Genomic DNA, 60948 nt, shown 5'->3' on the forward strand with positions numbered 1-60948 from the left:
CGAAACAGCGTTGAGCTTCCAAGGAATGAGATATTGTGCATACTGAAAAATTTGATCCTGGCTGAAACGGGGAATAAAGGAGGTTAAAGCGACCATGCATAAAACACCATCGTGTGCCTGAAGAACTGAGTTCTGACATAGGAAAGCTCAGTCTGGAATAAACTTGGTTAGTCTTAAAAGTGCCACTTGGTTTTCTGTTTTATAAAATACCAGTAAGCAGTGATTTTTAACAAAAAGAACACAAAATGGAGACCTGCATTTGTCACGGCTCAATCCTCAAACCTGTTTCTGATGTCATGCAATTGATACATTAGCTGGAGAAAGGCATTGGATCCTCCCATCAATTTATTTACCGAAAACATAATCTTGAAAGCCCCAAAAGGTAGTTAAATTGCAATAATCTTAATGTTAAAAACTATTTCTTGTACATTATTGTGTAATAGACATCCAGATGTATTACATAACTCGAGCACCATTAGAATCTGATTTAAATGGTTTTATGTTTCAGATTGCAAATATACATGCCACTCCCATTGTCAAGACTTAGTACATCTGGACTGCCAGCAAAATGGAAAACTGATAGAATGCAACACTGTATACGACAGTGTAGCTCATACGGATGACAGTGGGCAGGTAATGTGATTTTTTCTTCCAGATTTCATCCTTTTCATACAGCACTCTGTGGAGACTGAGTGCCCATGTGTGGAGGGAGAGGCTAATCTGTACCCCCTATCTCCTGTGTGGTGCATAAAGACCTGTTTTACTGGGTGTGGGCTAATCAGTCTATTGTCAGTACGTAAGCTCTTGCATAAGAAATATATGTTATGATGGAAACCGCTTATTACTGTGCCTAAAAATACTGTGGTTGCTGAAAGTATCTAGGAAAACTGTTAAATTAATGTCTACTACAGTGATGTTCTGATGGCAATATATCCTGGATGGATAAGGGCCATGTATGAAATCCTCTTGCCACCCACTGTCTTCTTATGGAAAGCCACCATGCTATCTAGATTCAGGAGAGATGGGATATAAATGTTCTCAATTTAAAAAAATCAATTTTCCCACTGATGTGCTCCCCCATTAACGTAGAGTCCAATGGAGCGATGAGGGCAAGGAGGCTGGTGTGAGCTTACGGCTTGCTTTATTGGCCAAGAAGTCATAACCGGGTGAGCCAGGATACAGAAGACAGCTCTGCAATCCTGTCACACTGAGGGAGGGGCAATGCAAGAGGTTTTATAGACATTTGACATTCCAATAACATTCGATGTTAGCTTGTCAATGCAACGTCATTAGTTTCTACAGCGCCTGCGTGAGCAATGCTACATTAATGAATGGTCAGAGTGTTCCTTTGCAGGCTGAAGCGAAAGTATCAGAAAGGAGGAATAGTTGGGAGGGAGGCTGTTCCCTTATGTGAGAGGAAAGATTCCAGCCTTCGGCATGTGTGTGCGTGCCTACTTGCTTGATGCTAAAGGAAAGGGGGGCCACTGGGCAGCTGCCTCTGTGAGTTCTGTTTGTAAGCAGTTTATGCGTGTAGCTTGCGTGTCTGAATGAGATTACTCAGGCACAACACCACCTTGTCAAACAATTTAGGCAAATGAGAATTTTGGAATGTTCCAGGGACTGATTGTGAACCCCTTGAGAGTCAACTATGCTCACCTTGAGGACACTCGAGTGACGTTTTGCACAAGCCTTGATGATTATTAAGGAAACAGCTTCCCTGCATGTGTTTGCATTTGAATCATTTTTATCTTCATCTGTTATTAGTCACACTGCTTGCATAAGTCTTTCACTGTCTGGTTTGAAAACTGTTTTTGTAATATGCACTAAATTTACTCCGTAAGATTACTACCATGTTATTGCACATTGCATTTTGGGAAATAATTTATTAGTAAGAATTCCTTTGGTGATTTGTAAAGCTAGGGTTGCCAACTCCAGGTTAGTAAATTCCTGGAGATTTAGGGGTGGAGCCTGGGGAAGGCAGGGGTTTGAGGAGGGGAGGGACCTCAGCAGGGTATAGTTCCCTAAAGTCCACCCTCCAAAGCACCCATTTTCTCCAGGGGAACTGCGCTCTCTCATCCGGAGATGTAATAAAACTATAAAACATGATATATCATAAGCAATGTACAAACCAGATTACACAAATTAGAAAAACAGTAAGAACAAGATAATGCATACAATCAGTGTCCTAAACTACAGCCCTAGTCCTTTCATCCATTTATCCTTATACAAAACTGTTCTTCTGAACTCCAGTCCACCACTATTTTCAAATTAATGTATATTTCAAAGGCAAATTCATTTCACGCACAAAAGAGTTAAAGGTTCCTAGAAAAGTCACTCAGTAGTTTTGACTTGTCATGTGCAGTAACCCGGAGTATTCTCGTGTGGCACTTTCTTCCCACCCCTCCCCCAATTGTTGAGTGATGTCTTGATTGCAATACCACAATGATAAGTGCTGAGATATTCTGATAATTTATCTTGGATAGAGTTTAAGTTTAGGGGTCAATCAAAATGGATAGAATCTTCTCGTCCTATATATCAGTGAAGGTGAGTGGACCCCATTAGAAGTTCTAGTAGTTAACTACTGTAAGAATTCATGTTTAAAAATAACTGGACATCAGACAAATTAAGCCTATGCTAAAGAACTAGTCAGATATGTTCTTGAGAAGAGCATATTATTTAAGGTCTAATTCACCCTAAGCATAGAACCTGAACCTGTGCCAGGAGACTCACATGATCAGCTTAAAAGAATTTTGGCTCTGTGAAATTTCAGCAGTTTCAAAGCTTATTCTGTTCTGTATATTTTTAGCTTTATCTATATTAAAGTCTTGAACTGTGGATGATTAATTGTGCCTGTGGGCCTGTTAAGCATTTCTTACACACAAACCAGCCCTCAGAAACTCCTTAAAGAATACCACATCGGCCACATGGCATCCAGCAAACCCTACAGTGTTCGTAGGCCCTATGTGTCAGGTTTCAAAGGCACTGCAAACTGATACATCTCTGCTGATGAACATATTTGTTGAATCTTACTCTGTGAATAAACATATATAACTGAAGACTTGAAATAATTTGCATGGGTGGAGGGTTCAAAGCAGAGGGAAGAAGATCAGCAATCCCCAGAGTAGCGGCGACAGATATGTTTCTTGATGTCTACCCCACTTTCTGACCCCTTCCTCACTCCTTTCCTATCCCCTTTCAAGTTCTGTTCTTTTGTCATATATTGTCGTTTTCACACTCTCACATTCCATCTTCCTAGGGTTGCCAACCTCCAGGTATTAGCATGAGATCTCCTGCTATTACAACTGATTTCCAGCCGATAGAGATCAGTTCACCTGGAAAAAAATGGCCACTTTGGCAATTGGACTCTATGGCATTGAAGTCCCTCCTTTCCCCAAACCCTATCCTCCTCAGGCTCCACCCCAAAAACCTCCCATGGGTGACAAAGAGTGACCTGGCAACCCTACATCCACCCCCTTTCTCTGCCCCTCTTGCTTTCTTGTCTTTGGTCTGTCACACTCTACCTCATACAACTTTTGCACCCAGGTTTGGTGTGTGCTAAAGTTGACAAAAGAATGAAGAGCTTGTAGCAGTGGGAAGGGCATATGACTGGAGGTGAAAGTGAGGTTGGTACTGCAATCTTGTTGAACCCACAGACAATTTCGATGCATTACACTGGCTGTTAGCATTATTAGGTATTTGACCCTCCTACTAATGTCACTTGACATCAGTCCTCATGATATAAACTCTGAGCATTCAGCTTATGACATTTCCATTCCTTGGAAATAAAATCTTTTCAGTATTTTCAGCTGACATCTTCCAACCAAGATGAACAGCAGATATCTTCTCTGTATTTTTCTGGAATAGATATTTCCAGGCTTGTTTTCCCTTGCAGCATTGTTTACTCACTTCATATCTTTAATCTGCTTATTTTTTAAAAAGCCTCATCCATTTACTGATTATCACCTTCTTTTATATCCATGGAAAGGAAATATCTTTTTCTGTCTGTCTTGCTTAATGTGGTCATATAATGATAACGTGTCGGATTCAAAGTTCACGTTCAGCAGGTGTAAGGCACTTCCAGGAGCGGAGTGAAACTTATTTACCTCCCACTGTATGCCTCTAAGCTTTCCAAACGTCTGCTCCTGGAGGGATCAAGAGACCCTTGTAAATAGGCTGGCTAACTCCTGGTTGGAAAATTCCTGGATTTTGGAGGGTCAGAGACTGGGGAAGTCAGAGTTTGGGGAGAAGAAGGAGCTCAGCAGGCATGTGAAGCCACAGAGACTACCTTCCACATCTGCCATTTTCTTCAGGGGAACTGAATTCCATGGTCTGGAGATCAGTTGTACTTCTGGGATGACTCCAGGACCCTCTTGGAGGTTGGCAATCCTACTTGGGAAGAGTGGGGGGGGGGAGTCGACAAGTGGAGGACTACAGTAAGAGAGGAGAGTCAGCAAAACCATCCCTTCCTGGCTGATGATAGAAAATGACTTTTGGATCCAACCTTTTATTGGGGTGGGGGAGGTGATGGGTGCTTTCCTGTCATACTGGTATGTTTTAAAAGTGTGATTACTTGCCAAGTACTGTCAACATGTAAAGCATTAATATGCTTTGGGAACATCTTCTGTCGCCCGAAGGATGGGTTTGCTGACAGCTGGACATTTGGATTTGGAGAAAGTACAGCTTGGCACCTCTACCCCATTGCAGCCTTCAGAACAGTTGGAACCTGCCCATTCTATTGTCAGCATTTCATGACAAAAGAAAGGTCCAGTAGGTTACATTACAGCATAGGTTATAAAAGTAGTATTTCCTGACCATTTCCCCATTATACTTTATGCTTTAGTTTCTTTTAACACATCTGCAAATGTTGGCCACAGTACTAAAATTTTAATATATTGCCTCTACATTTCAAAACATCTCTGCAACTAATCATGTATGTTCTGTCCACCTATAAAGATTAATGTTTTTTTTAATTCAGTTTTAAATTCAGGATTTTATAGTTACACCCTAAGCAGAGTTACACCCTTCAAAATTCACTGAAATCAATGGGTTTAGAAGGTTTAACTGTTTAGGATTGCTCTGTAAAACTCTTCATTTAAAACTAAACACAAATATGTATGTGGTGGTTGGGCACTCTCATAAACATACTCCCTCAATTTTCAGGTTTTTTTTAAGGTAAGTAAGGACTTGAAATTACTACTGATGAAGGTTAAACCAGAAAGTGCCAAAGCAGGATTACAGCTGACCATCAAGAGAAAAATAGTGACTGCTGGGTATTTACTCAACTTGAAGGTGGACAATGAGGAAATTGAAGTTGTTCAAGACTTTTTAATCCTTTGCTCCATCATCAACCAAAAGGGAGACTGCCAGTGGCAGACTGGGTCTAAAAATATTGGTTGCCAGGAGACAAAGGGGGGCCACCCACAACTATAAGGCTATCATTTAATTTTTATTAATTTTATTTTTAACATATGGTCTAATGTTTAAGGGGCCCCACTTCATCAGCGGCCCACAGGGCCCACTTGCCATCGGGCAAGCTAACACAATTGCTAGTCTGCCCTGGAGACTACAACCAAGAAATCAGAAAGAAATTGAGGTTTGAAAGGGCAGCCATGAAAGAACTAGAAAAGATTCTTAGGTGTAAGGAGGTGTCACTGGCAACCACAATAAAGTTAATTCATGCAATAATATTCTCCATTCCTATGCATGGGTGTGAAAGTTGGACAATGAATAAAGCTGACAGGAAGAAGGTTGATTCATTTGAAATGTGGTGTTGGAGGAGAGGTTTACAGATACAGTGAACTGCCAAAAATTAAAATCGGTAGGTTGTGGATTAAATCAAGCCTAAACTCTCCAAAGAAACAAAAATGACTAAACTGAGGTTGTCATACTTTAGTCCCATTATGAGAAGACAAGAGTCACTGTAAAATGTTTGGAAAAGTTGAAGGCAACAGGAACAAAGGAAGACCTAACATGAGATGGATTGACTGTATAAACTAGGAAGCCATGGCCTTCAGTTTGCAAGATCTCAGCAAAGCTGTTAACAATAGGATGTTTTGGAGGACATCAATTCATAGGGTCGCCATAACTCAAAATGATAGCACTTAACATACACAAATCTCTGGCGCTTTTGTTTGTGGAAATATAACAGAAAGGGGGCAGGCACTTTATGCTACCTAGTTGCTCAGTGACGCTTCTCCTGCCTTCCAGTTTTCTGGCCAATAAACACAAAGGAACCAGAATAACAGAGAAGCACGAGGTCCTTTTAACTTTTAGCAATTTTTATAAATGTTATACATTTACTTGCAATTATGTTCTGCTTCTCCTGCATTGATTCTGCCCAACCCATGAGACATACTTTCAACATAACACTTCTGCACACAGACTGTCTAAACCCACTGATACTTTTATGCTATCCTTGAAGTCGGTTCTAAAAGCAATCTTTGTTTCTCACCACAAGGTGGCTACAATGGAGGAGCTTTGCCATCCCCTGAAGGGTTACAGAAGTAAGGGGGTGGTTATGTTATGCTTTTGGCAATGTCCTTACTTACATTTGGCATGTCTGTTATAGTTACTTCCAGCAATTATCCCTCTACGACACTCATGCCCTATTAGCGCCTTCAATGGAAACTGCTTTCCTATTTTTCTAAGGAAATGGATTTTGTAGTGCTTTGGCTGCTAGGAAAAGTTTGAAGGCAGCAGGAAAAGAGGAAGACCCAACATGAGATGGACTAACTCAATAAAGGAAACCATGGCACTCAGTTTGCAAGACCTGAGCAAAGTTGTTAATGATATGATGCTTTGGAGGTCATTAATTCATAGGTTCACCATAAGTCGGAAGTGACTTGATGGCACTTATTACATACAGTGCTTTGACTCTCTAAACTGCAGTGTGGTGGAGATGGCAAATGCAGACTCCTATGACAAGGATGATTCAGATACACGAATAGTTGCTCCATTTCCAGACATACCACTTTTTGTGTGGTGGCTGCATCAGTATTGTTCTGAATAATCTCAGCTGGATCTGGGTATCCTTTGTACGTGACAAATAGGGTTCTGAACATGCAAATCAGACAGTTTGAGTGAAGATACTGTGTGTTCTCTATCAGTAGTCTCTCTATGAAGCCAACAAGCCTCTCCCTAGAACACTGGTTCCCAACCGGGGGTCCGTGGACCACCAGGGGTCCGCGAGAATGAAATTAAGGTCCGCGAAACAAAGTTATAAACCCAGAATAAATTAATATTTTAAATTAAAAATTCTCTATTATAAAAATATATATTCAAATATTATTCCAAGTTTAATGTTTAACTAACAGCTATGATTAAAGTTTATTTTCAAATTCTCTGAATTTTTATTTTGAACCTTGGGGTCCCTGCACCGAACAAAAAAGTCCTAGTGGTCCCTGGTCAAAAAAAGGTTGGGAAACAGTGCCCTAGAAGGACAGGATAGATGGGAGAAAAGGGGGAGGGGTTGGTCACCCTGTGGCCCCTGTGAATACCAAGGAGACTGTTTTGTCACAATTACTTAGTTGATTTTGTTTATAATCTGCATTTCTCCACAGTGGGAACCCAAAGCTGCTCCTGCCATTCTCTTCTCCTTTTTACCCTCACAATAGCCCTGTGAGGTAGGTTAGGCTTAGAGTGCCACTGGCCCAAGGTCACCCAGCAAATTTCTGTGGCAGAATGGGGATTTGAACCTGCATCTTCCAGATCCGTCTCTGACATTCGAACCACTATGCCACGCTGGCTCTCAATTAAGTGATGGCTGGCCAGCTTCCAAATCCAACTTTTCTCCTACTATACCAATCAGAGCAATTCCAGATGGAACCAAACTTCATGTCTACTATGGTGCCTATGGCATCTTTAGAAAGCCACCCACTGCCAGATGGCAAGTACATTACGTTTGTAACAAGAATGGCACCACCAATATTATTGTACCAGGGTAATCACTTCCCTTATCTCACAGTAGTGTCTGTTGTGCACACTGTGAGAAGTTCCAGGAACAGTGCTATCTGGTTTGGCTCCCTTTGTGGGAGAGAGAAGACCTGGCACTTTTTGTGTTTGTTTTATTTTTAAATATAAAAAGAAAGTCCAAGAAGAAGGAAAGAAGCATTAATTCAGGGCAAAATAAGACAGAAGTCAGGTGTCCAGTGACATTTTGGAGACTAACAAAGTTTGTTGTGTCGTAAGATTTTCCCTTAAATTGGCATATGAAAACCAACTCTTCTTCTCCTTCATAAGTCAGCTGCAACTTGATGGCACTTTACACACACACAACAAGCAAGAGAGATTTTCTACAGAAGTGTTTCAAAAGCTGAAGTGGAAGTTCCAAACAAAAGTAGCTTTGGCAGTTTACAGATTATATTCTACCTGCTGTGACTGTGTCAAACCATCTCTCTTCAGTGTTAATTGGGTGAAAAGGCTTTCCCAGAAGAGAGTGTCAACAAGCCAGAGCCAACTTACTTCTAAAGCGAGAGGCACTGACCTTGAGCTTTGTACACCGACTTTGATTCAAACCATCTGCACTCAAAACAATTAAAAGCCTCCACTTGAGAGTTTCCTTCCTCTGATTATAACATGTGCTACATGTTAAAACGCTAAGGTAAACAATTAGTTAATAGATTCCAGAGGGAGGAACAGTGTTAGTCTGCTGCAGCAAAGTGAAAAAAGACACGTGTAGCACTTGAAAGAACAACAGGTTTTTTGCAGCATAAGCTTTTGTGGACTGGAGTTACAGTTTGTATATGTACACGATTATGCACACATCGAGAAAAAGTAGAAGCAAATGCATGAATTAATGATAGGTCTGGGCCATTTCTGTGGAATTAAATAAGGTTTTTGTTCGTGTAGCGTGATCTAAACATGGTTACTCAGAAATAAATCCCGCTAATTTAATGGGACCTGGTAAATTAGCATAAACTAGTAGCAGTATTCTGTTTATACCCCGCTTCCCCCCCCACATGCAGCTTAAGTGGCTTACAACATCCTTTCCTTTGTTTTGTTCTTAAAAACAAAAACCGCTCAGATGGGTGAGGGAGGCAGAGATAAAGTTTTCAGGTAAACAAGCTATCCAAGGTTTTCAGGTAAACAAGCTATCCTGCTCTTGTTTTTCTTTTAATATTTCTGTGAATTGTAGGGTTGCCAGGTCCGACTTTGCCACCAGCGGGAGGTTTTTGGGGCGGAGCCTGAGGAGGGCGGAGTTTGGGGGGGACTTCAGTGCCATAGAGTCCAATTGCCAAAGCGGCCATTTTCTCCAGGTGAATTGATCTCTATCGGCTGGAAATCAGTTGTAATAGCAGGAGATCTCCAGCTAATACTTGGAGGTTGGCAACCCTAGTGAATTGGCATGTAGAAAATTCTCACTTTAATATTAAATTCTGTTACTTATTATTACATAACTTGATTCAGTTAGGCATTCCTGTTCTCTGTCTGTAGCTTGACACATTTTTCAGGAGACTTATAGGCACATTTAGTCAGCTGATTCAATATCCAAGACTCAAATCAGCTCAGTTTTCAGACTATATTTCATTTTTTCCCTTTCTATCATATTGTCACGCTGCCTACTGAACATTTGGAATGTGGAGAGTACTTTTAGAGTATATCCATGACCAAGTTTGGCAAAAAAAATTGGACTGCAATTATGAATATAGAAATACCTTCTACTTTGTGTTAACTGATCAGGCAGAGATTCTCGGTACACCCACATACCCTTATGCTAAAGAAGCCCATGCATACTGTTGTTTTACTAGAATGGAGATCTACAGGTTTAATGTTACTCAACCTGTGTTGTACCTATCTCCTTCTTTAGAAAATGTTATTTGCTTGTTATGGCTTGGATCCAATGTACTGCAAGCAGAGATCTGCTTGAGCAAGTGCGCTTTCCCGTCAACTCTTTCATATAGCCCCTATGGAGTTCCAAAAGCTGCTGCTGGAGGTTAGGAGACCCTTGGGAATGGTACAAGTTATGGGGAGGGGACTGCAGCAGGAAGGAGGAGTTGGCAGAAATTGCCCCTCCCCCCATACAGAGCAAGTTCTCTCCTGTGAAGGCAGTTTTAGAATCTAGTCACTAACTTTCCATTTGCTTACTGTTCTTAACACTCTTTTTTGTTTATTTTTATTTTTTTTAATTTCTACACAGACAACTTTTGTTTTGAATGAAAGCACATTTTTCAGATATGTGAAGGAAGAAAATATCTGGTGTGAGATGACAGAACAAATTGTGGGCATTTTCCTTCAGGCAAATGTAAATTGGCAAGGGTCAGCTGTATCAAAATGTATGTAAATGGCTTGACTGTAAAGGAAGAGAAAGCACCACTCTTTGTGCCACTGAGTGAGATCTCCATTTAAATTCCTGTAGCATCATCTTGTGCCCTGGCCTGGATGGCCCAGGCTAAGCAGGGCCATCCTGGCTAGTACTTGGATGGGAGACCAACGAGGAAGACCAGGGTCACTATGCAGAGGAAGGCAATGGCAACCCACCACTGTTAGTCTCTTGCCTTGAAAACCCTACTGGCTTGCCGTAAGTCAGCTGCGATTTGACGGCACTTTACACACCTTGCACCTAATTCTAAATTTTCCAAAGGTACACTAGGACTGACTAAACTCACATACTTACAGCCCATTCCTGAGAGAAAGGGCTGCGCCAGTTACAGGAGGCAGCACAGCAGTGCTGCCTCCAAAGGAGGTTTCGGGGGCCCCCACTGGGGCCGAAACCTCCTTGCATCAGGAAAAACCCGTGCAACCCTCCATAGGGTTGCACAGGGATAGGCCACCTAAAAAGGGGCATATCTCACCAAAATAAAAAAGTCGGCTCCTCCCCTGCCCTGGCGCCAGAACGCCTCGGGACCGCCCCCCCCCCGGGGACGGCGCATGGATGTGCTGGTGTCCCTGGGCTGCGCTGCTGGGGCAGAGCGGGGAGGACGGCGTCTGGGCCTCCCCTCCGGCACCTGGGCCGCCCTGGACGGCATAAGCAGCACGGGCGCCGACGCAGGAGGGCTGAATGCTGACCCAGCCCCTTCCTGGCCTCCTAAGTCCTCGAGGCTTAGGAATGGCCTGTGAGGAATGTTTTGTGTGCGTATGTGTGCATGTGGGGAGCCTTCAAACATGATAATTCACCAAACAGCCTGTCTGATATGGTACAGCTCATGAGAACACTGTACAAAACAATCCTGCTGCATAAATCAGCTTATATGTCAGCTTATAGTAACAGCAAGATGAGTTACAAAAGTCAACACTTAATTTAACATTTCCTTAAGCATGTTAACACCAGTTTGTTTATTTAAATATTTTATGCCACCTTTCTCCTTCTCTGGTAACTAAAAGCAGTTTACAAAATGAAGAACATAAAATAAAATACAGTTCATATAAAGACATACTATGCAACATGTTCCCCCCCATATGTCTCTGAAGCAGATGATAAATTACAAGGTCATCCTAGGCTCATGCTTGTTCTACCACCATGGCTGCAAGTGCCTCTAGCCATTCCCAGACTATAATTTACCTGCCGAAAACAAGGGCAAATGTCCAGCCCAGGTCTTATTCAATTGATTAGAGCCTTAGATGGTCCCAATTCCCTCTTGCCCTTGTGAAATCAGGCTATGCCTAGGCTTCACATTACCTGCAGAAAGTTCAAATTGTGTGCTGAAAAGATGACCACAACAGTAAATGTAAGGTTTTTTCCCTCCAAATATTGTTTAATAAGAAACATTATTTTATAGCTTAGTTATACTGAAATGTCTCCTGTTAGCCAGTCTTGTTGAGATTCACATTACCGTCTCTACAAATTAAAAACATTTTACCTATGAAGGAACTGTATTTCGTTGCCTTACAGAAAACACTCCTGGTCTGATTGTCTAATAGGCCGCTCTGTGTTGATTTACTGGTTTCAAGACAGATGCTGGGAATCAGATTGCAGTTACAGTGCATTAAAAGGTTGGAATTTTCCTGGTGCTTACAAGCATGCTAAGCTTGCACAGTTGGGGTTTCTATATTTAAACTACAACGTCTTGCTGTTATTGTTCCAAGTCTTTAAGACACCATTAGCAAATAGGTACAAAATGAAAAGGAAAGAATATATTTCATTCACTTTCATTTTACTGTAAATGTTTGGCAGAGCAGCATTGTTGTAGCGGGATTTCTAGATCTGTGTTAAGTACAAAGGAAGCTAGGAAGGATGCATTTTCACCACTTAAGTCCATCCTGCCTGTAATTTATTTATTTAGAATTTTTTTAATGTAATGGAGTAGAATTAGCAGTTGAAAACAAATTTGGCATTTGGTCTCAAAGAGCTCTGCCAACCCAAGCTCCTTTGGTAAATACAAATATTTCTACAGCTGAACAGTCACATGATCAAACTGGTATTTTTCCTCGGCTTCAGTATGGCTAGGGTTGTCAACTTCAGTTTTGGAAATTCCTGGAGATTTTGGGGTGGAGCCTGGGAAGGCAGGATTTGGGGAGGGGGAAAACCTCAGTGGCGTATAATGTCATGAAGTCCACCCTCCAAAACAGCCATTTTCTCCATTCTGGAATATTTCCTGTCCCTGCATGGAAGTTGGCAACTCTAGCTACAACAGATAATTAATTCAGTGGATGGTTTTACATACAATTCTTACCTATATAATAAAACACTTTGAGTAGTCTGGTGTAGCCGGAATCTCATTCATTTGGACGCAGTAGATAAGATGCTTGGTGTTGCCAGAACTGCACCTACAACCCCTGGCAGATTTTTGAGACGCGGTTGCTGCCAGCCGTGGAAATAACATCACTTCTTCTGGTTGATGACCTAGGAATCCCCCAGATCTCTATGGTAAAAGTAGTCGAGATTTGGGAGGATTCGAAGAGCATTGCCAAATGTAACATTACTTCTGGGTCAGATGCCATTTACAGCCCCCTTTTCTTCTACTGTGACCATAAGTAGTGGCAGGCAGTTGAGTGTGGCTGGATGGTGGCAGCAAGTTGGCAAGCCTAAAGATGCTTCTTTTTTCCCTTGGTTATTATAATTATATCTAAATCTAAACCAGAACTGTTATGACTGTGAAATGTCATAGAGTAGAGATAAGAAAATCCATACATTGGGGCCAGGAAAAGACAGTGGGTGTTGCTCTACAAGCATGGAGGAAGTCCCAGGTTTGTAGAAAAATATGGGGAAAAAAACAAATTGGAGGGGTTAGAAAAACTGAAAATTATAGAAGCAATGCCTGCTTCTTTAACAAAAGTGTACCCCTAAGATCTTGGTAGCCAGTTTAGGGGTTGCTCAGCAACCTACAATTAACATTGCTGGGGGTTCTGATCCTTTAGTTAGTGGTAGTGTGGGGGAGGGGAAATAGACTAGAAAAGGTAAAGCTGGGGGAGCAAAAAAAGGAAAGCTGAAGATGGGGAGAACAAGAAAAGGTATTTGGGGGAGAGAGAGAAGAAAGTGGAGAAGTTGCTGGGGGGGAAGGATGAAGATGGGGGTGGCAGAAAGAGATGGTTCAGAGAGAAAGAAATAGAAGAGCTGCAGGCACTGTTAGGGGTAGGCAAAGAAGAAAAACAAGATGGAGAGAGGGAACAGGGAAATGTGAGCCTCACCCTTTTGAGTATTTGTGGGTCTCCCATTTGTAACATGTAATTTTAATTGCATTTACTATGCATTCCAAGATATCAAAACTGTACTGTATCTTTCTCCAGCACTGCAAAGAGTCTGAAAAATCTGAGAAAGGTCTATGACATTATTCAGAATTGCTTAGAGGAAAAAAAAATATGCTGATACATGTATTAATCTAGGGTTGCCAGGTCCCTCTTTGCTACAGGCGGGAGGTTTTGGGGGCAGAGCCTGAAGAGGGTGGGTTTGGGGCGGGAAGGGACTTCAATGCTATATCCAATTGTTAAAGTGGCCATTTTGTCCAGGTGAACTGATCTCTATCGGCGGGAGATCAATTGTAATAGCAGGAGATCTGCTACTACCTGGAGGCTGATACAAAAATAGACACTTCTGTGTACTCAGTAGTTAAACCAGAATTCACACAGAAAACATATAATCAAGCAATTTCAATATAATTCCAATATTACTATCATAATCCAAAAGTCATATCAAAGCACTGGTCACAAATTACAAGATCGCACAATATATTCACAAGTAAGTATATAAATACAGGTAAGTATACAATTCTCTATTTATAAATATAGATAAGTAAACACATCTCCATATCAATAATAATTCTAACAATATTTTTTCTTCAACCTGGAGGTTGGCAACCCTATACTAATCTGTGGTACTGATTTAAGTGTGAGTCATGCTTAAATCAATTGAACATGCTTACGGTAACTGATCTAAAATTGTGACCTGTGTTTTCTAAGCAGTAGGGAAATGTTCTTTTGGAGGTATAGTTCTGTGATTTCTGCCTATTTCCACACCTTTTGGAAGCAAGTTCTTCAATCATCTTGCAATCTGCCTTAGTGCAGAAAAAGCCACTGAATGTAAAATTAGTCTGTTTTGTGTAACAGATGTCAGAATCTGTGGGAAAATACCTGGCCAGTATCAGAATGGTCCAAGTTGGTAAAGACTGGAAGAATAATCTCTAGGTAAGGGTAGCCTTAAAGAACAGACGGACCAAACAGATTCAGCAGTTGCTATGACAGATTCCCACAACAGGAGCAAGGCCATTGCTTATCTGTAATGGCCGACTGCTCTGTGTAGAAGTTAAGCCATCTATGAGTGTTGCTTGATTAATGAGTTAGTTTCCTTTAATTGGTCTACGTGTTCAGGCTTCGTGTTCAGGCAAGACTTTTGCACTAGAAGAGGCAGGAAGAGCAAGGGGAACATGTGAGCACATCAAATAAGCTGTGTTAATGCATGATGATGACAAACCTCTAATTTGTTGTGGCATCAGTGTACAGCAAGTATTTCCCCAAGATGAGAGCAAGTCTGATTGTTAGGGTTTGGAAGGACTGGTGGGTGAAATGTTGCATTTCATTAGAAAGACAGCATTCCACTGGTAAATGGTCCTTGAAATGGTACGGTATGCTTTTGTGTTTTTTTTAAGGGCATTTGAGTTACTAAATCAAAGAATTTTAACAGAACTTTGGAGAACTTCATGATAGTATTGTCCAAAATAATATATTTTTTCCGGGGTGTGTGTAGAAAAGTGGATTCAAGGTCGCTTCAAATGGACTTTGAACAAGGAAATAGAGGAAGGCTGTTAAACCTGCTCTTGTTTGTTTTTCTGGATCAGATGACCTCGTCTGAGACAAGGACACTACATTTAATTTAACTTCACTGTTATTTCAAACTTCACTGATGTTCTGCAGTAGTAAATATACAATACCTACTAATTCAGGAAAATTTTAAGCAGAGATTATGGCATTTATGAAAATAATACTACCTTTTATACTCAGTTGCAGTAAAGGTTATCATGAACTTATCTGTTCCCCATTAAATACCACATATTACCATTGTATTATCATGAATTTATCTATTCTCCATTAAATATTCAGGTCTTAGTTTCGAGTCTGCAACAAGGTTAGGGCCCTGTAACTTGCATAATATACAGCACACAAAAAAGAGTTAAAATGTTATGAGTCACAACCAACACAGAATTCATAATGCTTAAGCATGTTGAACTCAATGTGCTTCAGTTAACTCTATGTTGGATTGTGGATACAGTCTATAATAATACAAAAATAATTAGTTTTAAGGACACATACACCCACTTTTATAATACGTAAAAGTTACAAGGACACTTAAAGGATTCATTGGTGAGTACTAGGAAAAATGAAGATGAAATGTGGCCTGATTCTTTAATCAGAGGCTAGGGTGAGGATGCTAAATGCTCAGCATTCCTAAAAACAAAACTTCTATATTGTATTTTAGATCTTTCATTAACTGCCATAATGACAGAATGAAATACTATGTCTGGTTGAAAGCAGTTCATTAAAACCTTGATTTAATCTTCCAGGCATAGACATTTGATAAAAAATAGGTTTGGAACAAAAATAGACCGCAAAAGAAAGTGTTTCAGAAACTGATTTGGATGTCAGAAGCTGGTTTCAAATACTAATTGGCATACCCAGTAGCAATGTGTTCTGGGATGGTTGCAAAAGCCATGGAACCAGTAAAAACTGAAGCAGAGGCCAACCTATGGTAAAAGATAACCTGTAGTTGCTTGTGTGGTTGCAAGTAGTGTAAATGCCAAAGATCTTAGGCTTCTGATCCTGCATGACAGAAAAAATGAGTTTCAGCAAACCAACACAGTAATTGGAAACTGACACCAAAGCCAGTTCTACTTACACAAGTATAAAAGCAGTGAATTTACTGTCAATAAAAAGTAGTCTTACAGAATGGAGAAAGAATATTGTGGGGGGTGGGCAGGGGGTTCTGCAGTAGTCAGAATAGAGAATGATGGTGGCAGGGACAGCAACAAGGGGATTTCATACTTGTAGTTGCTGAGATTTCCAGTTCTTTTGGCTTCATTTTCTCACAAGTGACTAAAATTGCTGATATTTCGAGTCAAATTCTTGTTTTCTCAACATTTCTAAACAAAAATATTCCATTTTTTTATGCTGCCAGGTGACTTCCATACACTTAACTTATTGGATGCCTTGTTGCTGTTTGCATCAAAAGTTGTAAATTTGCCTTACTTTTGTCAGATTTTGTCGTTAAAAATAGCTAGATGATAGCTGTAACACTAAGTGCAGATTAACCTCCAAAGCCACCTCAGACAGCCCAATCTGATCATGCTCTTTGCAAACAATTCAGAATGACAATTAAAAGCCGTAGCCCCTCCCCCAAGTTGATCAGTGTTGTGGTGCAGGTGAGAGGCAGTTTAACCCTTTCACAATGCTATTTTGCCTATTGAAACTGACCTGTCTCCTGGTTATTAGTCATGGAAAGAAAAAAGAAGGAAAAGACAGGTATTCTTTCTTTGCCTGTTTCTCTTTTCCTCTTCCAGGGCTAATAACAGTTGGTATGGGAGAGGATTCAGTTGGCAAAACCACACCAAGGGAAACATTAAACCCCCTTTTCCTTTGCATTGCAGTCCTAAGCCAAAATCAGTGTATGCGTATACGCGCGCACGCACACACACACACCTGTGGCTGCAATTTCCCTTTAAAATTGCTGGGAAATGCATGGATCTCCCAGAGTCTTTGAAACCCGAGAACACCAATGAGGTTTGCCACTTAGGTAATGATTCAAATTACTGGATTGGATTCAAATTACTGTGAGCGGAATTAACCATTTATTTATCCCACCCTTTTCTCAAGGAACTCAAGGTAATATACATCAATCTCCCCTCCTCCATTTTAACATCACAATAACCTTTTGAGGTATGTTAGGCTGAGAGTGGCTGAGTGGCCCCAGGTTACCTACCAAACTTCATGAGACAGGGGGTTTAAATGTGGAACTCCCAGATGACCCCAGTCCAATCTTTTAACCACTATGCCAAATTGGCTCTCTCTTTTTTTACTTCCCCCTTCTTACTACAGCCTTTGTAGGCCCCTGAAATCCTGCTCAAGGGACCCTTATGAAGAGTATGGGGACAAAGTGGGAGTAGACCATGGGAAGTAAGAATCATCAGAAAGTGCCTTCCTCCTCTGTAAACGGGTAGAACTCCAACCCCAAATATTTATCTTGAATGAATAAATTAATATTTTAGCGAAAGCTAACATCAGTAGGTGTTTGAAATTTCAGAGCCCTTGTCAGATTATATAAACATAATATCCAGAAAGAGTTTTTCCTTATATGGAAAAAAATTCTCATGTAAGCTGCCAAACAGTGCCAAGAATTTATTTTCAATAAACGAGCAGAGCAATCCTAAAGGGTGTGTGTGTGAATGTCCTTAGGAGTTGGTGTGACCCCTGCGCTGGCGTTAGTGCCACTTGTGCTGGTTAAACTGGCACTAATGCTGGTGCAGGGCCAGTTATGCCAGCTGCAGGGAGCAGCGCAGCAGCATAATGCTTGGGCGCTGGCACAGCCTTGCCAGCAACGTTTCTCCAGCACAAGGGTTCATGGTGGTGCCACAGGGGGTGTTCCCGGAGGTGGAGCTGACTTCCCTAAGTCCTTTCACCCCAGGAATGCCTCCTTTTTTTCCCCAGGTGCCAACTTGTGCCTGCAAAAATCGGTTGTGCAGCTCTGTGAAACCCTATGGAATGGTTTCACGGGGTTTTCTACAAAACAGCCTTACAAACAGCAAGCTGCTCAGGAGTTGGCGCAGCTGCACCTTCCCCAGACACTCCCCAACCCCCCCCCCACTCAGGATTGCACTGCAAGTCTCAGATGCTGCAATCCTATGTGTTAGGGTGGCCAGGTCCCTCTTTGCCACCGTTGGGAGGTAAATAAATAAAATAAAATAGGTTAGGCTGAGAGTGTGTGAGTAGCTCACGGTCACCCAACAAACTTTCAAGGTAGAGGATTCAAAGCTTGGCCTTCCAGATCCCAGTCTGATGCTCTAATCACTACATCACACTGGCTCTCTTTACTCCATTGTAAACCATGTAACTATAAAGGTATATTGTATCTCTCTTGTGATTTATTTTTAACCAGCTTTCTTGACTCCTTAAATATTGATATAAATATTTTAATTATCTTGCTTCTTGTTACAAATAGAAATCAAAATGCTCTTGAAATGTTTACAGATAATCACATGACAAACATTGTCAGAGGTATGTGAAACAGAAATTTGCTAATTTGTTATCATTCCACAGATGTGAAAAAATGTGGACACCAAATGCTTAAATGGAGATTTGCTCATGATAATAAATGGCTATTGCTGATTACAGTTACCTGTTAGAACTGACACAGTGGCTCCAAGTATCCTTGGATGACAACTGGGCATTTTCCAGTCTTGCCAGTCCAACTTATTTGTGTCAAAGTACACCAGATGTTGTGGTTAAAGAGCTCTTCTAGACACATAATAATAATTCTGCTTCTTTCTCTCAAGCATTCATACTATTAAATAAAACCTTGTGAAATATTTAGAGTTCAAAGTGCTCTTAAGTACAGAGTGCTGGACTTGTAAGGTGGTGTTTTAAATTCTTGGGGTGGGGCATGTTTCTTGTCTTCTGATATAGTTATATAGTAGTAACGTTTAATTACCATTGTACACAAGAAAAAACCTGAGTTTTTAGCTGTCTGTAAATGCTACCCTCCAAGTACATAAGCACTTTATAAGATCTGGAGTCTGCTTCACACTCAACAAAGGTCTTAAAAATGGAAGGGATGCTTGGGAAGGCCGTGCAACAAATTGAGAAAAAATGTTGAAAACAATATAAAGTTCTCCTTCTAAAAAGTCATAAACATGTCAAAAATGCCTGACATATTTATAAATCTTGGGAATTTTTAAGCTGAGAAATTTTAAATATCTCTTTCCAGTGCAAAAGAAGAATTATGTTTGATGACAGATATTTAATGTATCCTTTCTAATAAGTCCATAGTACTTACTAGGCCACAATGTTGTACCATTCTACCTGCCACGCATGCCTGTGTTAATTATTTTGGCACATTGAAAGCCGGAAAGAAAAAGCACAACATTGTTTCATACAAAACCTCCATGCCTGACAGGGGCAATGTCTCATGGAATGTGACATTAGATTCATATTTTTTTTCTTTGTTCCTATAAGTACCAAATATTGCTAAGGTTTTTCAAGTTTAGACATCTGTGCTATAAAATGAATGGCATGACCTTGACATGATCTTGCCTGTAACAAACAAGTGGGTTTTGTTCTTCTGACAGTTTGCAATTGTGTGTGTGTGTGTGTGTGTAAAGTGCCGTCAAGTCGCAGCCAACTTATGGCGACCCCTTTTTGGGGTTTTCATGGCAAGAGACTAACAGAGGTGGTTTGCCAGTGCCTTCCTCTGCACAGCAACCCTGGTATTCCTTGGTGGTCTCCCATCCAAATACTAACCAGGGCTGACCCTGCTTAGCTTCTGAGATCTGACGAGATCAGGCTAGCCTGGGCCATCCAGCTCAGGGCTAGTTTGCAATTAGGCTGTCAGAAAAGAAATAGCTTAAATACTGAGCACAGATAGAACATATTCATATTTGCTTTGTGTTTTTTAATTGTTATGACTAATTGAATGTTTAAAAATATATTCCTTGTTTCAATTGTTACTTTCAAGAATTTTTATGTTCTTGTGAATATACTTTGGATCATATCAATGGCTGAAGTCCTTAACATACTGTACAGTCCCAGTAAAAAATTTTTGGCTGTCAAGTCACAGCTGACTTATGGCGACCCTGTATGATTTTCAAGGCAAGAGATGCTGGTGGTTTTCCACTGTCTGCCTCCGAGTCACGCCCCTGGTATTCCTTGGAGGTCTCCCATTCACATACTTGCCAGGGTCGAGGCTGAGAGTGTGTGACTGGCCCAAGGTCACCCAGCAAGTTTCCATGGCAGAGTGGGGTTTCGAATATGAGTTTCCCAGATCCTAGTCCAACACCTTAACCACTATACCATGCTGGCTCTCATACTGGCTCCCAGTAACATACTTTACAGTAAATGTGTTTAAGAGCATATTTGTTTATTTATTTATTTTACTTAATTTCATTTATACTTCCCTTTACAGTAAATATGCTTAAGAGCAGGCTATTCATATATTTATTTTTGACTTAATTTCATTTATACCTCACCTTTCTCCCCAATGGGGACCCAAAATAGCTTACAACATTTTGACCTTTTCCATTTTATCTTCACAACAACCCTGTGAAGTAGGTTAGACTGAGTGTGTGTGACTGAGAAAGTCACTCAGCAAGCTTGCATGGCACAGAGGGGATTCAAATGAGTCTTCCAGTTCCTCGTCTGTAACCACTAGACCATACTGGTTCTCAGGGTATTATACTGAAATAGTCTAATAGCTTGGATTGATGACAAGACTGGTTTGCAGTGTTGCTAACAATAATTTAAAGGGGCAGAACACTTATTTCAGAATAAAGCCTAGAATGTAACTTTTGTGTAAGATCTTTTTGTCTTTTGCGTTACAGAACTTGATTATGTTTAAACGGAATGGAGGATCAAACTATCTGGCTGAGTAATTATTTGGTTGACTGTGGTCACTCCAGTTGCTCCTTCAAGTAACATGGTGTGTTGGGATTAGTGTAAGAATGATGTTAACTCCTGGTGTGCCCCTTAGTCCAATTTATGTTCCCCTAGCAATCTTACTGAGTTCAGTCAGTACATGAGCATAAGCAACCCATGTCTCACAATGCTACGTTGCTTCCGTTGTTCTAATGGGGATACTTTTTGTTTTTAACTATCACACACTTGTATGTAGATTCGGTATTAATTTCAGCAATTTAATCAAAACTCTTCCAGATCTACTTGCACCACTTGGCAAAATAAAAGAATTTGAAGGAAAGATGCTTGAGGGGGGGAATCCAGAGCTTTGGTGCATAATATAAGAGAAATCCATTGTGATGTGGGTAATGCTCTTAAAGTAAGGACCATCCCTTTACAATAGGAGACATCTGGCGCCGCTTGCTCTTCTCTCGCCTGAGGCGTTTTTGCATGACTATAAAGAGCAACAGGCTAACGACCTTGGGCCGTCACCAAGGCTGGCCCTTCGCCAAAGATTGGAAGGGGTTTCTCAAGACAAAAGCGCTCTGAGGGGCACGTCAGGCATGGCCGCAGAAGCCAAGCCTAGGCGGCGCGGCTACCTGCCGAGGTGGGTGCTCCGAGTCCCGCTTCACCAGGAAGGAGGGAAGCGAACGGCCCACCTCGCAGTCCCAAGTTCTCCGGCAGGTGGCTGAGAGCAGGCAGCCGAGGGCAGCAGCGCAGCTCGGGGGAGGGCCGGGCCGGGCCGGGCCGGGCGGGGAGGCGGCGCCGGCCCAGCTAGGACGGCCCCGCTCCCCTCGCAAAGCGGCTCGCGAGCTGGTCGCAGCGCGCCGCCAGGGAGGCAGCGGCAGCGGGCGGACCTCCCTGCCGCTTGAGCCCCGGCGGAGGGGAGACGCCTCGGGGCCCCCGGAGGAGCGGCGGGCCGGCGGGCGGCGCCCATGACTTGGACGAGCAGCATGAGCAGCGGCTACAGCAGCTGGGAGGAGTCGGAGTCCGAGGAGTTTTTCTTCACCGCCCGCACGTCTTTCTTCAGGAGCCCCCTCGGCAAAGCCAAGCAGAGCCTGCAAGTGAGTGCGGCGGGGTCCGAACCGCCTCTCTCTCTCTGTCTTCCCCCCCCCCCCGGCTTCCTGGGCGGCGCGCTGGGCCGGCGGGACTCCCGGGGCTGGTGCCGGTCCCACGCCGAGCGCTTTGCCCTGGCCTGACCCGCCGCAGGCCGCGCCTTCCCACGTGTCCAGTAGAAGCCTTTGCCCCTTGGGCTTCTGCCGGAAAGGGCCGCCCGTTACTGCGCCGCGTTTCGGCGGTGGCAGAGGCCGGGTGAAAGCTTTGGATTGCCGTTGGCCTCCGCGAGCGGCGTCTGGGAAGCCGAGCCAAACGGCCGGTTTGGGCCGCCTGCCCGCTATGCCTCTCTCTCCCTCTCTCCCTTCTCCCTTTGCCCTGGTCAAAGCCACGTGCAGGTCTCCGCGAGCGTTGGGCGGGCGTTTGAGGGGGAACTTTGTCAGAAGTTGTCTGAGGGGGAATGGAGGGGGCAGCCCTCCTGGTGGGCTCGAAAGTGGCTTTCTCAGTGTGTCTCGTCGTTTGGTTTGGGAAGCCGCATGGCCTTCCAAGCTCGCCTCTCCTTAGAAAATTATAGGAGTTACGGGAAAGGGCGTCAAAGGCAGGCCTTGAGTAGAATATCTATCCAGCATGCCCCGGGCTTCGTTCAGGTTTATTTATTATGCTAAAAGGTCGTCTTTGTCATTTCAAAGTTTAAATTCGGTCAGAAATGGTAATCGAGGTAGGAATGTGTTATTAGAAGGTGCAATTTTTAAAGTAGCTGTTCTCGTTTCTTTTGATTCATTAACAACATTCAGAGGTGGGCACAAGTTACTGGTGGCCTCCTTTCAGTGTGATGCCACCCAGTGAAAAGTACTTACCAGTGTAGGGCCGTTGGTACATTTTGTGCTTCAGCTATCATAGTTAATATGGTATTGGTGCCCTAGTAAGTTCCTTGCAGTTTTGATACTGGCTAAATCCAGGTATTGAAGCAATGGACAAACAAGACAGATCTTTCTACAAACCTAAGAAAAGCTGCAGGTTGGCAGAAAAACGTGAAATTATTTTGCCAGCCTTCAACTGTAGCCGTGCAGCTAGGCCCAGCCCAGTGCAGTTTTACCAGGAAGAGGCTGCCAGAAGGAGGAACAGCTGAAGACATGTGGCAGATAAAAGTTGGTAGGCTGGTGGGTAGCAGGAAAAAGGGAGAAGCTATTATAGGGGCATTCAGGAAAGGGAAAAAAATGAGATGCCACCTTCAAGTATTTGCAGGTTCTCTGCTTGTATTTTATATTATGCTCCAGTGAATGTCTGAGGTACTGCACAGAGCTGTTCCAGCTGCATATGATTGCACTGTTAATCTCTTTAACTGGTTTTAACTAAATGCACCCTGGCATAGTTGAAGTTTTGTCAGAATGATTCCTTCTGAATCATAGGGTGATATAGCTTTTCTGCATGCTGTTAGGGGGAAAGACAAGGCCTAGTGTATTGCCAAACATTGTTTTTCAAATTAGAATGGCATTACGCACAGGATCAGGATGACAACAATGGTTAAGAATGTAGCAGTCATCAGTGCTAGCTTGGTTTGGATGTAAGGCTCTAAGGTAAGCATAATCTATCCCTTCCATTACTGGAGGAGATGGCTGCAGCTATTCCTCATTGACTTTTTGGTATCCAAGGATTGTAACAGCTGCTAGAAGTCTGTAAGCAATGCCAGCCAGGATTCACTGAGATAACAATTGGGTGGTGTTTGGCCTGTAGTTTTTGGCACTGTTGGAAAGATGTGCACGGGAATTAATAGATAAGGATGACCAGTGTATTAGACAGGCACCATTAATGTATGTGGTGCCCCAAGTAGTTCACAATCTGAATTGAAAGAGAAGGGAGAGCAGGAAGAAGCAAGAGAAACTGGCAGGAGTGTGGCATTACATGTACTTAGGTTTTCTTTTTTTTTACCTTGTTTTTTGGTTGAGGTTTTATAAACCAAAGATTGAGGAATTTGAGAGGGGGAAAGAGTTGGCACTGTGCAGGTGTTCTGGGTTGGAATTGGAAACATAAATGAGGGTTAAGGGAGACTGGGTGGATTCATTTGAAAAGGTGGAAGAGTCAGAGGAGTGAGTCATAGATGGATATGCTGAGGATGTCAGGGCAGACAAAGAAAGGGAAAGGTGTATAGTTAAAGAATTTGTGAGTATAATACAGAAGTCTTGTTACTAGCAACACAAAATCTTTCTATATCATGCAGATGGGCATGCTTTTCTACCTCTGGCTTTTAGTGAGAGCCAGAGGGGCTGATAGTCTCTAAGTCAAGCAATCAAGGAGTAAGTATAACAGAGCAATCCTGAAGGGGGAGACCGGAGCTGCTCAGGAGCCAACATTCCCCCTATGTCAGCATAAGTGCCACTTGTGCCGGCTAAGTGGGCACGGATGCCGGCTGCAGGGCATTTATGCTGATGTAGGGGAGCCGCGCATCAGCACGAGGCTCAGGTGCCAGCACTACCTTGCTTAACCACCGTGTTATTTCACGGTGATTGTACATTGCAATTACGTATGGTTTTCTCCAACCTTGCAACTCCCTTTGCATGTTAGTGCTACCTTGCTGGCAGCGTTTTTCCAGTTCAAAACCTTGTGCTGGCGCCAGTGGGGGCATTCCTGGGGGCAGAGCTGATGTTAATCAACTCCCTAAGTCCTAAGGAACTCCCCTTTTTGCAAGCACCGAGTTACACCTGAAAAATGGCAGGCGTCGCCCCATGGCACTCTAGAGAGAGTTCCATGGGGTTTCTTTAGAAAATGTATTTTCGGCTTGCTGTGGTTGGCATGGCTGCACTGTCCCCGGCCGCTCTGGAACTCCCCCTCCCTTAAGATTAGGCTGAAAATCTTGTATCTTCCATTAGTAGTGTCTTAAATAGCTGAAACTCATTATTTGACAGAAGAGTTAATATATTTCACTAGTGCAGATAAATTTAGGCTAAGGGATCTTTACTGTTATGTAGATGTTATCAAACTGCATCTCTGTTTGGTGTTTTGGTTCCTTCCTCTTCCCTGTCTTTAAGCAAAAAATTGTGGCCTCACAAGAATGAACCATATTGATACTGCTTTTTTTCTTATATTTTTTCAAAAGCTAGGTTGAAGGGTAAGAAAAATATTGGTCTCTATTAATTGGGCTGTTGTAATGATTATTTGGATTTCACATGTGACGTGCTTTGAGCAGTGGAAGAAGTGCTGAAATTTTAATTACATACCTGGCCTTTTAGGAGACTCCTTGTGGTAGTACTCAACGGTATACCATTATTGTCCCAAATTTAGTGGTTCTTCTTTAAGGATGTTGTAACTTGTTGAGTGATTCTTGAGCAAGATAATTGAGGATTGAGGTAATTATTACTTTTTACATGAGCTTTGTGTTCTCTCTAAGGAAGCATGTAAAATCTGCAGGGATGTTTTGTTAATCCTTTTTTGTAAATATAATTTTAGCAATGATGTGAAAATGGTCCGTTGTGCTCTTAGGTGAACTTTGGTATGTAGTAAACCGAAATGTGTCTGCATTCTTGAATTATAAAGTTGTGTACGCTTGCATTTCTTTACTATGTTCTTTAATGAAGGTGTGCACAATTGCTTAAGTTTGACAAAATGCTCAATTTTTGGAGTTTTTGCCAGATGAAGTTGTTATGTGACCACTTCATTTGGCACCACATAACAACGTATTACATTTTTCAACACACTAGTATCTTAGAGCTGTGGAAGTGGTTTGGTAGTAGCATGTGTGGTGGGTGTAGCTGATCAGTCCTGTGACTGCTACATGCTGAATCACAGGGCACATTGAGTCAGCTTCCCATTTCATCAGGTGAAGCATTTGAACCAGTCAGTTCCAATGCTCCCTTTCCTCCCTTCCCAATCTCTTGTGCTAACCAGAGTGAATTTAGTTTGTGAATTGCTGCAAAAAAATTTCCTTGTATTGAAACAGTGAATTATTTTTTGCAGTGTTGAAGCAGTTTTGTAGGGTCTCTTCGTAGCTGTTCAAGTAAGGATGGTTTGCTGCTGCAATCTATGTGCCTGAGTATCCCTTTGGAATAGGAGATGAGCATATTGGCATAGAGGTTAGAGGAAGAAGGAAATACAAATTGACACACCCATCTGTAAGCACTCTGGGCTGTGCAATGTAATTATTCTAGACTTGTGGAGATGGTAGTATAAATTGTTGGCATTTCTCTGTCTGTTTAAAGATGTCAAGTGTGTATGTCTTTCTCTTCTTTATATTCAAACATTCTCCAAGAAGTACTCATGGTCTTCAAAAACATGTTTTTCAGATATATTAAAATAAGATGTCATCTGTGTCCAGATGTAGGAAAGCTACAGCTTCGATTGTTTGGGATTCACTTCATGTATATGAAAGAGAGGGTGTGGCTCAGTGGTGGAGCATCTGCTTGGCGTATGGAAAGTTGCTGGCTGGATGTCCGCTTTTGTGGTTAACAGGATTGGGTAGTAGGTGATAAGAAAATACCTCTGGTTGAGACTCTGGAGAACTTCTTCCAGTCAGAGTAGACAATACTAACCTTGATATACAAATAGTCTCAGTATAGTACACCTTCATGTGCCCAAACATTGTGTGTTCAGCACTATATGTGCAAAGGGCACAAATTGTTGAACATTCGTACCTAGATGGAGCGTGAGAGCCTGGAGCAGCTTAGGCAGCATTTTAAAGATTTTGGTGAGCCAGAGCAGTCGTTTTCTCACTAGTATGATGTACCTGACCGGACTGGCTTACTTCCTGCCTTTGGCTTAAAGACGTAAACCCTTATGTGTACAAACACTGTGTTTGGTAATCACATCCTTCAAGTAGGCAATAATAATAAGAAAAAAACCCAATAAGTTCTTTCAAACAATTAACATTTCAGCAGGTTGCTTATTTAAGGATATAGCATTTCTTAAGCTCATCTCCTTCTTTTCTCATAGTTTATATGCATAAAACAATACCATTTATTAAAAACCCAGATTCTAATGACAGTAATGAATGGTGGTTCATACAAACTGAGCATACTGACAATTCTCCTTTAAATATACATTATTATTGCCTATTTCTAGCTTCATTATTTCGGTAAATAGTTGGATAAATATTCCTAAAGCTTTTTAGACAGTAGATCCAACCATGTTATGATGACTAAGATGGAAAATCTAGTTTTCTATTTTGTCTTGTATAAAGCAAGGGTAGTGGAAAAATGGGCCTATAAAAGATATGCGCGATATTCAGGAATGGTTAGCTATTGTTTTGTTTCTATATTGGTATAGTTCCAATACTTCATACTTGCATTCAAGTAATAGTATTGGGCTCTTTCACAACTGCTTTATTTATGCATTGGCATAAAAATTCGACCTGAGTTTGATCCCAACGGAAGTTGGTTTCAGGTAGCCAGCTCAAGGTTGACTCAGCCTTCCATCCTTCCGAGGTCGGTGAAATGAGTACCCAGCTTGCTGGGGGTAAAGGGAAGATGACTGGGGAAGGCACTGGCAAACCACCCCGCAAACAAAGTCTGCCTTGGAAACGTCAGGATGTGACGTCACCCCATGGGTCAGGAATGACCTGGTGCTTGCACAGGGGACCTTTACCTTTACCTATAAAAATTTGACCAAAGATGCATCTTGGTTCCATTCTGCAAAGAAAGGATTAACTGGCTTTTGTTTAGGATATCAGTTTTCGGTATAGGCTGTGGAAACAATCCAGGTACTTGGTTTCAAATGACATGAGACATTACTGAAGAGAAAGTAATGTGGGGGAGACATTGGGTTGAATCCCAGAACCATGTACGGTCCTTGAGAATGGGAAGAAATCCTTTCCACGATCTTGCGAGCTTTTGCTTCATTTGTGGAACAACTTTTGTAAGAGAAGAGGAAAATAAATTTGCTGGGCTTAAGTAGTGACGCAGTAGTCATCAGGAACACTGTACTCCATTTCTCAGTCCACCTTAATTTACCTACAGATCAAATCTTGCAGATAGTCCATTTTTATTATTTGAAATAATGATTGGAGGAGGACACTTTGTTAGCTGTAAAGCTCCTGACACGGTCCTGTGGTTGTTGCAGTAACTAGCATAATCTGGCAGAAAGGATAGGATGGTTTTTACCACTAATTCCTTCTTGGTCTGTCTGTCTTAGAGTGTTAACATGTCTAAATAATCGTGAACAAAGTACAAGTAATTTGAGGATTTATGCTATGTACGCTATGGTAACCCCAACCCCTTTGACTATCCCTGTTTGTCTTTAGTGGATCTGAAACAGGCACAATAGCAGCTGAAGCTTTGGTTGAATTGCTGAAAGGATTTAGTGGGCCTATCCCTTGGCATTCTGTATCTCTTACATGAAGATTTGTTTAGACTTTGTAATTTGGTACTCAGTATGAGAACAAGTTCCTATTTCCCTTGGTTTATAAACACAAAGATTAGGATGTTCAGTGACTTGTGTGATCAGATTGGTTATACATTCCTGATTCCTTTCACATATAAAACTAAAATAGCTTGCAGGTACTAACTTAAATCTACAAAGATAAACACACTGGATAATTATGGAATGTTTTGTTTAGTGAACTGCCATATATAGAGTTTTGTTCTAGTTCTCTCATTGTTGCCATTGTGCTATTAGGGGATTCATTTCAGTTGGTTAATTGCATAGGTTCATAATGCATAGGTTCAAAGCGTTCCCTTGGTTTGTAACTCTGAGAAACGCTGTAAAATATCATGAGGTTACTTATAACAGAAGAAAACACCACACTGTGTCAACTATTTCTAGCTGTAGTTGGAAAGAATTAAGAGCTAAGCTGCCGGGTACAACCCCCCTACATGCTAGCTGCTGAACAGTTGAGGTACATGAACAGTTTTGTAAACTTCAAGGGCATACCTAGACTGCAAGCTGATAGTAGTGCTTTCAGGGTCCGTTCTGCAGCAGAGGCTGGATCTGAAGCAAGAAGTTCCTGGTTCACTGTTTAGTCTTTTAAACTGAATACAAACACATGTATATGAACTTTGTTGCATAGATACCTTTTAGAGCATGGTGTTCCCATTCAACTTACCCAACATCAGTCAGTGTATCTGTGGTTCAGAATTCCTAAGCAGGAATAATGAAAGGATTCCAAAGTACATGCAGAGTGCTTTCCCCTCACTACTAAACAACTGCAGGCTCCTCTCCCTCCACAAAACTAAGCAAGCATAATGGTTTATTTCCTAGGTTTAAATCCCCATCATCTTGCTGTTTAGGAAATATTTATTTATTTACATTATTTATGGTTTGCCTTTCTCACTGGGATTTAAGGCAGATTACACAGAGTGAGTCAATACAATCAACAAGATGGAACATTCAATAAACAATGAAATGGGATTTGGGTTGTAGATACAATGAGAAATCTAAAACAAAACCCAGAACTGAAGTAAAGCATAAGTGTTAACATGACAGAACTATACAACGGGAGCCAACCCACAGCAAACTGTACACAGTAGTACAGACCACAGTTATCAGTAACTTATCCAGGTAACTTTGTGAAGCCTTTTGTAACAGTACTACCTTATTGCATGTGTAGAAAAGCCCTCTTGAATAGTTCAGTTTTGCATAGTTTGTGGAAAGCCAGGAAAATGGGAGCCTTCCTGGTTTCCTCAGACAGGCCATTCCACAAGGGGAGGGCCACTACAGAGATGGCACATGTATGGGCAGTTGTTGACTGCCCATTTGCAAGTTGGCACCTGCTACAGAATGCCTTGCTCAGATGAGCAAAGCTGTTGTAGCAGAGCATAGGGGGAGAAATGGCTTCGCAGATATGAGGGGTTTATATATGATAGCCAATACTTAAATTGATCCCGGTAACTGCTGGGCAGCCAGTGGAGTGACTGTAGATTGGGGGTAATATGAATGCTCCCTCTAGGTCCCAATAATAGCTGAGCTGTGGCATTGTGCACCAACTGGAGTTTTCCAAATTGATTTTTAAGGGAGACCAATGTACACTGCATTACAATAGTCTAGTCTTAATCTCATCGTGGCATGGATCCAGGTGGTCAGATCAGCCATATCAAAGTAAGGGGTCATTTTTCGAGCTAGGCTGAGTTAGAAGAAAGCCTATTTTGCAACTGCATTAAACTTGCTTCTCCAGCAATTATGTTGGGTCCAGTATACCCGAGGCTCTTGACTAAGTTGGCAGGGGTCATCTGAACCCCATCAAAAGTGGGGAGCATAATGTCCTTCAAGACCTTATGCTTTCCCAACCAGCATTACTTCTGTCTTTCCAGGGTTTAGTTTCAATTTGTTCACTCTTAGTCATTTCACCACAGCCACCAGGCAGTGGTTTAGGACCTTTACCGCATCACCAGGAGATTTAGATAAGCTCCATCAGCATACTGCAACCAAACACAGTGTGCACATATACAAAAAAGATTCTTTCCCACCCTACCCACCTTTTAACAGACTAGGTTTTTTGCCTATTATGCTCCATCCAGATAAATTTTGTTCTCCACCAAGGCCTAGCCCAGGACTACTATTTTCAGTAGGAGGACTGAGAAAAGACAAGTACTTTTGAGCATGTGCAGAATGCATTTACTTCATCACTTGATGGTTGCAGCTCCTGCTTCCCCACATGCTGTGTTTGGAATTCATGAACATGTTGCTGCTGAGCTCAAGATTAATCAGGGGTTTCAATATTATAATTATTTCCCATTCCCCTCCCCCGCCATATATTTCAGGGGTCCCCATTGCTCTGTCTAACACTGCTGTTGGCTCAAAATATATGTATTTAAAAGAGACAAATACAGAAGACAAAGATCGTTTGTAGGTTTAATAAATTAAAGTGTGCGATGCTGAAGAAAATCTTGTCCTCTCCCCTTCCTCCCATCTCCTGCACTGTACAGCTATTACCGGGTTTTCCATAGGGTGAGAGACATAACTAGCCAGTGGTGAAAGCATCTCATTCATATTTAATACCAAGCTTCTTGGGGGAGAAAAATCAGCATATGCATAAAAACTGCACATTATGCCAGTTTCTCTGTCTCTGTGACAGTTTACATAGTTAAGGGTCAAAATGTATAATTTTAGTGTCTCCAACTATATCTACAGTATGGGTCTCAAAAGATGAGGACTATAAAAACACAGGGAATCCACAGTGAAACACAGGAGCGCAGCCAGCTGGATGACATGTACAGAGAGGGGACATAGCCTGTGGGAAGCTGGAGGGCATGCATGTGTGCATGAACATATATGTGCACGTGTGCAAGGTAGGCCACTTTAAAGGAACTTGTTGCTGAACCCTGCCAGTCTCCCAAAGCCCACATCATTGCCATATCTGGTGAGACTGAACAGCTGTTATCCCTGATGAACTACCATTAACTTACTCACAGACAGACCGGACTGAGTCTGCCTAGAGGAAGTTGAAGAGGACAGATGATAGGAATAGTGCCCTGCTGTGGAAACTAATTTGCTGGTGGCCACCACCCCAGTCACTTGGGGATAGGGGGTTGTTGTGAGATCACCAGCATGCCAGTCCTGCTTCTGGTAGCTGCTGTTGCTTGTTGAAGTGTAGGTCTACCTCCAGTGGATCTGTGGCTGCAAAATGATTTCTGTACAGAGAGGTTCTGGCAGTACTATCCTCTTTATGTCTGCTGGGAAGTACGTCCCACTACTCTTGGTTGTATAGAATTGCAGCCAGCAGGCTCACATGTCTGGTAAATAAAGCATTATGTCTCAGCCTTGCATCCTGAAAATCAAGATGCCATTTTTTCCCTTGTTATATGATAGAAATTTAGCCAGTGCAGCTTTTTCCAGAAAGTAGATGGAGTTTAAGGAAAATCTTAATGGCGCTAAATTTCTAAGGCTCTCTTTTACTTAGAAGATGTCCTATCATTCTCAATTGTTCTTACTTTGAGGAAGTGGTTTGAGGAACTGATTTGGAGGTTTTCCTATCTCCAGTCAGCCCAGCATTAAGTGGTACAGCTGCTGTCATTGCGGGAGTGTTTCAGAGCCCAACATAATGACCCTTAGGCAGGTTTGTTTGGAAGTAAATCATAGAGTGGGTAGCAGTTGTTGCTCCCAGGTAGGTATACTTGGAATTTCAACTTTGAAGTGTATGCAAGCCTCAGAGGTTGAGGTTTTAGGGGGGAGGTTATTTTTAGATAAGGATTTTGAGAAGTATGGGATTGCTTTCCGATAAAGATCGTAATTTGTTTATCTGTGAGTGCCAGGATATTTTTTCCCTCCCTTTAAGTCAGTGGCTTACTTTTAGGATAGCCTGGCTGTCAGCCATGATGAAGAGGATAGAAACCATGTTAGAAACAGTAGAGTGTTCTAGGTTGCAGCCATGGAACTACCAGATTTAGGTGGGGGGTGGAAGGTGTGTGCATGCATGTACACTGTCATTAAAAATGATGTGTGCCACTTTTGTGCCTGGCTGCCTTCCCTTGAGGGAGGTGGTAGAGGTGACACCTACCTGCTGGCTTCCTTAATGAAGCCTCAGCTGGAGGGAAGGGAGTTTGTGTCATCTGTCTTTCTTTGTCCTTCCTGAATTCTAAGAGTTTCTCCTGGTCACAGCTCTTCTATAAGTGACTTTCCAACCCTGCATGCGTTCGTCTCTTCTGCCTGATCCCCATTCCCATGAGACTTAGCTCTCTTATCTTAGGGCAGGTAGGTGGCCCTGGCAATAGTGTCTATTTATACTTACTCCAAGTGTAGTGGAAGCAATCTTCTGTCACCAGAGCAAAGCAGCAAGTACTTTTCAGGTGAAGTGGCCATTTGCTAAATCTGACCACTTTCCATATTTTACTTGACACCTGCTTGATGTCATCTGCTAGACAGAGTTTAATGTTGTGCTCCATCTGAGCTTCTACCTACCAGTCTTATAAAACCTCTCTCTCTCTCTCTTTTTTTTTTTGAGAGGGTATACTACTAAAGGAAGAACTCGGTGAATCTTTGGGCTTCCTGGAACAGTTAGTTTTCCACGTTATTGCATTGCAATTTCAAAGGTTTATCAGAAGACCGCAACATATCTTAAAGTAAGCATTGGTTCGTCTGCGGTCTTCTGTGCAGTCCCACATTGGGGACTGCGCTTGCGCAGGCCAACCTCGGAAAGGATTCTTATAGCTTCTTAATCCGATAGGGGGCGCCGAGACGCCATTGCGCATGCGTCCGCCTTCCCGCCCTATGACGTGGCGTAACGGCGCCCCCTCTCCCAGTTCGTTCTTTGCCGCCAGAAAGAAAGGACGTCCTTCGCTTCACAGCTCACGGTTAGAATTATCTGTAAAAAAAAAAAAAAAGAGAGAACATTGAGAAAAGGAGAGGAGTCATGGCGCAAGCGGCTTTATTTAAAAAATGCTTGCAATGCGACACAAAAATGTCTAAAACGGATGAGCATTCGCTTTGCGTGCTCTGCTTGGGTGAATCCCATAATGTAACTGCCTGTAAAATTTGCCTGCAATTTACTCCAAAGGCACGGGCCGATAGAGCTTCCCGTTTAAAAGCTTGGCTCTATGAGAAAATCTTGTCGGGCTATCAAATGCCGGCCTCGAAGTCATCGGCCGAGCGAGACCAAATGACGCAATCGGAATTGATCGGATCCGTGCGGTCGGAACCGACGCTAGCGTCCGCCTCTAAATCCCGCCCTCGTTCGCCGGTTCCGAATGAGAAAGCTAAGGGCACTGCTGAACCGCCCCCTAAGAAGGCGCGTGCCAAAACCAAGCACTTGAATAAGAAATCTAAGGAACCGAGAGTCACCGGTTCCAAAGCACCTGGGGATCCGAGTGTTAGGGAGGACGATCGTACTCCCCCTCCCCTCCGCACTCCCTCCCCTCATTTTGAAAAGGAATCTTCGGATTCGGACAATGACTTACCTGATTTGTTTTTGAAAGAGATACATGGCTCCCTGCAATCTGTTCCCAGCGAACATCAGATTCCAACATCGAATCTAGTGGGGTCTCAGAAGCAGTCCATACCCCCTGTAATGCCTCAGTGGTGGCCCCCTCAGTGGTATGGACCAATTCAAACAGCCCCTTGGCAAGGGTATCCTTATCCACCCTGGGGTCCCCAACCCCACCTGCCTCAACAGCCTCCATCTTGGCCTACTGAACAGTCTCAACCAGTGCTTTCACAAGAGGGACTACCCCTATTGGATCACCACTTATCTTTGGGTGTTTCTGAATTAGACCAAGACTCTCAGTCAGTTCGTTCTGAGCTGGGATTAGAGGATCCCTCTGAAGCCAGTCCAGATCTAGCCTCTGGAGATCACCTGCCGGGTCCCTCGGGTGAAGAGATTACCAGCTTTTCAGAACAAATGACCAGAGCAGCTAAAGCCTTAGGTTTGGATTCTAAATCCCTAGCACCTAAACCAAAGGAGAAAATATTGTCTCCTCTTTTTCCTCAAGCCTCTACTTCCACTGCTTTCCCAGTGTTAGAGGATTTTATGGACGTAGCTAAGAAAGTTTGGGAAAACCCTTCCTCTACTCCATCAACATCCAGGAAGGTAGATAGCATGTATAAAGTTCTTCCTACAGGATGTGAGTTTTTATTTTCACACCCAGTCCCTTCTTCAGTGATTGTGGCTGAATCACAAAACAAACGTCTAGGCAGCCATTCCTCACCGTCTGACAAGGACAGTAAGCGTATAGATGTTCTGAGCAGGAAAACTTATTCTGCAGACGCACTTGGCTTTCGTATTGGAAACTACCAAGCTATCATGTCAGCCTATCATCTTTTCCTCTGGGAGAAGATGTCTGTTTACCTGCAGGACCTGCCTGAAGAACAAAAGTCGCTAGCCAAGTTGGTAATATCTGAAGGGACTCAATTGGCTAGACATCAAATGAACGCTGGCAGACATGCCTCAGAGTCAGCTGCCAGAGGCATGGCCGCCTCAGTCTTCCTACGCAGATTTGCCTGGCTCCGATCTACGGCTTTATCCCAAGACGTCAGAAGTACCATTGAAGATCTACCTTTTGATGGCAAGGGCCTCTTCGCTGCGACCACCAATGACACCCTCAGCCAGCTTAAAAAGGAGAAACAAGATGCCAGGTACATGGGGGTATCTGTTCAAGTTCCTGGCAGTTTTCACAGACCACGCTATGGCTATAGGAATACTACCTACCAACCAAGGTTCCAGAGACCACCTCCTCCACCACCCAATTCTTATGGACAACAACGAGTGTTCCAGTCTTTCCAGCACCAGAACAGACGGAGATTTCCTAGGTCCAGGCCCACCGCCCCGAGGTCTCAATCCCCGAGAGGGCAAGGTCCCAAACCATCTTTCTGACTTGTTCCAGGTTAGGGACAGTTGTCCCTGCATATTTGGTGACCGTTTATCTTCCTTTTTCTCGGCCTGGGTGAACATAACCTCTGATGCTTGGGTTTTGCAACTTGTTTTACACGGGTATTCGTTAGAATTTCAATTTCTACCTAGTCTAGATCACCCCCCATTTGACAGTGGTCCAACATTGTCTCCAGCCTTACAAACTGCCCTAGAAGAGTTAGTTCTTAAAGGTGCAGTGCAACCTGTTGTAACTTCCTTTGAAGGTTTTTATTCTCGTTTATTTGTAGTTGACAAAAAAGATGGCGGTTTGCGCCCCATTCTTGATTTGAAAGGTTTTAATAAATGTTTACAGTATAAAAAGTTTAACATGTTAACTATTTGCAATGTTTTACAGTTATTAAAAATTGGTTGGTGGTATATTGTTATTGATTTGAAGGATGCTTATTTCCACGTTTCAATTAAGGAAGAACATCGAAAGTACTTACGTTTTGTAGTAGGGGACAAGGTGTTCCAATATGCAGTGTTACCTTTTGGGTTATCCACAGCTCCTCGTGTCTTCACCAAATGTATGGCCGTGGTGGTAGCTCACCTCCGTACCAAGGGTTGTGTGATTTTTCCTTATTTGGATGATTGGTTAGTGACAGCTCCTTCCATAGACCAGCTGATCTCTCAGAGGGAACTCATCCTGGACTGCCTGAATTCTTTGGGCCTTATGGTTAATTTTAAGAAATCAGCCCTTGTCCCGTCTCAAACAGCTAAATTCATTGGCACTTCTCTAGACTCTATTCTAGGTAAAGCAACCTTGCCCGTTGATAGAGCCCACAAATTATTGGGTGTAGTACGTTCCTTTTTAAATATGAGGCATCAATCGGCCTTGCGTATTCAGATACTTTTGGGACTGATGGCATCAACTACAGCAGTTATTTAAACTGCCAGACTACACATGAGGCCCCTCCAAAATTGGTTTGTCAGGAAATTCAAGCCTCTGACCCAGTCTCAACAAACCAGGTTTTCAGTCCCTAGGCCTGTACTACGTACCTTGCAATGGTGGTCCCAAATGCATAACTTGGTTTCTGGTGTTTCTTTTGGGGTGTTCATGCCTAAGGTGGTTCTCACATCAGATGCTTCTTTAATTGGTTGGGGTGCACATTGTCAAGGACTATCGGTCCAGGGATTATGGTCTCCTCGGGAATTTTCCCTTCATATTAACGTTTTAGAGCTACGAGCTATTCGTTATGCTCTTATCTCTTTTGCAGAAATCCTGTACAACAGAGCGGTGCTCATCCAGACAGACAACACCACCGCAATGTTTTATCTAAACAGACAAGGGGGTACAGTCTCCCTCACTCTGTGCAAGGAAGCAGAAAGCATTTGGAAATGGGCAATCCTACACAACGTGTCTCTTCAAGCCATCCATATTCAAGGAATACAGAACATCGAAGCAGATTCCCTGAGCAGAATGTTTTCCTACCATCACGAATGGTCTCTCAAATGGGATTACATTCTACCCATTTTTCAGGAGTGGGGGTTCCCCGAGATAGATCTGTTTGCCACGTCCCAAAACAAAAAGGCACCTCTTTTTTGTTCCCGGGCGGGTCACGACCCATGGTCCCTGGGGGATGCTTTCCAGAAACCCTGGGTGGGAGCCCTGTTTTATGCCTTCCCACCTACCCCATTAATTACCAAGACACTGGCTCGGATTCAGGTTTACAAAGCTCATTGTATTTTAATAACCCCATATTGGGCCAGACAGATTTGGTTTACAGAATTGAAGAATCTCGCCCAGGGCAATTTCAGGCGCCTGCAGACAGCATCAGACCTACTGTCAGTGGGCAGGATACGTCATCCAGAACCAGGCACTCTTCAGCTGACAGCCTGGTTGCTGAACCCCCCTCAATGAAGTTATCTGATCAAGTTTTGGAAGTAGTTTTAAATTCAAGGAAGCCATCTACGAGAGTTTCATATGCTTTTAAGTGGGAACGTTTCTCTAAATGGGTTAGGTCCTCGAAATGTTTCCCGTCGTCATGTCCTCTGCCGATGGTATTAGATTATTTATTGTCCCTTAAGACAGAGGGCTTAAGTTTTTCGTCGGTTAAAACTCATCTAGCAGCTCTGTCTGCTTTTCATGTAGGAGTGGATGGATATTCTCTTTTTTCTCATCCTACCTCTAAATTATTTTTGAAAGGTCTAGCAAATATGTTCCCAGTCAGGCATGACCCTATTTCACAATGGTCACTGTCCTTAGTTTTAGCTCAGTTGATGCTTCCACCTTTTGAGCCCTTGGGAAGGGTTCCCCTGTCATGGTTGTCTTACAAGGTGTGTTTCTTAGTAGCTATCACATCTACACGGAGGGTTGGTGAGATTGCAGCGCTAAAGTGTCACCCTCCTTTTGTTCAGTTTTTCCCTTCTAAAGTAGTGTTACGCACCAGTCTTGAATTTACGCCCAAGGTGGTGTCGGACTTCCACTTGGGGCAAGATTTATGTTTACCTGTTTTTTTCCCAAATCCACAGTCTGTACCAGAAAAAACTCTTCATTCCTTAGATGTTAAACGGGCTTTATTATATTATTTGAATCGTACAAGACAGATTCGCAAGTCAGATTCCCTGTTTGTATGTTTTGCTGGTCCGAAGAAAGGAGAGGCTGCTTCTTCCCAATCCTTGTCTAGGTGGATAGTGCAGACAATACGCCACTGTTACTTAAGGGCTGGTAAAAAGTGTCCCAAATCCTTAAGGGCGCATTCCACTAGGGCCCAGTCATCCTCAGCTGCTTTTCGCAAGAGGGTCCCCATCAAGGACATCTGTCGAGCCGCTACCTGGTCCTCATCGGAGACTTTTGCTAAGCATTATGCAATCGATGTAGATGCACGACAAGATGCAGCTGTGGGGAAAGCAGTATTACAGTCGTTATTTGGCTGAGAGCTCTTCCCCGCCTCCAGGTGAGTGGCTTGCTATATAATCTCCCAATGTGGGACTGCACAGAAGACCGCAGACGAAAACAGAGTTGCACTTACCTATAACTGCTGTTCGTCAAGATGTCTTCTGTGCAGGCACACATCCCACCCTCCTGCCCCTCGGAGAGCTCTCATCTATTGAACTTATTAATTGTTTTTTGATTATAGTAGCCTCTTTGAGTGGGCAAAGAACTAAACTGGGAGAGGGGGCGCCGTTACGCCACGTCATAGGGCGGGAAGGCGGACGCATGCGCAATGGCGTCTCGGCGCCCCCTATCGGATTAAGAAGCTATAAGAATCCTTTCCGAGGTTGGCCTGCGCAAGCGCAGTCCCCAATGTGTGCCTGCACAGAAGACATCTTGACGAACAGCAGTTACAGGTAAGTGCAACTCTGTTTGATTGAGAAAATAGCAAAGGTTCTAGTGCAGTGATCCCTCGGCTTGAAGATCTCTGACATGGTGCCTGCTCTCTGCTTGATTCTTTGAAATAAAATCCAAATGGTCTTGAATAGAATGGGGGGGGGGCTCATTCAGCTTCAGGTTGTTCCCTACCTATTGAATACTCTGCGTAATCTTTCAGTTTCTCTTGCATATTATGAGGCATGGTTTATATGGTGAATTTAATTCTTGTTGCCTATCTAGTTCAATTTAGTTAATATGGTTTCCAGATTTATGGACAGTATGTTAGGTTAGCTAGTCCTTTTGCTGGTTGGGAAGTTGTTACAGCCAATGTTAGTTTGAGTTTATATGCCCCTAAACTTCAATTATAGTGTACCTTTAGTATGGCATGTTTGAAAAATTGTAGTGCCTTCCATAGAGATAGATCACGATGGGTAACCATGTTAGTCTGTCACTAGCAGTAGAAAAGAGTAGGAGTCCAGTAGCACCTTAAAGACTAACAAAATTTCTGGCAGGGTATGAGCTTTTGTGAGCTACAGCTCACTTCTTCATATACTTCAGATTCTTCAGTTGATCGAGATCTGAAGAAGTGAGCTGTGGCTCACAAAAGCTCATATGCTGCCAGAAATTTTGTTAGTCTTTAAGGTGCTACTGGACTCCTACTCTTTTCTACTTGTAAAATTGTGAAAAGTTTTTGCTTCAGACTCCAGCTTCATTTGTTTAATGTCTTTTGTATGTTGTGAAAACAAGATCTAAAAATAGTACAGTATTTGACATTAGTAATTAAGGATTATGGAAAATAATCGTGAACCTGAGGGCAAGTTCACTTTACAAATAACTATGAGTGACTTTCCTGTGATTAAAGCTACTACCTTAAATTGAAAGACTCTGTTCAGTGTATTATGGGGAGCAATCATAAACAGGTCTGTTCAGAAGTAAGTCCCATGTAATGCATTGAAGCTTACTCCTGGAAAGCCTAAACCTAGTTATAAAACCGTAAAAACTCATTTAAAAAAAAAATCTGGAGTATTAATAAATTTAGCTCTTGTTGGTAGCCGCAATTCACATAAACTTTTGAAACATGAGGTTTTATCCTAGCTGGTGTTAACCTTTCTTACTTGTATGGGGGAAAACCCCCTGTGAATATCAGCTGATATTTACTGAAACATGGAGAATGATATACAGTAAAAGCTTGATCTGGCACCCATAGAATACGGGGGTTGCCAGTTGATCAAGCTTTAATCAGATGGTTACTCAATTTTTCTCTGTATGCAAAAATGAAGAATGCAATTAAAGCAGTGTATCTACCATTTATTTAAAAAAGTAAATAAGATACTGGGATGGTCTATCTTTTCTTCCCCCACGTGATGGAAGCCAGCCCCGCAAGATGTCAGGGAAGGGTGGGGCTGTGTTGCCTGGCAAGCCATCTGTATATCTAATGCCCAATTCTGCCCCCCGGCCTATGGATACTTAAATCCGCAAATAGGGGGCAGACTGACCCCCAACAGGTTTTTCTGCAAACTTGGGGGACTTGAAGCCTTGCTGGGCCCGGAAGCAGCGGTGATTGGGGGTGGGGGAGGAAGCTGGCGGGGGGGGGGGGGTAAAGGAAGCTGCAGATGGATCCGCAGCAGAGGCTGGGAGCTTCGCTGGGCCCAGAGTCAGTGGCAGCGGCGGCAATGGAGGGGTGGTGGTGGGATTTCCTCCCCTGTGCAAGTTTCATTTTTGCTTGTTGGATTGCCATCTTCCAGGTGGAAGCTAGAGTTCTTCTGATTAGAGATCCGTTCCCCTGGAGAAAATAGCAGCTTTGAAGGGTGGACTCTGTGGCATTACATCCCTGTCAAGGTCTCTGTCCTCCTTGAAGTCCACCCAACGCACCACCCCAAATCTCCAGGAATTTCCCAAGTTGGAGTGGTTTATGTCAGGCTGGCTATGCTGTTGCCTACTGCTCCCACCATTCTGCAGGGCATTCAAAAGGGTTCACTGCTAGTCTTGCCATAAGCCGCAGAGCCAGTAAAAGCCGTGGCTCGTTGCTTGCCCTCAGTGGGAAATTTGGCACTGAGTGAGAGGTGGATCAGCAGCAGTGAACTGCCCAGGCAATGGCTGTTCATCCTTTCTCTCCTAGTGACTCCCAGTACAACCCCAACCCCTGATGTATTGCTAGTAATGAGTTTACAAATTTGACTTCATAAGCACTGCAAATGGATGAGAATGGCTATCAATGCTATTTCTGGTTAACTGAAAGAGGATTTGCATTGCCATGTATGATAGATGTGTGTTAACCTAGCTGTCTGGATATCAAATGCCAGGTAACACAGCTTTTACTTTATGTAGCTTGACAAGTAAGCCCAGAGTGTCTCTGTTCTTCTTTATAAGATAGGCCTACAAATGTCCAAACTGAAACTATACCAGGACCAACAGGTTCTTGCTTCCTGGAGAAACTGGCTGTGCAGAGTACATTTATCAACAGTGTTCTCCTTAAAAAAAATCTTAGCAGCATGCCTTAGATAAGATTCAATCTGATAACTCCCTTGCTGGCTTGTAAATGTCAACTATTTTTAAAAGATGTTTCTTACCATTGATTAGGACTCAATGCTGTAATAATATAGCTGACTCTGTGCTACCCAGTAGGTTAGTTTATCAATAGAAATGCTAGATTGTCAATAGATTGGTGTTAAATTGTATTTTATAGGGCTATAAAACTTTATTCAAAGCATACACTATTTATCATTCAGGAGTATCGATATATTCCCTCCTGTGTTTGAAAAGCATGGCAAATTATTAGCTTCTAGTTGTCTAGTACTGTGTACATCATGAGACCAAATACTTCTGTTCTTATTCCCATCTTTACTGCTTTGGAATGTCTCCCTGCCCCTCCGCTGATTAAATAATCAGGTTTCACTAGCAGCATGTATGTAAGGTTCAGTAACTAGAAGGCAATTTATTTTGACTTACAACTGGTCAAGGGAGTTAGACAAGGTTGCCTCCTTGCTCCTTTCTTGTTTAATCTATACCTGAATGATATGGCAACCAATTTCTCAGTTTTGCCACCCCTCAAAGCTTGCAAGTCATCCCACCCCAATTCTACTCTATGCTGACAATGCAGTTCTCCTGTCCCCCACAAGAATTGGTTTGAAAAGGTCTTTGCAAACTTTTTCTGAGTACTGCTCTAGGGAAGGTCTTAAAATAAACCATCATAAATCTAAGATTATGATCTTCACTAAGAGGAGAAAAATGCCTCTTTTTCGCTGGGTATTAGATGGCTTTGAGGTTGACCAAGTCAAGGAGTTTGTTTACCTTGGCATTCTGTTTTCCCATAACCTAAATTGGAATGCCCATCAAAAAGCAGTGTCCAACAAAATTAAACCTGGGGTTGGTGCTATTGTCAACTTTTTTCACACCAAAGGTGGCAAATATTTTCCAGGGGCTATTCAGGTTTTTAACCTGAAAATTACCCCAATTATCCTCTTTGGTGTTGCCATCTGGATAACAGTCATCAATGAATCTATAGATCGTCCACTGCTTCAGTTCTTACGAAAACTCCTAAATGCCCCTCGATGTGTTACTGGCGTTACTCTTCGTTCCGAGTTTGGCCAAATGTCACTTGAAGCTAGGGCGTGGTTGGCCGCCTTTAAACTACACCTTAAACTGTGCTTTAGCACTGAGGGGTTCCTAGCTTTTCTGAAGCATGACCCTTTTAAATCCTTATGGCAAAAAATCTTAGATGAGAAACTGTCACACTATATTTCCCCCCTTTTAATATACAAATCCAATGCCGCTGTGACTGACATAATGCCTTTTTTACTAAGCGATAGGGACCCCAAGGCTACATTGTCAGTGGCAAGATTTGTTTCAATCCTTATATCCCTCCAACACTAGATATATGCTGCTCAAGATCAATTGATCAAGGAGCTTCTAAGGGATAAAAGGAAAGGATAACTGGATGTGGCTTCAAACACATGTTTTTATGGAGCTGTTGAACAGTATAAAGGGAACATACCACTGCAGATGGGTGGAATACACTTCCTAACATGCTAGAAATTGTTGGCTAAAAATAGAATGTAGGTATAAAGTAAGCATGGCCTGTGGAGAGAGGTTGTGGTTAGTCTGTGCTTGAATGACAGACATTAGTGCCAGCTCCTTTAATACAGCTGAAAGTATTGTGGTAATATGTACAGGTGGGTGGCTATTATTGGAATTCTGGATTAGATTAATTTTAGTCTGCTCTAGAAATGCTGTTTTATGTTCACCATTTGCATGCAAATAGACTCTAATTAAAACATTGTTCATTTTATTTTATTTTATTTTTGTAAAAATGAAGACTTCTTCGTGAGTGCAAAGAATATGTGGAAACCGTGAAGCAAACCAAATAGTTCGTATCCTTGAAGGAAAATAAAAAACTCAGATTCTGAAAAAACAACCCTAGTGTACTTCAAATCTGTTATGTTGTTAGCTGATTGTGTTTTTTTATTGTATTTGAAATAAACTCTGTTTTTTAAAATATATGTGAGTTATATTTTGTAGAGTCTTGCCTTTTTCCAGTCGAGGAACAATAGATTCCACATGTCTTGATGGTAAGTTCTACCTTGAAGTCTTGATTTAAGGAAAGGTGGAGCAGCACTGTTTCCTTGTGACGGTTTCCTGTGCATGTAATAGGGAAATTGGTGTTTAAAAATGAAGGAAGTTTTTGAACCTTACGTTACAAAATCAACACACATCTTTCTGTGTACTTAATTCAGAACAAAGCGTTTCACTCTGTGTTTCCTGATGACCTCTTTCTGGAGTTGGGAGAAACTTGTTTATTTACAACCTGATTTAGTGGCTTATGTCCAAAGTAAAATTTTTGGAGTCTAATTGTTTGCCTCAGCTTTCAGTGGCCTCTTCATTCAAGAGAAATACGATAAATGCAACCTACTCCATTTAGTAGTAGGATCACTTTTCAGCTTACTAATATATATGGAATTTGCCTGTGTAATTGAGAAAAGCAAGAGCACCCTGCAGGGCTTTTATTTATTTATTTTAAAAAATTCATTCCCTACTGTTGGCTAGTTGCATAGTAGTTTCCATAATACTAGTAAGTAAGTTTGGCCTTAACAAATAAACAAACAGTTTAAAAGATGTTATAATTTCAAAAGTTGGGGGGAGCTTCAAAATTAGCATAAGTATTGGAACATTCCATGGCTAAGCTGATATAGAGGGGAGAGGAAAAAAAAACTTGTACACAAACGCACCTAAAACGATGTAAGATAAGCACCAGGTGAACTGCAGTGGGGAAGAGCATTCCATAACAGGGCTGCCACCACTGAGAAGACTCTGTCTCTAAACATCTGCTGTGGTTCTGCAAGTGAGAGCACATAGAACAAGGCCTTTGAGGAAGGTCATAAGTGTTTAGAGGTTCTGGTGGGTGTGAGTGGTTCCCGTGCATTTAGAGAATCCACATTTGAGTTGTGCCCATAATCAAATGTGTAGCCCTTGTGTAGCTATTCTTAGAGATGAGGATATGTGATACCACCCCACTATGCAAGTCCGCAGCGCTGCTGCATAGTTTTGAACTAATTGAAGCTTCTGAACAGTGGGGTGGGTCCAGGATACAATTTTTGCTAATGTAAGGGACGGACGGACAGTTTTTGCAGATTTCTCCCACTCCCACAGTATTCTTGTTGCTTGTGCCTCGTGCTATTCTTGGGGGGTTCCTTTCTGGCAGGAGCAGCAATTTTGAGATCTGTATACAGCAGAAAGTGGAGTTCTGTTCTAAAAGAAGAGCCTTCTCTTAGCAGAAATTATCATCAGGATCTAACCCAGTCTTCAGAACCATCCCTGCATAGAATACATTGCAGCAGTCCAATCTGAATGTGATTAAAAAAATGGATAACAGGTTAGATTGCACTTCTGAAAGAAAGGTTGCAGCCAGAGCTGGGTAAAAGCACTGTGAGCACAGCATAGATTTGTGCCACCATATGTAGACATAGATCTAGCAGTACCCCCCCCCCCAAGTTGCATCATGTGTGGCGTTTCCTTTATTAGTCCTCTCTCAGTCTTGCAGACAGCAGATCGAGAAAGAAGGGGCAAGTGGAAGAAAGTTCTCACTGGTTGCTAACTGTAAGGCATCAGGCCATCCAAAAGATAAAAGGAGACTTAATTGGATTCTCTTGTCCCTGGACCAGTCTGGGAAAGCAGGAGTAGGAAAAGGGGCATTGGAGTCAGAATACCAGGTGAGTAGATGAGGCAGGGAGCCACGTGTCTGATGCTTGGTTTTATGGTTTGCACTCTGGAGGAAATAGCACAGTATGACCTGGGCATACCATTACAGAATGGAACTCCAGAAGCTATGGTACAATTTGAGTATAGTTGTACACAATGCATTCTTGATATGGTTACTTACAACACCATAAAGAAAACAAAGCCTTGTTTATAGTTATGTCTTGATCTTATGAAGCTCATGTTAGTTGATTCAGGTGCATAAATAGGTAATTTCAGAAAGCTTTGGGATTCAAAGGAATATGGAGCCTTGCTTAGGAAGTGCCTATTCAACTCTCCAAGTTGAGAGGTGCTTGGATGGTTTTCCCCCAAGAAGGATCATGATCTGAAGAGGAAGTGTTTAATAGGAATTAAGGGCATGAATCATAGTCTAGCATTCTGCTGCATCTGCAAGCTGGGAGAAGGGCTGTACAATTTTTTATTTTTTATTTGGTAAATTTCGGGTTCAGGTTTATTGGACCCAATTTTTTCAGGAAACCTGAAATAAGCCGAATATCCCTACAGGTAAATGGGTATTCCAGCTTTTTAAAGGTTTTCCCGAAAAAATTTGTATCCATGTTAGCCTGTGGGAGTTCCCCCCCCCCCCCAAAAAAAAAAAACTCCTGTGGGGGCATTTTTAGAGGTAGTTTCCAAATTTTCAGGGTAGCTGCAAGGGGCTCTTGCGTGAACCCCAAAGTTTGGTTCAGTTTGGGTCAGGGGGTCCAATTTTATGCCCTCCCTGAAAGGGTCGCCCCCTTCTTTATCGAAAATCATTGTGAAGTTAGTGGCTGTATACACAACAGAGAATATGTGAGAATTTTTTTGAGGAGCTCCTGTGGGGGCATTTTTAGATGTAGAGTTCCCAAATTTTCACGGTAGCTGCACATTTTTTTGAATTTGTCTTTCTGCTCCCTCTTCAGGATTTAGTTTAAAGCCCTCCTTATCAGGTTTGCGACGCTCTTACCAAATACATTTTTACCTGCCCTTGTGAGGGGCAAACAATATTCCGACAGAAGAGCTTCATTTTGAAAGTGAAAGCCATGATCCAAAAACCTAACCTTTCTCCTCCGAGGCAAGGGCATCTCAGGATTGGGTGTTTTCCCGCTGCTTCCAGGAGGCAGGACCAAAGGAAACTTCCTGTCTCCTTGGCGGGAAGACCGCCCACTATCCCCAGTTTTTTTGTCCTGCCTTGCTCCGGAGAGCAGCGACCTCCTTTAGCTCTAGCTTATTTCGTTTTTTTTAAAAAAACTTCCCTTTGTGCCTGTTCGTCCTCGTTTGTCTCCCCGTTTTTCTAGTCTTTCCCCCCCTCGTTTTTTCGTCCCCCCCTTCCCGCTAGGGCGGGTTAGCGAGGGACTAAAAGAAGCCGGCCACTCATCCAAGATGGCCGACGCCACAACGGAGAGGGAGGACGACCTCCTCTCCGTTGAGGATTTTCAAGCTGGCGGGCTGGTCCACTCCGCCCAGGCCCCCTCCAATGACCGCATTGGCGGATCATCGGACAGGGAGGCAGCTGCGGCAACGCTATCGGGCGAGGAAGGGGAGCCCGCGTCTTCAAAGAAAAAGGCGCGAAAAACCGCGCCGAAGGTGGCGCCGCTCCCGGGCGCACAGAGAAGAAAGAGGCGCTCCAGCAAGCAGAAGGTCGGCTCTTCCAAGCTTGCTCCATCGTCCGCCAAAAAGACGACCCCAGTTCAGCCTGCTACCTTGGTGCAGCCTTTGAACCTCGTCGGATTACCGGTAGGAGGGCTCCAGGCGGGAGGTGGCAACCCCCCCCTTGAGTGCTGGGAGTGAGGGGCGGACCTTTTCCAGTGAGGAGGCTAGTGACCTGGTCAACCTGGCCTTACAGAGGCAATGGCAAGCCTTCCAAGCCTTTCAAATGAGGCTTCCCCCCTCCTTCCCCTGGGTAATGCAGCAAGCTTCCCCACACTCTTCTTCCTCCTACCCTTCTAGCACTGATAGAGAGGATCCAGGTCCTGGCCCCTCTACCTCCGCTAAGTGGCCCACTAAGGCGGCCAAGAAGGCCACAGTTCAGTCCACAGTGCTTCAAGACGAGGACCCTTCCTCAGAGGAGGATCAGTCCTCGGATCCAGGGAAGCGCGAGGAAGGTGAATACGACTCAGACGAAGACATCCCCCCTCCAGATGAGCAACAGCCAAGGCTGTTTTCTGGGGAGGATTTTCAGAGTCTATTAGCTAAGGCCCTTCTGGCACTGGACCTCATGGAGGATCAGGAAGCCTTAGAGGATCCTTCCCCAAAACGCAAGCGGGGAGTGCAGGAGTGCTTTCCTAGGAAAAGGCCCCAGACTAACACGGTACCTTTTCCAGAATTTTTTCTGCAAGCGGTTACAGATGAATGGGACAACCCCACTTCAGGGAAATCAATTCCTAGTGGGGTTAAAAAGAATTACAACCTAGCACTTCATGCAATGAGCCTTCTCAAGGTCCCCCTGGTGGAGGCTCCTGTTATTGACCTTCAAAACCCCGGCCTAGTTCCTGAGGATGGCGCTGGTTCCATCAAAGACCAACTAGACAGGAAAGCTGAATCACTGACCAGGAAGGCTCATGAGGCTGCTGCCATGGCGATCCAAGCAAACGCAACTACTTCCATCTTTGCCAGAGCTTCCTACCTCTGGATAAAGAAACTTATCCAGCTGGTTCCTCAGGAGAACCAACGTGTGGTTGCTGGCCTGGATAGGGTACTTAAGGCAACTTCCTTAATGGCTGATGCTTCTCTGGATGCTATCTCCTTCTCAGCCAAATCCATGGCTTCACTATGGCTCAGAGCTTGGCCTGCTGACTTCAAGGCCAAGTCTACATTGATGGCCTATCCGATCCAAGAGGGGAGGTTATTTGGAGAGAAGTTGGATAAAATCCTAGTAGAAACTAGGGACAAAAGACACGTGATGCCTAAGCAATTGAGAAAGGACAATCGCCCATCCGGATACCAGTCCTTTCGTGCCCCCAGAGCTCCCTTCAGATACAGATCAGAGTCCAGGAAAGGGTCTTGGAGCAACAATAGTTCCAACTCCCGAACCTTTTGTAAGGGCGGCAGATTCCTTAGGCAAGGCCAGCAAACCCGGTCAGATAAATCCGACAAGTTTGCTAAACCTAACCCCCAATGACTCCAGCTCCCTCCCCATCGGCGGAAGACTGCAAGCGTTCGCAACAAGGTGGCAACAATCGAACCCCGACAACTGGACCATGCCGATTGTTTCCAGGGGCTACCTCCTGGAATTTTCTACCCCACCTCCGGATCGCTTCATTCCTTCCCCACTTCCAGCAAACAAGAAGAAACATCAAAGAACTCTTCAGGCCATTTTCCATCTTCAAAAACTGGCAGCCATAGAGATGGTCCCAAACCAAGAATGGTTTCAGGGAGTGTATTCCATCTTTTTTACAGTCCCCAAAGCAAATGGGGACTGGAGGGCAATTTTGGATTTGAAGTTTGTCAACCGCAGGATCCTGAAGAAGCGTTTTCGGATGGAAACAATGCGCTCCATTGTGGAATCCCTCTTACCAGGAACCTACATGATGGCGCTGGACCTAAAAGAAGCCTACCTTCATATTCCTATCCATCCCATTCACAGACGATTCCTCCGCTTTACCTATGCCCAGAAACACTACCAGTTCCGGGCACTCCCTTTTGGTCTTTCCTCAGCGCCCTGAATCTTCTCCAAGGTCCTCATCACCATAATGGCATCCCTCAGACAGGAATCTATCCAAGTACACCCTTACTTGGACGACATCCTGATCTGCGCACAATCTCGACACCAGTCCCTGGCGCATACCGCGAGAGTGGCACAGATCCTACAGGAACACGGATACGTCCTCAACTTGGAGAAGAGCTCCCTGGAACCCTCCCAGAACATCATCCACCTCGGAGTCCACATAAACTCAACTACCAACAGCCTTTCCCTACCACGGAAAAGAATCCACAAGATAATCACCCTAGCCAGAGCCACTATACTGAACAGAAGATCCAGTCTAAAGGCGCTAGCAAAACTCATGGGTCACATGGTCTCGTGCATAAACATCGTTCCATGGGAAAGATTCCACCTTCGCCCACTCCAGTGGCTGCTCCGACCCTTTCAAAGACACATCACCCGCAAGACACACAAACTAATCCAAGTGCCAGTCTCTGTGAAACACAGCCTCCAATGGTGGACCAACCCATCCAATCTGGGCAAGGCTCTGAAGTACCTCCACGATGATCCGCTGCAAGTCTTCACGGACGCCAGTTTAGAAGGCTGGGGAGCGACTCTCAATTCCAAGGTGGTGCAAGGTCGTTGGTCACCACAGGAAAAGGGGCTCCACATCAACCTCCTGGAGCTTCGGGCGATCCGGCTGGCCTTGCGGGCGTTCGCAAAGGACATTCAACACCATCACGTCCTCGTGCGCTCGGACAACATGACCACGAAGGCGTATATCAACAAGCAGGGAGGGACCAGGTCCTCGGCCCTTCACCAGGAGACGTCCCTGATTTTCAAGTGGGCACAGGCCAACGTGCAATCATTAAAGGCAGAGCACATCAGCGGAGTCCTGAACACACAAGCGGACTGGCTAAGTCGACAGACAGTGGAAGAGGGAGAGTGGTCCTTAGACCAGATGACCTACCAGGCCATCACAGTCAAGTTCGGTCATCCCGTAATAGATCTCTTCGCGTCTGCCTCCAACCACAAGACCCCTCGGTTCTTTTCCAGGTACTTCCACCCAAGGGCAGAGGGAACAGATGCTCTTCTCCTCCCCTGGCCCCAGGGACTGCTATTCGCCTTCCCACCGATTCCAATTCTTCCCAAGGTCCTGCGCAAGATTCGACAGGAGAGGGCCACGGTTCTTCTAGTGGCCCCCTTTTGGCCACGCAGACCCTGGTTTGCGACACTCCGCAACCTCTCCATCCAGGAGCCCTGGAGGATCCCAACCTCTCCAACCATGCTTCAGCAGGGCCCTCTGACTCATCCAAAGCCCCAGTGGTTCTGCTTGACCGCTTGGCTCTTGAGCGCTCAAGACTCCTAGCTTGCGGATACTCACAAGAGATGGTGGCTACCATCCTAGAAGCTCGCAAGCCATCGACGCGACGAATATATACTGCATCCTGGAAGGCCTTCGTTAGATGGGGACAGAGAAAGAAAGTGAACCCCTTAAATCCAGGAGTTAGCAAGATATTGGAATTTCTACAGGAGGGCGTAAGGCTGAAATTATCAGCCTCAACTCTCAAGCGTCAGATCGCAGCCATCTCCACAGTCGTTCCTTCTGTAGAGGGCGTTCCCACCTCTCAACACAGGGACATCTCTGCCTTCCTAAAAGGTGTCACACACATGCGCCCGCCGACCATCCACCGCTTCCCCACCTGGAAGCTGAACCTAGTCTTAAAGGCTCTCACCTCAGCCCCATTCGAGCCGCTGCGGAAGATACCCCTTCAGTTCCTTCGGATGGAGGTACTATTTTTAACGGCTATCACCTCAGCCCGCAGAGTTTCTGAACTCAGAGCCCTCTCAATCCACAAGGGCCTGTGCACCTTCCATAAGGATAAGGTCGTCCTACGGTTGGATCCAGCCTTCCTTCCAAAAGTAAACTCCTCTTTCCACAGAGCCCAAGACATCTCTCTTCCATCATTCTGCCCGAAACCTTCTTGTCAGGCCGAGAAATCATGGCACACCCTGGACCTTCACAGGGCTATCCGCATCTACATTGATAGAACAGAAGAGTTCCGAAAGTCTGACTCGATGTTCATCAATATCTCCAACCCCAACAAGGGGTTAAGAATGTCGTCCGCCTCCATAAGCTACACTCTGCGTAGGTGCATCATAGAAGCCTACAAAGCTGCTAAGGTCACTCCTCCAGAAGGGATCACTGCTCACTCCCTTCGCAGTTCGGCGACCTCAGCGGCGTTCAACCAACAGGCCCCAGTTGACGAAATTTGCCGTGCGGCCACCTGGTCTTCTATTAACACATTCATCAAGCACTACAGAATTAACACCTGGTCTTCTGCTCAGGCGGCCTTCGGACGCAGGGTCCTCCAACACGTGCTGGAACAGAACTGACCCACCCTCTCTGGGAGCTCTAGAAGGTCCCAATCCTGAGATGCCCTTGCCTCGGAGGAGAAGGATACCTTGGTTCTTACCGTGAAGGCTCTTTCTCTTCCGAGGCGAAGGGCATCTGGCCCACCCGGATGGAATATCTACTCACTTGCAGACCAGGTTGCTCCTGACTCCACTGTCTAATGGATCAAGAAATGCATGGCGCTCTCTCGGCCAACACCTGATTTGTTCGCACTCAAGCAGTGCGTATGGACTTGTAGTTCTCAAGTTTTTTTCGCCCGTTTTGGCGGCCCAGTTTCCAATTAACCCTCCGGGGTCATTTAGGTTCACTGTTCAATGTTTTTAACACTCCTGTTTCCTTCCTTACATGTGTACTGTTCTCAGCCTTGTTTAACAATTCTCTAGGAGCTAGGCAAGCAAGTAACTGAGGATAGTGGGCGGTCTTCCCGCCAAGGAGGCAGGAAGTTTCCTTTGGTCCTGCCTCCTGGAAGCAGCGGGAAAACATCCAATCCTGAGATGCCCTTTGACTCGGAAGAGAAAGAGCCTTCACGGTAAGAACCAAGGCATCCTTCCGGATGACACCATCTATGTAGCCAGTTGTTTATTTCCAATATTCTTCTGTCTTCTTAAGCCACAACCTTCAACAGGAAGAACTGATGAAATCACAACCTGTGTTCCAGATCCTTCACCTTTTTACCCAGAGCCTCATAGTCTCTTCTAATACATTCTGGGCTGTGCCGGGCAATATTATTTGTTCCCTCATGGATAAGCAGGAAGGGAGAATCATCTGTAGGCTTGATGAGTCTTTCTAGCCTTTTTGTCACATCCTGGATGCATGCACCTGGTAGACAACATACCTCTCAAGGTGAGTGTTCCAGTCTGCACTCTTTACCCTCTATCCCTCTCAGTAGGGAGTCGCCAATTAGCACTGCATGTCTCCTCATATATTTGGGAGCAGCAGCTTGAGTCCTTTTATCCACAGGGGCCTAAGAAATTTCCTTTGAACTTTGTGGAGCCTGGGGGAGTAGTTCTTGTTCCAGTGATCCAGAATCAATATCTATATCTGGAACCGATTGCTTAGCAATAGAGGTTCAGAATGTCTCCTGACTTTCCTGCTCCTGTAAGTCAAGTTCTTCCACATGCCCTCTTCCTGTGTTGGGTGCTCGTCCATTTCTTGAGAAACCACCGCCTCCTCCTATTTCCCTCTCAGGAGTTCTTTGTGTATTATATGGAATAAGAGCTTTGTGAAAGCATCCAAAGTGTACCACAGCCAGGACATTTTAATGGGTACCGCAGTGGGTGCATATTGGGGTGGGGGTAGCTTGGGACAAGCCATTAACCCTCTCAGCCTATCCTTTATTACATGGAATTATTTGCATGTTTCACTCTGAGCTTCCTGGAGGGTGGGTTAGAATACGGTTGTGATGGGTAAATTTTAAGAGTTCAGATCCAGAGTAGCATTCATGACAAGAAGCTGTATCCTGGGTATGAAACATCTCACTGGATACTATTCAGAAAGGTGAATCACATGATTTATTTTATAGCTGTTCAAAGTGTCTTGAAACTTCATATGCAGAGTATGAAAAGCGTGTACCAGCAGAACAAAAGCCCTTATTAGATTTTAAATAGTATGTAACCTGCTGTGCCTTGATAGAAATCGTGTGCCAAGACTCTGAAAGCTGCTTGTTGCCATTTAGTCTTCAAACTTTAAACAATCCACTCTGTTTAGAACTGGGTTGCTTGCCAGCAGTTACAGCACAGCCATATAGGGCATGGCAGAACTGGTAGTTTTGGAGTGAGATCACAATAGATTTGATTTGTTGCTTGAATATCACAAGTACATGCAAGCCTTGCATTCTCTCTTTGCAGATGGACAAACACAAGTTGTTTTATATTTTTGGTTCAATGTGTTTGATTTCCTTAGTGAAGGTTTCCAAAGCGTGTTTTCTTATTCAATGAAGGAAAGGGAAATACTGGTCTTAGTGGGATGTCACAAAGTTGACATAATTAGACAGACTTTGATTTCTGGTCAAGAGGGTGCGTTTATTTATATTAACGATTAATTTTGGTGTTTAGAAGTCATATTAGTTTTAACTCTACCATCAAGGGCATCAGATACAAGATTAAGATCCAAGTGCACCCAACATGATATGTACAGACCGGTTTGTATCTTTTCTGGCTAATGCCGTAATAATAAATCTAAGATCTATGTACAGACTAAGTGATGCTAATGGGTGGCAACTTCAAGTGTCTTGTATTCCACTGTTTTATTCAGCATTAAGCCCAGAATGTTTGGTATTCTCAGAATTTCTTGTTCCTAAGGCTTTTTTGGAACAGCCTGTATGTGAGATGTTTGGGAACTAAAATCTTGATAGGCTTGTAACAGCTTACAGGTTGTTTATTTGGTGGATTATTGCTCATTAAAGAACCCTCACCCTATTTATTGTAGTATCTGTGCATTGTCATTCTGTTTTAGTAGTGTCTAGGTAGGAGAATTGCAAGTCAAGACCATTAAATAGATGTGTCTGATAAGTAAAGTTGAGAGCTGAAACAGTTTCATACTATATATGGTATTTGAGCATAAGAGGAAAATGTAACATTAGTTTTTACTGTGCGTTGTGAAACAGTGCTTTTTGGAAGGTATCCAGTGCTTAGGGAAAAGGTTTACAATGGCCTAAAAAATCAGCATGCAGTTTAGAATAAAATGTGTATATGTGTGTGTGTGTGGGTATTCTTGGAAATACTTTTTAGAGCAGGCCTATATCTGGGTACTAGAAATCCAATAAGTGTAAGTGGCTGATAATTCTGTGTCATTAACTGTTCTTCAGGATGTTTTTTTGGTTATTTAGATAGTGTCACATTTGGAGGAGAGAGCAAACCTGGAAGCTACATGAATAATGCTGCCAATCTAAGAACTCTAAAATGCTTCAGTTAGGATAGCAGAAACCCTAAGGGCATTAGAGGTGGGCTAGCTTGCGAGTGACAGTTGTAGCTAAGTGGTGATTTGAAGTGGGTATTCCTACCCTCTATGCTTCTATTTCTGCCATAGCAAATGCTGGCTATATTGTTGTGTCTTTGAAAATGCAGCTGTATTCAAATGCCTCAAACTACACCATGAGAAGTCGGCATAGCTTTGAACTGGTGATGCTATAAATTGTTCTCTCAATACACTTTGTATGCAGTTAGTTGACAGAATAACACAGCTATATCTGAGCATGGTTTGGATTAAAATGAGCAGTTGTTGAGGTGCGCTATTTTTGCTGCTGCTATGTGTTCCTGTGCTGAATAGTATGTTGAATTTAGATGTCTTGATTATGGAGAACAAGAGAAGCAGCAGCAGCATGAGTGGTTGATACTTTGTAGTACGATTCTCACAATGTGTAGAGAAGATTGCATCTTAGAGCATCATACAGGTCTGATAAGAGCATTACTGCATCTCATCCAAGTCATTGGAGATCAAGGTTAATGCTGTATTACAGGAAACATTGTGGAATGTGCATCACAATGCACACATTTAAACTATAAACCTTTATGCGGTATGCTCTGTGAACACATGAAGCTGCCTTATACTGAATCAGACCCTTGCTCCATCAAAGTTAGTATTGTCTATTCAGATTGGCAGTGGGGGATTGAACCTGGGACCTTCTGCATGCCAAGCAGAGGCTCTACCACCGAGCCACAGCCCCTCCCATGTCTGTTGCATGTCTTCTGCATAGTGCTTATCTTCTATAGACACACTATGGTATTTTAAAAACTCTTTTCTGTTGACTTACCTTGCTGTAGGATGTTCAGAAAGAGAAAGAAACTCATATGCATCTCACCAAAGAAGCAATCAAGGAAAAAATCCAAATTTACAATTCAGACGTTACTGACAAGCTAAAGATGACCTTGGTAAGACTTGTGGGACTTTTTTAAAAAAACTGAGTAATCACAGAGAATCCGTGGTGGGGGATACACAATCATTACAACATAATTGGCATGTAAACATAGATATATTGCAAAGTGTTCTCTCAACATTGATTTTCTTTGCTAAAAATGTGATGATATTCAGCACAGAGGTTTTAAAAGCATTGCGTAATAGACCTGAAGTGAAAGAATGCTCGTTACAGGATAGTGGTTTCTCAGTTCCCAAATTCAGTCACGCCATCTATTGTAATTAGTAACCAATAAAATACACTGACAACATCCAAATATACATACATTGGGTTTCCAAGCAAACACCATGTTTCATATAATTATCATTGGATAATAATGGGGCATATCCAACTGTCCATGGACTTTGCAGAGCAGAAGCTGGCCATGTCTCTGTCCAATCGTAGTCCATTGAGCCTCTTGAAAGTTTGTTCCTGGCCCATCAACAGAGGGAGGGGAAATTGCTACCTCCCCTCCCAAAGAAGTGGTATGAAGTTATTGGAATGGTATGATACATGCCACTATTTTCTTAAAAGAAAGCGTTATATTGCTATGGTGCTCTTTTCTTTTTATTCCCTTAGTAGCGCATTGATTTAAAAATCTTGAGCAGCAGAAACATTTCATGTCCTTCGTTTTTTTGGGCGCAAGGGATAAAAGGACCGAGACAATTTTTTTCTGCCACCAAAGTGATCTTAGGATCATTATCGCTAGGTAAATAAAACAGATTCCAAAGTACAGGGAGGAGCCTGGTCCACAGTATGTGACTTAATATAGTAATTCCTCTAAAAACAAAATCACAATAATATTGACTTTTCCCCATAACAAGCACTTTATGCTTAGCAGATTTTGGTTTGTTCTTTGCCTGTGGACCAAAATGCGTCGAACATCTTTAGGTCCATCACATGTTTCACTTAGGATATTTCCCCAGTCTTGCTTTGAGAAGGGTGGTGTTTATGTCATATTCGGAAAATGTAATTGTGTCATTCAGAATAAAACAATATAAGGATCCTTGGTGATTGCATGATGTGCTTTGTTGTAGCACTCCAATGGGGTGTACACTGGCTTCATCAAAGTTCAGATGGAATTGTGCAGGCCTATTACTGTACGGGCTTCTATGACACCAGGGAAGCATATCATCAACGACGAGACGGCTTTTTACTTACCTAAAGGCTACATGAATACTCTTCACATCAGCAGCACTAATACTGTCCGTGAGGTTATCGAGGCTCTGCTCAAAAAGTTTCTGGTGGCTGATAATCCTGCTAAGTTTGCGCTTTATAAACGTTGTCACAGGGAAGATCAAGGTATGCTTTTTGATATTTTAAATATTAGCGATAAATGAGATTGGCCATGTATCTGGGAGGTGGCTATGTTTCATTGGACAACTCCATAATGCTGGCTTTAAGGTAAAGTGCAGAGGAGCAGGGAGGAGAGACCCTTGAAACTAGAGTAGTTTTGGAAAAGGCTAGACTATTTACCAGTGTGTATTTCATCTGTTTTTAAACTTATTTTTCCTGCTTGATATAATTTTGATCATGCAGGCTACATCTACTGCAGAAGTACTGGTTTTGCTCGTTCTGATCATATGCAAGGATAATAAGTATAATTCCTGTGCTGAATCAAATATATCTGCCCAATAGTTCCATAGCTTTCCTTGCTTTTCTTTGAAAATGGTGTGTGTGTGTGTGTGTGAGTTTTTGCTCAGAGATGCTTCATTTGATAATAGTAGTAACAATTATTGCATCCCCTGACTGGGCTAGCCTGATCACATCAGATCTCGGAAGCTAAGCAGGGTCATCCCTGGTAAGTACTTGGATGGGAGACCACCAGGAAATCCAGGGTTGCTATGCAGATGCTGGGTAATGGTAAACCACCTCTGATCATCTCTTGCCTTGAAAAACCAATGGGGTTGCCATCAATTGGATGTTACTAGACAGCAAAAAAAAAAATAGTATATTCTTGTAATGCTTGGTTAGTATTGTGGGACTTGGTTTTGGGGGGGTATACAGCTGTGCTGCTTGATCAGTGCTTCATTGTATTTAATCTGAAATCACTGTGTATATTTAATTTTATTTTACAATGTTTTTCTTGCCTGCAGTTTACATGTGCAAGCTCTCAGAAACAGAGCATCCCCTTTATTTGCGATTGATGGCAGGCCCAAGAACAGATATGCTTAGTTTTGTTTTACGTGAGCATGAAACTGGAGATGTTTTGGTAAGTTGCATCCGTGCTTCTAATGTGCAGGATCTAGATCAGGGGTGTCGAACACATTTGTTGCGAGGGCCAGATATGACATAAATGTTACTTGGCTGGGCCATGTGTACCATATCATTTAATGCCAGGTACCGGAGATACAAACTTTATAGAAGACACAGGCAAAGCCAATTAATAATATTATTTTTTTACTTTAGTTTTTATTTAAAATACAAACTTGCTTAAAATAGTAACATTCTTACAGTATTTTCTTTTATTTAACAGTCGTTGATAATTGACACCTGGGAACTGGGGGAGGTGGCTGCCTCAGCTGGCAGCCTGCAGCGGACTCGCCTTCCCAGATCAGGAGTAGAGGGGTGGTGGTGTGGCCAGCCGAAATCCAAATTGGGTGGAATCCTTAGTTTTGTGTACAGCTGTCTTACCAGAAATGCACACTGTATACTTTCACAAGCCATTCTTAGTTCACAGTAGTGCAGTGGAACTCTTGTAGTCATCAGTTACTCATTTACTTCTAAGGGAAAGAATATAGGAACAAAGGTATAGATGGTATTGTTTGCATGAAGGAGAAGAACGAGTGTTTTAATAAACGCCTCACTCGTGTTCTTTCTTCCTTCTTCCTGGCAATTGGTAGTTCAAGTTCATAAAGTTGAACTTATAAAGTTCAAAAAAGTTGTAGGCCACCATGCTGATCCAAGGTAAAATCAGAAGACAGGAACAAAACCCATGTAATACCTTCTTTTAGCACCTACCAAAACGGCCCAAAACAGCTTGTGCCGTGTTCTGTGTTTTGGTTGGTCCTAGTAAATGGTATCATGTGGGTTTTGTTTTAGGATTGCATAAGCTTCACTTGGTATATTTGTGATGTTTTCAAGTCTTGTGATAATTTTCCATTATAGGGAACACATAGAACTTTAGGGTAGCGGGTTTTATCTGTTCATTTCATGTAACTTGATTGTGGTACCAAGTCCTAAGGACTGGATGTACATGTTTCCATGATCAGGTAGTGTGCAGAATAAAGGTGAGAATGACAAAAGAAAAAAAACTTCCAGCCTGTTATTGGATGTTTAATTATGGTAATTGAGATACTACTAGTGAGATACATTAACTTTTTTTGCCCTTTACTTCCTGCAGTGGGAAGCCTTTAGCCTACCTGAGCTACACAACTTCTTGCGCATACTGGACAAAGAAGAAGACGAACAATTACAAAACTTAAAAAGGCGCTATGCAGCATACAGAGACAAACTTGAAGAAGCCCTCGGTGAGGTTTGGCAGCCAGGTTAAAATGGGGCCAAAGAACACTCAGGAAAAATTGCATTACCAAATACTATGTAACATGCCAAACCTAGTATACACGCGGCGAGGGTAGATACCTCTTTAAAACACATGACCATTTTTTGTGAGGCTAAGAGAACTTTTCCAAAGAAGAGGTCCCAGGAATCATGCTGTTATCATCTTGCATGTAGACACAAAGAGAAGTGGCAGTATGTATTACTTTCAGATCTCTCTTGTGTGCTTTGTATCTTTCCCAGGTTTCTTTGTACTCACTGTGATTGTATGATGCGTCTTTGAAAGTAGACACCATGAAACAGACGTTCTTTGCGTTAATGTTCATTTGTGGTTTTTGAAAAACAAGTTGTGGGTAAATTGAGTTATCTTACTACAAATCAAAGCTTAGTTTTGATCAAGGAGTGCTATTTCAGCTCCAGATCTTAATAGTTAGTAAAGAAAGTTTTTATCACAAGGATCATATTTCAAATACTGTGCAGAAGATGTTAAAGCAATCTTTACTTGGAGAAGTTAGAGAGGAAGTTGGAAAGAAGGTAAGAGGTAGAGAAAAAGAAATGGAAGAGAGAAACAGGTGATCCTGAACATCTGTTTTTGTGTTGTAAAGGTGGGGAGTTTTGCTGTTTAGAGTTAACTGAAATTAATATATTCAGGGATGCTTTTGAGATGAGACTTATGATAGTGGGAACTGAATTGCATATGCAGAAAATGGGAGAGAATTGCTAGTTTTTAAAGGGTGGTGCATGGCATGCTTTGGTTCGTCTTCTATGAGCTTTTTGATCTGCTAAGTACTTGCCTGAGGTTTTCATGAGTAAAACATCAGCATTAAAGAAATAATTCAGAATTTGTCTAATTCATCGAATGTCTGAAGGTGCAGTAGAATCGTTCTGGGCACATATAAAATAGTATTGTCTCTTATTTTTGAAAATCAGTGGGTTGAATCTAGAGATCCATGGGCATGAGGATTACGGGTATTTTCCTTGTTCTCTTCCTCACAGCAGTCCTTTCTGACCCTGGAAAAATTGATCTGCATGAAATTAGAGCTCCGTAGACCGAAGAAGTTGGAGGGACAATTTTATCCCCTTCTTCAGCACAGCCCGTCTGCCCCACATGGAATTAACTTTCCTGAGGTCGGAAAGGAATGTTGGAGGTAGTGCCTTCTGCTGATTGCTAGATTTAGACCCCATTATGTTTTGTAATTTTAAATAGGCTGGGATATCTATAGTTTGGGGTTTCTGATTAAACTATAAGTAGTTCAGAAGCTGATTAGGGTTCTATATGCTTCTCAGCCATGTGCAAGGTAAATAGAGGCGGAAGAGAAAGTTGCCTTTGAGCTATATATTTTTGTCCAGAAATATTTAAGTATATATGCTAAGTGAAACCAAAGATATGGTGTGCAATACAAATCTTCTATATAACTGTATGAAACTTGTTCTAAGGTTTTGTATATTTTCAGCCACTTTGGGAAAATAATTATTTGGAAAACTTTTGTTTTTTAAAAAATAATGAGCAGTGGTTTTCCTCCCTACCTATTTGTCTAGTAACTCGCCTGCCACTTTGGTGCCACCTAGTGGTTATTCTATGCAACACCAAGATATGGTATCTTGGGAACCGTGCCTTCACTTTTCATCTTAGTTGCTTCTCCCTCTCCTTCCAAAAGAAATACACCAAGATTTCAAATTCTAACGCTCATTACATAGGTGCAAAGACAATCTTGATATTTTGAAGCATTAACAGTACAATTAGCGATCACATTCCCAATACCAACATTTTTTATTTCCCATGTAACATTGCAGTGTTTTGTGTGGGACATTTTATTGGGAACATAGTGGCACTGCATTGTATGGTGGTACAGGGATGCTTACTGGTCAGTCAGAATGACTTTCCTACAAGTACTATGGCACGCTTACAGGCCAGGTTAGGTTACTGTTCCTCTGTTATGGCAGCAAACAGCCCTGCCCTTTGGTGATGGAAGCTGTTACATTTATATGCTGTTTACTGCGCCTACTTGCTCATAAAGTGGGCATCAGAGTGCCTCTACCCAGGATATGCTGCCACACTCAGTTGAGCAATTCCTGTGATAACGTGCATTTTAAACATCTGTTAATGTTTCTTCAGGTAAGGGCTTTTTGACATACAGAATGTGTGAGCAGATCAGAACTGGCACTATGATTCATTTAATTGTATACATGGCAGGGTCATTGTTTGCAGTTAAATATCAAATCTTTGTTGTTCAGAATTAAATACTGTTTGAGTCCACAAAGGGCAATTTTAAAGTATGTGAATCTTAATTTTTACTTGAACTTCTGTTTCTTTACTCCAAATCTTTTATTGGTTTCTTATGCACTAAAGGTTTAAGTTGAAGATTTAGTATTTTTAGACTTTTAAAAAACACATGCATAAACACTGGTTACTTCAGCTTTTGTTTAATTTGAAAGAATAGGTCAGTGATTACACAAGATTTTTAGTATCCTAGTATTGATCTTTCAGAGATGTGTTGCAAAGTCTATATATAGTCTATTTGGGGGTACCTGAATGAAACATAAATGAGATGAAGACAATGTGGGAAACACTGAATTTAGGGTTGTTTTTTTTTAAAAAAAACTATTATTTATTATT

The 60948-nt window shown here is 42.8% G+C and overlaps 1 protein-coding gene across 1 annotated transcript; it reads left to right on the top strand.

The window, feature by feature from the left end:
* The first annotated feature begins 21950 nt into the window (after window positions 1-21950).
* Window positions 21951-58449, top strand: RASSF3 (Ras association domain family member 3). The gene is made up of 5 exons (XM_056847207.1): window positions 21951-22088; window positions 54703-54810; window positions 55871-56135; window positions 56930-57045; window positions 58177-58449. Exons 1-5 carry the CDS (start codon window positions 21960-21962, stop codon window positions 58324-58326), a joined length of 768 nt encoding a protein of 255 aa, XP_056703185.1. The 5' UTR covers window positions 21951-21959; the 3' UTR covers window positions 58327-58449.
* Window positions 58450-60948: the final 2499 nt, after the last annotated feature.

The sequence above is a fragment of the Euleptes europaea genome, chromosome 3 (assembly GCF_029931775.1).
Source record: "Euleptes europaea isolate rEulEur1 chromosome 3, rEulEur1.hap1, whole genome shotgun sequence".
Classification (NCBI taxonomy): Eukaryota; Metazoa; Chordata; class Lepidosauria; order Squamata; family Sphaerodactylidae; genus Euleptes; species Euleptes europaea.

Excerpts from the sequence above, each read along its gene's own strand:
- RASSF3 (XM_056847207.1), top strand. The coding sequence starts at position 21,960 with ATGACTTGGACGAGCAGCATGAGCAGCGGCTACAGCAGCTGGGAGGAG. Across the intron at positions 54,811-55,870 it reads ACAAGCTAAAGATGACCTTG|CACTCCAATGGGGTGTACAC; the intron begins GTAAGACTTGTG and ends GCTTTGTTGTAG. Across the intron at positions 57,046-58,176 it reads ATGAAACTGGAGATGTTTTG|TGGGAAGCCTTTAGCCTACC; the intron begins GTAAGTTGCATC and ends TACTTCCTGCAG.